This window comes from Gracilinanus agilis, chromosome 4 (assembly GCF_016433145.1).
Source record: "Gracilinanus agilis isolate LMUSP501 chromosome 4, AgileGrace, whole genome shotgun sequence".
NCBI lineage: Eukaryota > Metazoa > Chordata > Mammalia > Didelphimorphia > Didelphidae > Gracilinanus > Gracilinanus agilis.
The window spans coordinates 286,599,939-286,672,027 of NC_058133.1; positions in this window are offsets into that span (position 1 = coordinate 286,599,939).

The window sequence follows — 72,089 nt, forward strand, 5'->3', positions numbered from 1 at the left end:
GAAAGAAGGAAATGAAAGAAGAAAAGAGCAGGGCTGTATTTAATCTGCTAAATGAAAATAAAACACACAATTAGGTTTGTATTGCAAAAATTAGCTTCTGCTGCATTTCCAACCTCTATTTAAAAAACTGTCTTGTTCCTCAATAACAAGGCATCTGATCTGTAGCAGTGCACTTCTAGTACAGATTTGCGAATGTTCGATTACACACACACATGCATTTTAAATCAGTGCAGCATCCATGCTGGAGGACTCCAGAGCTAACTTGGTCTATTGGTTATTGAGAATCTCGAGTCTCTGAAAACCAGTTCCTAAATCTGAAATGAAATCTTGGGCTTCCAAAAATTTTAACCCTTTCCCTTTATTTTATTGGGAACCCAGCGAATTTATTAACATATAACTATTTGTAACAACAGACAATTTGACATACTCCACCTTGCTTTACATTAAGCACATGAAAGTTGTTGTTTTTGTGGAATGAATAACTAAAATGTAACCATCTGTATATGATATTTGGAGGGATACATAATTGTACCCAGCACCCTGACAAGGCCATATGCTTGAGTGGTAATATAGTATTTCTTTTAAAAAATGTGAAGAGTGATATGACATTTGGAAAACATTGTACTTCTTAAAATAATATGATGGAAATGTTAAGCAAATGCGGTGTTAGTCTGAGATTCACGTGTAGCAAACGTGCCATATGAAGGAAACAGTGTGCCTCTGTTTTGCTCCATTCTGTTAACTTAATGATACACGTCAACATTATTACATATCATTTAATGCATATCTTAAGCAGCCGCTCTAAGCTCCCCTTCTGCTTTCTTTCTTTCTTATTGTCAAGTCTATTGTTATGTGCGTGATGAACTGAAACAGGACAGAAAGGGGAAACAGATCCAATGAAGTGTTGGGCCACCCATTATTCCTCTTTTAATGCAGTCTTAAAATTAGATAATTACTTTAAAGATATTACTTTTTTTCCCTTATCCAAAAATTATTTTTCATTTGAAATAGCCAATTACCAGATGGATGGTGAAAGGTCCCTTCTCCTACTGGTGCCTGGTGATTTACATAGACACCTCCTATTAACACTAATGGAAGATGTGTGCATAAATCTCTCTACATCGAAAGGATAATGGTCTCCTATTAGTCTCCTATAAAAGCAGACTAAGCAAAGCCTGTCTTTATAAGTGACCTAAGTAGTGAATTACTTAAGGGAGATTTACATCATATCCAATTAAATATTTTCAAGGGTTTAGGAACATTAGGAATCTTGTTGTAAATAAAAAAAACAAAAACAAAAGATACCAAATATTTTTGACTGCCCACTTAACTTAATACATGGTTTCAAAGGAACTATGGTATTTTCTTAGTGGGTACTCAAAAGATCAGATTTCTAGAGCTGGAAGGGACCCAAGAAGCAATCGAGTCCAAACTTTATTTTATTTTTTCAACTAACACATTCATTTTCTCTCCCTGTCCTCTCTCCATTAAAAACAAAAACTTGTAACAAATATATAGTGCCAAGGAAAAACAGTTCTCCTACTGGTATGTCCAAAAATGTATGTTTCATTCTGTATCTTGGATCCATCACCTTTCTGTTAGGAGGTTTCATCATTGGTCACCTGGAATCATGGTCGATCATTGCATTTAAAAGAGTTCTTAAGTCTTTCAAAGCTGTTTGTATTTGTAATATTGTTATTGTACAATCTTTTCTCCTGGTTCTGCTCATTTCACTCTCCATCAATTCATGCAAGTGTTTCCAGGTTTCTTTGAAGTTATGCTTTTCATTATTTCTTATGGAAAGAAACAAGGGAACAAAGTATTTGTTAAATACCTACTATATAGCAGGCACTAGGCTAAGTGCTTTTTAACTATCTCATTTAATTCCCAAAATAACCCTAGGAGATGGTTGCCATAATTATCCCCCATTTTACAATGACAGAGAGAAGTTAAGTGACTTTCCTATAGTCATACAAGTTAAGAAGTACCTTAGGCTGGATTTGAACTCAGTTTGCCTATCTCCAGGACCAAACGTCTATCTACTGTGTCACCTCACTGCTGTTTATGGAACAATAGTATACCATTACATTTCTTTATCATGATTTGTTTTGCTATTTGCCAATTGATAAATACTGCCTTTAGTTTCTACTTCATCACCACCACAAAAATGGCTGCAATAAACATTATTGTACATGAGCAACTGTCTCATTTTACCTATGAAGAAGGTGAGTCTCAGGGAAATCAGGATTCAGACTTTGGTCCTATGATCTCAAGTTCTGTTCTCTTTTTATGCTATCTTTGTTTCCTACGAATTCAGATAATAACTCCTCTGTGTCTTAGGAGATAGATTTTAGGAGTTCTGGGATACAAAATTTCAGCACCCAACATTAATCTTATGGTGATCAGCTACTATGCACTTGGATCAACTGATAATCAGAAGCGAGACATAATCTATCACAAGAAGGACATATCTATCCTTATCATAAGCTTTGATAGGACTATCCAGAGTCACTCTTATTATAGCCTTTGGGACCCCCAGGAAAACTACTTCATGTCATGATGAGGATTCACAATTGAATTCAATGACTTTGGTGTCTACACAACCCAAATTACCTCTATATTTGGGCGAAATCTTCTTTTGACATTTCTCTGAACTTCCAGTTAAAATGGAGTAGTACAAAATAGGTGATGTTTCTGGGAAATGTGTTTACAAATTTCCTTTTTTGCAAAATACTAACTTTTGCCAAGTCTTGACCTTTAGAAAAAAAAGATTATTTCAGACCTAAGTGGAGCCATTTGTTTCAGAGACAAATAGAAAATGAATAAAACTAGTTTGGATTTTGAAATAAATTAGATAGAATATATTTGTATGATATCTTGCATACAGTTAAAAACAAAACCAATTCTTAGTCTGATCCAATGTATTAAATTCTCATCGGCAAGTTACAGAATCTTAAAGTTGAAAGGTACTTAACATCATCTATTCAATCCTCCAATCAATGACTGAATCTTTTCTCAAGTATTCCTGATAGGTAGATATCCAGGCTATTGGTTGAACTTAATACCGTATCTCAAGGCTGACCATTCCATTTCAGGTCTCGCGTGATGGTTAAAAATCTATTAATTCCAAATTTGCTTTCCTATATTTTTTCTCCTCTTGGCTCTATTGCTTTTTTTTTCTGGGCTATGTAGGAAAAATTGAATATGTATTCAACATGTCAGTCCTTCACATATTTGTAGACATAGAAGTTACTTAGTACAATAGAAAGAGTGCTTCCTTTTGAGTTGGAAGACCTGGGCATGAATACTAACTTTGTTTTCATTAATTAATGTGAGCAAGTCACTTCTATGCTATGATCTTTAGTTTATTTGTCTATTAAAATTATAAGCAAGTTGGCTTAGATTTATCCTTAATATCTCTTTCAATTCAATCTCTATCATTTGGGAGTGTATAGGGGTGTTCAGGAAGACTAGCATCTTGTGTAAGGGCTTACTAAGTCCTTTTCAGAGCTGTTCACTCACCTTTGGTGTTTACCTAGGACTTAACTCTAATCTATGGCAATAAGAAGCTATAGTATACAGTGGCTCAGCATATGGACTAAACCATGTTAAGGGTAACTGACAGGTCTCAAACCTATCTGTGAATTAGAAGGATGTCTAACTCAAGCATGTGAAGATTTCCCCCTGGAAGAATGGGCAGATGAGAACAATTTGTTTCAGTGGTCATGAAGGTGGCTAAAGCAGGCACTATGGAGCACTTAGAACTTGGTCAGACATCAAAGAGGCCAAGGATCTTCATTGCATTCTGGGCTATCACCAGTCATCCTGACTTGTCTTGCCACTGGACTTTGATGACTGGAAGAAGGAGTGAGGCTTATAATGATGCAACTCTGTCTCACTTCAATTAACATGCGAGTCAAGGCATTATCTTGTGATGTCATTGGTCCTCTTCAAAACAAGGGACAAATAACAATCTATAATCCTATGCTTAGTCTAGTCTAAGATAGCCAGTTCTTCTATATAATTTTTTAAAAAAACATTTATTAATATTTATTTTTTAGAAAAGTTAACATGGTTACATAATTCATGCTCTTACTTTCCCCTTCACCCCTCGGATTCCCCCCCTCTCCCCCTGGGCTGATGCGTATTTCCACTGGTGTTAACATGCATCATTGATCAAGACCTATTTCCAAATTGTTGATCGTTGTATTGGTGTGGTAGTTTCAAGTCTATATCCCCAATCATGTCTGCCTCAACCCATGTGTTCAAGCAGTTGTTTTTCTTTTTGAGTTCCTTCATCTCAATGGTGACATTCTTCTGGATGAACCTTAGGTACAAAGATCTCCTTGTTTTTCTTTAAGTTTGATACCCAGAACTGAACACTCAAGATGCAGTCTGACCCATACAGAATTCAGTATGACTATTATTTCCCTTGATTCTATTAATGCAACTTAAATGGACATTTTAGACACTGCTTATAGGATGGTGGGTAATAAGAAAACAAAGAATAATAGGTGAGAGATTATCTGTGGTACCATTTCATCTTTTTTATTTTTAAAAAATTAATTATTATTGTTGTTATTTTTACGGTTACATTTTCAGTTCTGACCCTTTCAATTTAAAGTCCCTAATGTGGTGTCCATTCCTTATATTATTTCCAGAAGGCACCCAGACATTTATCCAGTGATATGACTAACCCTGAGCAAAATTCTAAAAAAGAATGAAGTCATAATCATCATCCCCCTGACCTCTTTTCTTTCCTTTTCCTCTTTTCGTTTGGTGCTCAGCCAGTGTTCAGTGTCTGGACCCTAAACAAACCTGCTCTTTGGTTTTCATGGGAATCAATGTAGTATCAATACTACGGTGCATTTGAGATTCCATTTTGTCCAATGGAATGCAATATGGAAATTCCTTTCATTGTTGCAGATCACAGCCTCTCCATGCTTTCTCAGGGATATTTGCTACATTTTTTGAAGACACAATCAACTACTTCCTTTCTAATGATAGATGCACTGATTTTTTTTTTTTCAGGCAAAAGCATTTCAATTTTATATAATTGAAGTTAATTGTTCCCTTTTGTGATCACTTCTGTCTCTTGTTTGGTTAAAATCTCTTCTGCTAGCCATAACTGAAAAATTCTTCATCTTCAACCTTTCTACTTTTCTTTTAATTATGAGGTCTTCTACATTCAGATTACATAACCATTTGGACCTTGTTATTGGATATGATGTGAGGTGGTGAGTTAACCTATTTTTCTGTCAAACTCTTTTCCTATTTTTCCTGGCAGTTCTTATAAAATAAGGAGTTCTTCCCTCTCCCCCCACCCTGAGTAATTTACATTCTTGGGTCTATTGAACACTGAGTTATTGAGTTTAACTGTTTCTGATTCTTCTCTATCTAGTCTGTTCCATTGAACTACTGTTCTATTTTGTTGAATACCAAGTAATTTTTATAATTACTGCTTTATAATATAATTTGACATCTGTTAGTGCTATTCTCCTTTCATTCATACTTAAAAATATTTACCATAAGATCCCAGATGCCTTATTCTTCCAGATGAATTTTGTTATTATTTTTGTCTATCTCTATAAGATATCCTCTTGGTAGTTTAATTGTATTGTACTTGATCTGCAAATTGATTTTTGTAGCATTTTCATTTTAATTATGTTGGCACAGCCCAAGACTGATCATTGAATATCTGTCCAATTGTTTGTCAATCTGTTTCTGTAAGGTATTTAGTAATTGTGTTTATATATTTTGAACATCTTTTGGTACATTGATACCTTACAAATTTTGTTACAACTATTGTGAATAGTACTTCTTCCTCTATTATTCCTTTCTATTACCCCTATTATTATATATCCTTCTGGATTTTCTCATTATTACATAGAAATGCTGTTGATTTTCAAGGATTATTTTGTTTTCTGGGAGTTTGTGAAAGCCATTAATTGTATCAATTAGTTTCTTTGCTGATTTTCTGGGGTTTTCTAAGTATGTCACGTCATCAGCAAATAAGGATAATTTTGTCTCTTCTTTGCTTGGGCCCCTGTCTACAATTTATTTCTTTTGTCATTACTATTCTAAGCATTTACTTTTTTTTTTTTAAACCCTTAACTTCTGTGTATTGGTTCCTTGGTGGAAGAGTGGTAAGAGTGGGCAATGGGAGTCAAGTGACTTGCCCAGGGTCACACAGCTGGGAAGTGTCTGAGGCCGGATTTGTACCTAGGACCTCCCGTCTCTAGGCTTGGCTCTCAATCCACTGAGCTACCCAGCTGCCCCCTAGTCTAAGCATTTAGAAGGTATTCGGAGATTTATGCGTTTTGCAAAGGCAAATAGCCATTAAATTTGATTTTAGATATATGCTTTTTAATACTATTTTAATTTTTAAAATATTTTAAAATTAAATATAGGGGGGCAGCTGGGTAGCTCAGTGGATTGAGAGCCAGGCCTAGAGACAGGAGATCCTAGGTTCAAATCCGGCCTCAGACACTTCCCAGCTGTGTGACCCTGGGCAAGTCACTTGACCCCCATTGCCTACCCTTACCAATCTTCCACCTATAAGTCAATACACAGAAGTTAAGGGTTTAAAAAATTAAAAAAAAATAAATATACATGCAGATTTGCCTACATACATATACCCACCCACCCACCAGCTAAACTAGTATTGTCTTTTTTTTTTTTTTAAGAATTTAAAGTCAGCTAAGTGGTAAAGTAGTTAGAATGTTGGACTTTCAACCAGGAAGTGTTATATTAAAATCCTGCTTTCCAAAATTACTATGTAAACCTATGTAAATCACTTAACCTCTCCAAATTTATTTGTGAACTGAAGATAATAGCACCTACTTCTCAGGTGTGTTGTAAATATTAAATAATATTAAATATATAAAGTTCTTTGCACATCTTAAACAATATATGTGGTAGATATTCTTACTTAATATCTTTTGCAAAATATTTATTAACAAAATTGATGAATAGTTCTTTTTTGCATTCTTTTTATGGTGGTTTAAGTATAGGGACAATATTTATTATGTAAAAGGAGTTTCTCAGAGTATTTTCTTCCTCAATCTTTGAGAATAAATCAAATACCATGACTGTTCATTGATTTTAAAAATGTTTATAGCATTCACCTGTTATTCCATATGGACCAGATTTTTAAAATTTTAAGTTACTAGTTACTTTAAGGTTAATTCAGTTTTATTGTCTGAGATCGGATTATTAAAACCTTTATTTTATGCTTTGTTTTAGTTTGATATTTTATATTTCTGTTGTAAATATCTGCCTCGTTTGCATTTTCAAATTTGATTAATTTAATTAACTATATGGCAAGTTCTGATAATTCTTTTTATTTTTGTCTGGTCATAATTTATCTCTATGCATTTTTCATTTTGGAAATTACATTTTCCTTTGTCTTTTTGACCAGAAGAGTCCATTTCTTTTCCTATACCAACTTCCAAGTTTTCCTTTGCTTTATCTTCTTTAATCCTCTTCTCTCTACTTGATTTTGAATTTTGTTTTCTCTTTATTCATTTCCCTTTATTTGCTCTTTGTTTTCTCTTTTTGTATGTTTTTTTATGTTTGTCATTACCTTCCTAGAGCTTCTTCCATTTCATTTTGTTGTTGTGTCTAGATATTATAAACATTCGTTTGTGATTCAATCAGTTTTAGTTTTGCAAAGTGATAATTATTCTGTCCTCCAAATTTTAAGGCTCTAGTCCTACAACCTGCCTGTACTATCATCAATCTCTGTTTCTAAGGCTATATTCTCTTATGTCTTGTTGATAGTGAGGACCCATAACATCCTTGAGCCTGATAGGAGGTGTTATCTATTCAGAAGCACTGCTCTTTTTCAGAAAAAATAATGTGCAAATTTTCCCAATGTAGAAATATACCTCCTTTACCATAGGAATACTTTTTAATGGCACCCTTTTTTCTTTTCTTTCCCATTTCTGAGACTAAACTCCTTCATCCATTCTACTGATTGCATCCCAGTCTTTCTCCTCCATTACTATAATCCTATTTTCCATACCCTTCCTCTAGTCCTTTCCCTTTCCTTGGGGTGACTGGGCAAATTCAACATCTGCCATCTCTTGTGGAGTCTGAAGGGATTTGAGCAGAATCACTGCTATTAGGGATCCCTACAGCCAGGCCTTAAATCACAGAACTTGAATCAGAGGTCTGTGATCTTTCTTATGCTCCCTGGGGGAGGTGCATGGAGTTGATTGGAGGTATGAATACCAAATACAAATTCTAAGTTTTAAAGTTCTATGAGGCTAATTCATAATTTTTTTACATTGTGCAACATGTTCTTTTTTATCTTGTGGACTCAGCTGTTATTGCTTTATATCTGATATATAATTCCTTTAGTTTGAGGTTTTGGGGTAGGAGAAAATTCAAGGAAATAATCATCCCACCATCATGCTGATTACATGATGTAGTCCCTTAAGACAATTGAAAATGTAATTATTGTCAAGTTTCTTTAGTATTTGCCATGTTCAGTGCCTCCCAATTCTATTCTTGAAGTTAAGATTCATGATATATAGATTTGAAACTTCTGTGTAATTTATATTTTTTACTTGATGCTGAATCATTTTTCCAACTTTTTTTATACCCCTTTACTGTGTCATCTTTGCATGGAAGTCATAAAGAATTAAAGTTTTGTCATTTTAATTTAGAAGGTCTTATTTAGATATGCTTTGAATTTTTTTTTTTCATCCTTTTACTCTGCAACAGATGCTGTTACATTAGAAGTAATTATCTTCTTGGTGATCTTTGATCATATGTTTATACAACCCAAGTGTGACATCAAACTCACCCATATGAGCCTGCAGACATAGCACCTGAATGCTCTCCCCTCCTCCAACTTTTTCTCTCCCACTTCCTTCTCCTGGATTGCTGACTATAATATATCCTAAAAACTATAAATCTTTCAAGGGTGGAAGGTGTTGTGTCTACTTGTTACCCAACTTTCATCTGTGGCTCTAAGAAACTGTGGCACATGCAGTGGCCACATCCTGGTAAAACTGTCCTGGTAGATGGGTTAAACCTGTCTGTGAGTTGGGAGGGATGTCTGCTTCAAGGATGTGAAGACTTCCCAGGCAGAATAGATAGATGATGACAATTTGTTGCAATGACTACGAAGGAGGCTGAAGCAAGGAATGTTTAGAGCTTACTCAGAAATCAAGGACACTAAGGTCCTCCATTGTATCCTAGGTTATTGCCAGTCATTCTGACTTATCTTGCCATTGGACTTTGATGACTCTGGAAGAGAGAGTGAGGCTGATGACTCTGTGCCACTCTCCCTTATTTAAATTCAAGTCACTTGAAAGTGAAGATTGTCATTGGTCCTCTTCAAAAAGTGAGTCAGAATTGAAATGATTCAGTTTTTTTTCCCAGTAGTATGTTGCTTCGTTGATTGCTAGACAAAAGTCTAAAATTTAGTGGTTCAGAAGTTGTTTTTGGATGCTTTGAAACCATGTGATTATTAATACTTTCTACTTCTATTCTGACTACCATACTTTGTTGATTATAGGACTGTAGTAGCTGAGGACTATTTTGTATTTTCTCTTTATTTCTTAGGTTTCCACAACCAAAATTTATTACCAACTGGACAACCTACTGGTGATTGGCCTTTCATTATTTAGTAATGTTGGGCCTTAGAAAACAAACACAGTCTATCATAAAGAAAATAATAGATGATTTTTCAGAAAGGTAAACTGCCAGCCAATCAACAAATACCCCAAGTATATGCCAGGTACATTGCTAGACATTGGGAATACAAGTACAAAGAATGAGAAAATTCTTATTTGCAAAGAGATTCTGTGCAAATAGGGAAGAAGAAAAGGGCATATAAAAATACAAAACATAAATATTAAGAAAATAAGTGCAAATATAGCCTAAGGAGTCATTCCTCTGGAATAGCCTTCAAGAAGTCAGAAACACCTTACGCCAAAATGCGGCACAGAAATGGAAGCTTGTTTTATATAAGAAGGTAGATATTAGCCAGTAAAAGTCTCAGTATGTATTGAATACAGTGTTTTACACCTCCTAAAGGTATTTGCATTTTAAATAATCTTTTTTTTGTTAATTGAAGACTTTGTCCCTTGTCAAATGCATTCCAGGCATTTGCACATCTCTCACCTGGGTATTGCTACCTAGCAACTTCTCCAACTGACCTCTCTTTCTTTTAAAAATTATATTTTCCCCATTACATGTAGATACAATTTTTATACTTATTTTATGATGCTGAAATCTATGTTCTCCTTTCCTTCCCCTTCCCCAGGATAGCAGGTAATATGATATGGATTATACAGATGCAAGCATGCAATGCATATTGCCATATTTGTCATGGTGTGAAAGAAGACACATATCACCTATACATGAAAAATAACTCATGAAGGAAATAAAGAATGACATGTTTCAATTTGTATTCAGATTCGATCACTTCCTTTTATGGTGGTAGACAGCCTTTTACATCATGTGTCCCTTAGAGTTGTCCTGGATCCTTGGTCGCTGACAATAGTTGACTTATTCACAGATTATCATCATCCACAATCAGATACCACAATTTGTTCAGCCATTCCCTGATTGGTGGACATCCCTTCTGTTTCTGGTTCTTTGCTACAACAAAGAGCTACTATATATATATTTTTATGTAGGATTGTTCTTTCCCGCTATTTTTGATCTCTTTGGGATATAGACCTAGTACTGGTATTACTAGGTCAAACCGTATGCACAATTTTAGACCTTTTGGGCATGGTTTCAAATTGCTCTCCACAATGGTTGTATCAGTTCACAGTTCCATCAACAGTGTATCAATAGTCCCAATTTTCCCACAAACTCTCCAACATTTATCATTTTATCTTTTTTGTCATATTAGCTATCTTGATTGGTATGAGGTTGCATCTCAGAGTTGTTTTCATGTGCATTTCTCTAATTAATAATGGTTGGGAGCCTTTATTCACATGACTAAAGTTGGTTTTAATTTCTTCTTCTGAGAAATACCTGTTCATATCCTTTGACCAACTGAGTCTAACTTCTCCACATGCCCAAGGAAGCTCACTGTTGAGATGACAGACCTTACCATCTTGGAAAATCTTATCAATTTTGCTACTGAACCTCCTCATTGCCCTCTGCTTCTCTGAGACTCCACATCAGATATCTCCTCAACTTTCACCTGGCTGTATCTCTTTGGGACATCTCTGAATGACTTCTCCACAATGACCTTGTATTACACATCTTCCCTGGTCCTTCCCCATGCCCCCTAATTTTATCTTCTTTTTGTATTTTATCTTTCCCCATTAGTTTGAAAGCTCTTTGAAGACAAAGGCTGTCATTTTTTGCATTAGGTGTTTTTTTCATGGTTGTTGCTTAATAAATGTTTACTGACTATTACTTGAGCAGTGGTAGAGGTATTCTTTGGTGTGCTGTAGAAGTCCTTTCCCAGTGTCCCTGAAATCCCACCAGCTCCCTGTTATCTTGGGTACAGAACTTTATTGGAATATTATATTTTTTGCTATTCAGTTTTTTCAGTTGTTTCCAACCCTCCGTGATCCCATTTAGGTTTTATTGGCAAAGATACTAGATGGTTTGCCATTTCCTTCTCCAAAACATTTTAAAATTGAGGAAACTGAGGCAAATAGAATTAAATGACTTGCCCCAGGTCACACAGCTAGTAAGTGTCTTCTTCTTGATTCCAAGCTCTGTGCTTTATACACTGAGCTACCTAGCAGTCCTAAATATTACTATAAAGGTAGAGAATAAGCAATAACAATTGATTATCTCACTGTAAATTCTTAGCCTAGAAAACTAATGGCATGGATTTTTCTTGCCTATTTTGTGGAGGTCAAGGTTGACCAGCTTTAGTGTCAAATAGAAGCATTGGTTTCTATAGAAATCAGGGCTGGGTCTATTAGATACTGATGACCTGGTGATATAGTAGATTGGATTCTTGCTCTGGTAACGCTTTGGCCTAGATGACGTCTGAAATCCTTCAGCTTGGATTTTATGGTTTAAAACTATACTAAAAAATAGTGACTATAGTCAGAATTGATTAAGAGCCTTGCATTTGGAAAAAATAGCATTATTAGCTGTGCACTCCTCATATTCCCAGTGAAATTTCTAATGAAATATCATACTATAAAGTTCTTATTTTACCCAGTGTCTCTCCTTTAGTTACTGTTCCACCAAGTTCTCATGTCAACAAGCATTTATTTAATGTTTAACAGAAATTGTGTAAAGAACTGAGAATAACAAATAAAACTAGATAGATAATTCCTGCTCTCTAGGGATTGACATTCTAAAAAAATAAAGAACACACAAAAGGAAGATAAAAAAGAGAAAGGAGGAAGATAGACCAAAGGTACTTGGCACCAGGTATGATGGAGAGAAACTAGAGAGCTGCCTGGAAAGGAAGAAAGATATAACTGGCCTGTCCTCTTTATATATATATATATATATATACATATATATATAGATATAGATATAGATAGATAGATATAGATATAGATAGATAGATATAGATATAGATATACAAATATAGATTTATTTTTAAAAATAATTTTCCATATTTACATCTTTCAGCCTGCCTTCTTTAAATGAAGGTTCTGGATGGAGGCACACAGTCAGAGGGAAGGCCACAGGGGCAGAGGGTATTTCTAGTGTATGAATTCCAGAGCTAGAATGAGTTTGCAAGAGGAAATTTCTGGACCATAGTAGGAATATAGACTTCAATCTGGATAATAATACTAATACTAATAATACCAGTGTCAACAACAATAACACTATTTATAAAGTGCTTACTATGTACAAGGCTGTATGTATTCTAAGTGCTTTATAATAATTTCATTTGACCCTCACAACAACTCTGGGAAGCAGATATCATTACTATTCCCATTTTTCAGATGAGAAAACTGAGGCAAACAGAGGCTAAATGACTTGCCCAGTGTCACACAGCTGGCTTGTAAGTTGTTGGAGAAAAACAAATAGCCTCCTTTGTGGATGTTTTGGTTTGAGACAAAGCTGTTTATTACTGTCATATAGCCTTAGAAGCTTATATGGAAGTAAATGGAAAGAGTCAACTGTATTTTCACAAAGTCTACTACAACCCCCCATTGAAACTAGATAATGATTGGTTTCATCTGAAATAAGTAACAGTGATTATACTATTTTCAAAGGGTTAGGTATCTGCCTCCTCCATGAAGTTTTTGATACCTCTATCTAAAAGACTCAGATCTTCTTGTCCCTCTCCTGGAATTCTATCCATTATGCCAGCCAGATGCCTTGACAGTGTGACTGATGAATGATTCCTTGAGTATAACTAATCTAAAGGGATGCCAATATCTAATCCTTTGTGTTACTATGGGATTGTTTTAATATCTCCTTGGTTACTGCCCTGCTGCTTTTATGATATCAACATGTAGGCACATAGTTTATCTCTTAAACTTGAACTTTGGCCCAAGAATTCATCTTAACTTTCATATGTGATAAAGTAGACCAAGAATTAATATTAATTACCTATAAATGAAAGCTTCTGTCATTCTTTCATTTCTCCTTTTCTTTTTCCTCTCCTCTCCTCTCCTCTCCTCTCCTCTTCTCTCCTTTCTTTTCCTTTCCTTTTCCTTGTCCTTTCCTTCCTTTCTTCTACAAGTTTAATTCAATATATTCATTGTTTTTTTCAGCACAGTAATATTCCATTACATTTGTGTTTACAATGTTTGTTTTCCCTGACTGATTGATATCTACTTTTTTTTTCAGATTTTGCTACTACAGAAAGTCATGCATTTATTAAGTATCTGTTTTGTGCCACCTATTGTGCACTGGACATACAGAGACAAAATTGAAACAGTCCTTGCTTCTCAAGGAGCTTATATTCTACTATAAGTTGCAAAATTTCATTTTTATTGATGGTTAGGAATTATGATGCTTACTTTATCATCATAGAAAGATGCTGGCATCCTACCTCAGATCTTTACTGGTTGTGTGACTGTGGGCAAGCCCCTTGACTTTTCAGACTCAGTTTTCTCATCTGTAATATGAGAAAACAGCTGTAGTATTTACCTAACAGAGTTATTGTGAAAATCAAATGATATAATGCATATAAATGACATTGCAGATCTAAAATGCTAAATAAATTGGAGTTACTGTTGTTAACTTTTGTAATTTTCTGAAGTTATAGCTCTTTTCTTATAGAATATAGCATTCAATCCCAGATAGTGATCATTTCAAACTTATTGAAGGTGTCAAATATTTTCCAAACATTTTGTCTTCTGCAGAATCTAAAATATGTCTTCCCCTCAAGCATTTCTAAACCCATGTACTTTTCACAGGAAATTGAATTGACAGCATTCTGACTTATTTGTACTTGGTTCATCCAAACATTTGGCAAAAGCCATCTGATAGGCTACAAGCCTCAAGAATTTCCTTTTTTCTTAGAAACAGGAAGCTGAATTTTGCCAAGAGTGAATGGATTCAACCTCCTGTCTTTGTTTGCTTTAACACTTGGCACTTTGAAGTAGGAAAAAGGGTCTGACCTTGGGAAGACTCTGATTCCCATCCTTAATTTTGAAGGGAAGGTTTTCTTCCTCTTCAATTATCCACATTTCCCCATCTCAGACCAAGAAATAGCCATGGAAAGCAGTCAGAAATACTGTTATTACTTCATAACTCTATTTTCCTTTTCTTATTCTTTGGCATATTTGCTTGTTGTATATTTTGGCATGATCTGTATTTTAGTTCTTTTTCTCCTGGCATTTTGGGTTGAAACTGAGACTTGAGGGATTAGTTATCTTGGAAGAAAAGAAATGGAAAACAAAGCCAGAAACCTTTTGCAGGTGATTTGTTTTGAGACAGAACTATTTCTTACTACTGTCACACATTATTAGAGGTTAATATGGCAGTAAGTGGATGAGTCAACTGCATTTTTGCAAAATTTACTCCAAACCCCAGTGAAACTAGATAATGATTGGTTTCATCTGAAATAGGTAACAATGATCATGCTATTTTCAAAGAGTTGGTTAGCTACCTCCTCCATGAAGCCTTCTCTGATACTTCTAGGTAATATCATTCCCCCCTTTCCTTTCACAATTTATTTGAGAGTGTGAGACTTTTCTTCTACTGGTTTCCTAATATCTGCTATTGTCCAAATCTTTGGTATGCGATATGCCTCTTTGTAGTATCTGTTTTAAAGGTCAGTGCCATTAGAGCACTTAGTATTGTGTCTGGCACATAGTAGGTAATGAATAAATGTCGATTGTTTTTTTATCTTTATATTCATAATGCCTAACACAGTGCTTGGCAGATAGTTTGAACTTAAATGCTGGCCTATTTTTTATTCTGTGAAAAGATCTGTTTTTAGTGTATTTGGTTCAATCCATGCTATTAAACAGCTACAACAATTATTCCTTTGCAAACCTATCACTTTATTTTTGTTTACATCATGGTCAAGTAAGGGAGGCAAAGAGTCTGTGCTGATTAGGCAACTAGTTATTATTCATATAACTAGGGACTTGACCTATGTAACTAGGCACACAGGAAAAATATCATTAAACATACACATGACAAACAGTTGTTCTTCCTCCAGGAGGAGATATTGAAGAGAGGACTTTGTCATGTTTCATAAAGATACAGGTGCTATGATACCACCCTATAAGAAGGAAGTAGAGAATTCTGGGACACCAGCCCCAAGAAGAGACGCTGTGAATCTGTTCACCCTACTGATAGGGTAACCATTTAGTAGCTTCACATTTTAACTCTTTTTTTCTTGTTCAGTAGAGGCTAAGCTTTGTTGTTTCTAAATGTAGAAGGATAAAAGTCCTGCCTGTGAGTACCCTCAAAATCTCAGTGAATTGAGGCAAAGTTATTTCTCTGTCTTGCTGAGAAAGTTTTAGAAAGTTATAAAATATTGGGATAATTCTTCTTCTGGGGAAGAAGGACTATCCCAATATTTTACATATATATTTTCCCATTGTGTTTATTTTTGGTCCTGCTGGGAATAAAATGTATACCTAAGGTCCTGGGAGAGATGGAAATTTTGCCTTTGAAGTTTTGGTTAAATCTGGGGAAAGCAAAAGGGGGAAAGAGCTTGTGTTGATTAGGCAATATATTTCTATTGTAACATTTATTTATTTATTTGATTTACAAAGTAACACATTTATTTGAGTTCTGTTATTGTATATTCCTGCTAAGTTTTTTCTTCCTTTAGGTTTTAGTTTTCTCTTTCCTAAAATGATGATGGCATGAATCTGTCTCTCAGATTGCTCAGAAGAATAGCCAACTCATAAATGTATTAAGTACTTGGGGGAGGGGTGCTAGGTTTTCCATGGGAGCTATTTGATCGCTGATGAGTCATGGATCTTAACTTTTTTTTGTTCTTACAAGGTAAACCAGTAATTCCCAAAATGGGTTCTACTGCCCCCTGGTGGGTGTTGCAGCGATCCAGGAGGTGATGATGGCCACAGGTGCATTTATCTTTCCTATTAATTGCTATTAAATTTTTTTAAAAAAATTAATCAATTTCCAGGGGGCACTAAGTATATTTTTTCTGGAAAGGGGGTGATAGGCCAAAAAAGTTTGGGAACCACTGAAGTAAACCAATTGAATTTCCTCAAAAATACAGAATCTCTTGAGGGCACAAGCTTCAAAAAGAACAAATGATGTCCTACCACTTCCCAGATAACCAGTTCCCCAAAGCCAGTCAGTGTGCTTTGGGATCTAGCTAAACAAGCCATGGTGGCGGTTGGGGAGAAAGAAAAAAAAATGACAATCTGCCAAGCCCAAATAAGTTTTCCCCAATCACCTGAAAATCGGGTCATATTCACCTTCCATAGTCAGTGTCCCCTGGCACTGGAGGGGTTGGGAGATGCCAGGCAGGAAGCTGCTACTAAACAAAACATGTTTTTATATTTTCTTTTCTATGCTGTTACACAATTAAGTGAACCAGTTTACTGAACCAAGCCGAACAACAAAACAATACAATTAGGGAAAGTAAGCCTAGGGCAACAAGCAGCTACTCATGCTTTATGTAGATAGATACCTCAGTGTTAACGTCTGTAGTGGAATCCTGACTAAGCAGTACACCCACGATGTTCAATCAGTTAGGAATATTAATGCAGAGAGTAGCAATCAGTAGGGGCAGATGAACCAGATAAAAATGAGCTGCTAACCTTCACCTTCTGTAAATGTAGGAAGAACTGGAGTGGATGTTCCCTTTGGTTTTCCTTGGCTCTGTTTCTCTTTCTTTTCTTAAGTGCTTTTTTTATATATGGCAAGTGTGGATGCTTTTATAAATGTAAAAACAGGAACATTCCCGTTTCTCAACCTTTCTAATTGTTTTCATTTGGGGTTGGGGGTGGGACTGGGCATTGGACTTGTGATTTCATTAGTGTGGCAGAACTTCCATTGTGAAAATTCTCTTGTCTGATGTAGTTAGCCTGAGACCTTGTCTATAGCCTAGAACCTTTGAGAATTGTCTCTAATTGTTGAAAGCACTGAGAAGTTATGTGGCTTACCCAGAGTTCCAGAGCCAGTGTATTTCAGAGCAAAGACTGGAACTCCCAGTCTTTCTGATTCCAAATCTAGAAACCATGTTGCCTCTCAAGTTTGGCAAAGAAAAAATAAAGAAAAGTAAAATTTTGGAATATGCTAATTAGGAATTTGTTTTTACTGGGGAGAAAGACTATAAAGGTAAAATATTATGGGAGTGCTTTTCTGAATTATTCTCCCCATTCAATTATGAATAACCTAAATAAAGCCCCATTATGAAGACAACTTTGGCCTTTTACAAGAGGAGGGAACAAATTATTTACAAAACAGTTTACTTCATAATCAGTCAGTACTTTGGTCCTCATGGGAAGGAGATTTTTGTCTTAAAATTTTTTTTTCTTTAAACTCTTACCTTCTGTCTTGGAATGAATTCATTCCAAGGCAGAAGAGCTATAAGGGCTACTAGGCAAAGGGAATTAAGTGACTTGCCCAGGGTCGCACAGCTAGGAAGTGTCTGAGGCCAGTTTTGAACTTAGGTCCAACCATCTTCAGGCTTGGTCTCAATCCACTGAGCTACCCACCTGCCCCACTTAAAAATGTTTTCTCTATGCTTAAAAAATTTCCTAATTTATACCCCCTTCCACAGTCTCTTGGAATAAAGAAGTAAAGCTAATCAAAACAAAGTAAACATTTTCCTTACCTACATATGATAGATGACTGTTGCTTAGCCATTTAGTCTTGTCCAACTCTTTGTGACGCTGGGGGCCATTTCACACCAATACTGTCTTTAGGATTTCCTTGGCAAAGTTACTGGAGTTTGCCATTTCCTTCTCCAGCGGATTAAGTCAAACAGAATTTAACTAAATTGTCCAGGTAAATTGTCAAAAAGCGAGTAAGTGTCTGAGGTCGGACTTGAACTCAGTTCTTCCTGACTCCAGGCCAGCCCAGAGCTCTATCCACTGAGCAGTCTAGCTGTCTCAATACAGCAGTACATTTTGCTCCTCTCTACTCTATAGCCTCTTCGTTGGGAGAAAGCAGTTTGGTATTGGAAGATAATTCCTCACTAGTCCTCCAATGGTCAAGACTTTCCCCTTACTTTGATTTAAATTTTGATTTTTTAAGTGTTATTTTCCTTTACTTTATTGTAGCCTTTGAATAAATTGTACTTATGGTTATATTATTTTGTTTTGTGCCATTCATATAAATCTTCCTGAAACATTCATATTCATTAGTTTTTATGCCACAATAAAATTCTATACAATTATACACTGCAGTTTGTTCATCCTCCATTCTTCTGATCAATATGTGCCCATTACATTTCCAGGTTGTTGTTTTTTTCTACCACACACACACAAAATTATTACAAATATTTTGGTATCTGTGGAAATTTTTCCTCTGACTTTTATCTTCTTGTGTCTCTTTCTTCTTAAAGCTTGTCATTAGATATTTCCCTAACCATTGGCCTTTTCATTTGAAAAGAATCATATACACTTCTCTCTTGAGAACAGAATGACTGGGGAGTAAAAGGCGCTAAGTCAGCTTATGCTATTTTGCTAGATTATAGATTTAGAATTTGAGGGGGTCTAAGAGGCCATCTAATACAACCATCATTTTAAAAAATGAGAATTGAGGCACTAAGAGGTTATATAATGTGTCCAGAATCATGGAGCTGGTAAGAATCCTGAGGCAGGATTTGAATCCAGGTATTCCATAGTGGTCATACTCTAGTCTTCTATCCACTACCTCATGTTGTCACTCAATGCCTTTTCCATTTTCCTCTTTTAGAATCATGAGTCATCTTGGTATTGGAAGATAATGATTGAAATTATTCCCTGCAGCCCCTTCATTTTACAGATGAAGAAACATGCTCTGAGAATTAAATAATGGGCTCAAGGTTAATAAATACCAGAGCCAGGATATATCTTCATGCCATCATGTCCATCTTTCAGAAAGAATTCCATTTTTTTCTTATTCCTCACTTTGTTCCATGGCCTTGAGAATTTTGCTAAACAAATCTATGTCTCCATTCCCATCTGCAAAATAAAAAATAATGCCTGAACATTACCTCCCCCCTGAATAATTAAAAAATTTGAAAAATCATAACTGCAGAAATTTATTCTCTAATCATTTATGGTATGTGTGCATCTTTATCCTCCATAGTGAAACCATGGAGTAGAGTGTCTACGAGTTCTTGAAGTTTTTGTTAGCACAATGAAAATCCTAGTAGATTCTACCAAGCTGGAAAGACTTTGGCAACAGATTTGTCTGTCTACCATTCACAAAGCAGCCCCTAGCTATGTTTAGAAGGTTGGCCGGAAGGCAACTATTTATTTATTTGGTCGAAGTGATTCATGAAGATCCATCAGGCATAGGGGAGTTGATCACCTTTTGTGGAGAGAGTGATTACAATAAGATAATCATTCTTCAAAGCACTGAAATCTTAAATCTTCCAATAAACTTTCAAATGATGTTGTTTGTTGTTATTTTAGTCATTTTCAGTCATGTCTGACTCTTTTGTGATCCCCTTTGTGGATTCTTTGGCAATGCTACTAGAGTGCCATTTCCTTCTCTAGTTCATTTTACAGATGAGGAAACTGAGACAAACAAACTGAAGTGACTTGTTTGATGAAGAATCTGTAGAGTGAGCTGAAGAAAGAAATGGCAAATAATTCCAGAATCTTTGCCAAAAAGAATCCAAATGTGGTAAAAAAAAGAGCTGGATGTGACTGAAATGATTGAGCAACAGCTTGTTTGGGCTGCATTTCAACCAAAATTTCAGGTCCCCTGATATTTAGCCCAGAGATCTTTACAGCATCACACTTAAAAATAATCCCAAATTATGACTTCTTTGGCAGATGGAATTCTTAGTTAGCAAACCTACTATAGCAATGCAGACTAACACACCTGTTCTGTGATTTATTATTTTCAAGAGTTTCCTGGGATGAGGAGATGTGATTTGTCCAGTCACTTTCATCCTCTTAATGTCAGTGGCAGGACTTGAACTCAGGTATGTTTGAAGGAAGGTTAGCTCTCTATCCACTAGTCAAAATTATCTTTCTTTGACCATATAATTAAGAAATTTATTTTATTTGGATGTGTTGTTTGCTATTTCATATGTGTTAGTCTTGTTTTTCCAATCACGATATTGAGCAAGTATATTTATGTCCTTCTTAGGTGATGTCATGGATAGACTAATAGAGATGAGTTCAAGTCTCACCTGGCTTTTACTAGCTATATGACTGTAGGTAAATCACTTGATCTCTATTTACCTCAGTTTCCTCATCTTTAAAATGAAGAAAATAATAATCCCTACTTTCCAGGGTGGTTGTGAGGACCAAATGAGATAATAATTGCAAAGGATATAGCACAGTGCCTGGCAAATAAGTTTGATATAAGGGTTAGCTAATATTATTGCCTTTAGAACAGTGGTTAGCATATTCTAGTAACACCAATAAAAGTGCATTTCATAGATTACCTTTCCAACTGAACTGCTCATTTTTAAAGCCCCAAATCCTGAATCAACTATGCTACTAAGGGCTTGTCTCCACTCTCACTTTTCTGAATATAACCCCAAATGATATCAAAATATAAAAAACTTATTGGGAGAATTGAGCCAAGGATTCAGGTAATTCAAGAAAATTCTCTCAACATTTTTTTTGGCCTAAATTATCTGACTACTTCAGGCAAATTATTTTTAGAGGCCTTGGATCACTGGGATAACTTGCAGATTTCCCTACTTAGAGAAAATGCCTCCTAACTTTAAAAGATCATTGGGAGTCTAGTGTATATTGCATAAAGTCAAGGGGAGAGACGGTGGACAACCATTTGGTGGACTGGGGCTGCATAGAAAGTCAGTTTAAATCAATCATCCCTCATGCCCAAGTGGGTTTTTGACCCAAGAGAGATTTAGAGCCAATCTAGTTCTCAGATGATACCCAACTTCTATTTTTCATACAATCAACCCTATGCTTCAATAGTTCCAAACAAAAAGACACTAGTCCTCATATAAAGCATGAAAACATGATGGAGTCAAAGTCCAGCAAAGATTTGCTAAAAATGTCAGGTGAATTTGGGACCACTTATGGGACCATCTGGATCACTCAGGGAGATCTACACTAATTTTCTGGATAATTGCACAAACCACCCCTTCTCTGTGGCTCTATAGCCCTGAACAAAGGAAAAGGATTTTCATTTCTAGGGAAATAATCCTTATAAATGCAGTCAGTATAGCACATAAAGTCAGGAAAGTAATTTATGATGCAAGGCACCACATAAAAGACAGAACATTATTATTATCCTCTCGTGTAACTCAAGAGAGATATAAAGTTGATCTGCTTTTAGCCCTTAAAAATGAATGCAATTGAGTAGAACAGGTTTATGTGACCAACCAGTGTTACTCATTGGAATTATAACCTGTTTTATTAATCACAATTATACTTGATGGCTCTCTATATATTGTTTCATATTCATATATTGTTTCAAGGACTTTAATTAATTCACTGATAGATTAGAAGAGAAATCTTCTGTAATTCAAAATGAAAAGCATATAAATAGGGGAATAAAATTAGTGAATTAGATTGACTAGAAATAGAAAATGATAATTCAATTACCCAATCTATATTTGGGCATTTAGTTTGGAGGTTTGATTTTTTTTTTTAGGCAGGAAGATCAAAAGTACAATGGAGTTCTAGTCAAAGGACCTGAGTTCAAATTATGACTCAAATAATTCAAGCAAATTACTTGTCAAGTGACTTCAAGCACGTCATTTACTTTCATGGAGTCTTGGTTTCTTTATTTGTAAAATTAAGGGGTTGGATTCATATGATTCCTAAAGTTCCTCCCTGATCTAAAAACTTGATTCCATTTTTATATACTATAGAGATGTTGAAGCTACCATTTGCAGGGGAAAATAAGTCCTCTCTGTTAATAATAAACACTCTTTTCCTCTCCTATTATTTAAATTCAGAATTATTATGAAGCTATATTTATATTTTTTATATTTAGAGACTGTGTTGAGTAAATCATTCACCTTCCTTAGGCTTTATTTTTTTCATCTTCAGGATTAGGAGGTTGACCTCTGAGATCTCTTCTAGTTCTACACCTATGATCCTAGGATTTATGAAGAATTTTTTTTTCCTTCTCTGTATAGAAGAAATTGAAGTTTTTCTTTGGGTCAGCTCCCTAATTAGTGTTTTAACAATTCAAGTGCTCCATCAAAAGAAGGCTTGAACTTTCATTCAATATCTATTTATCTTCCTTGTAACTAAACTTTATGAGCTTTTGGTTACTTAATGGATTTTTTTTTTCAAAACACTCTAACTCCATCTTTCCTTAAAGTCATTATCCTCTGTCTTTCTTTTTTGGTGCCCAAATTCTTAAAAGAAGTTACTTATCTTACTCTGTTTACTTCAGCACCACCCATTCACTCTTCCATTCCTTGCAATTTGATTGCTGGTCCTATATTACTGAAACTATTTTCTCAAAGGTCATTAATGTCCTCTTAATTGCTAAGTTCAATCTTCTTGTTCTCAGACTTCATGTGCCTTGATCTTTTTGAACCATTTATGATGTATCCAATTCTTGGATATTCTCCCCTTGCTTGGCTCCTGGGACTGTTCCTTTGCTGAAGCATTGTTCTCTCATTCACTAAGGATCTTAAATGAAAGGAAGGTTAACAATCCCAAAAATGAAAAATAGTCATGCAGTCTCTTCTTAAAGGCCTCAAATGAGGGAGAAATATATCACCTCACAAGGCAGGCCATTTCACTTTTGTACAGCTCTATTTGTTAAGAATATTTTTCCTGACATTTAACCTGTTAATCTCTTTGCAGCTTATACCCATTGTTCCTTAATCTTCCTTTGGGGGCTATACAGAACAAGTTTCATCCCTTCTTCATATGACAGACCTTTAAATACTTGAACACCGTTGGCTATCATTATCTGTCTCGGTCTTCTCTAGATTAAACATGCCAAGTTCTTTCAGTTTTCTCATATATTATGGACTTAAGACATTCACCTTCTTGATTGTCCCCTAGTTTCTCAATTTCTTCCTTAAATCACGGCCCTTTGAGCAAAACCCAGTATTCTAGACAAGATCTGACAATGGTATAATACAGTGGGCCTCACATTTCTACCGTCCTAATTCAGCATCTCATCACCTCTTCCTGAACTCCTGTATATAGTCTTCTAACTTGTCTCTTTCTCTTCTCTATCTAATCCCTCACAATGCAACTAAAATGATATTTTATAGCCATTGTTCTCATATTCTTTGTATAAGTACTTCAAAGGATCCTTATTTCCTATGGCAACCAAGTTGAAGGTGATGGCAACCCTCTGAGAGCTATGAGCAATTATGATGGAGCTACTGAAGAATCCACATTCCTAACAGGATCTGTTATTTGTCATGTACCATTTTACTCAACAGATATTACAACCACTATTATGAAACTGTTTTACTGTAATGAGAGTGTTCTTACTAAAAAAGATTCTGAACAACTAGCCTTGAAAATAAAATACAAACTCTTTAGTTTAGCAATTATGCCTGTCCACAATTTGATTCCAACCTCCCTTTCTAGCCCTGTTTTGTATTACTCCCCTCACGTAATTTAAATTCTAGAAAACTCAGGCACAATTAGTGCCAATGATGAACTCCTGAAGTGGTCACATGTATTCAAATTGAATTTGTACCATTCCAAGTTATAATCATGTAAAATATGGTAATTGATTCTCCCCCAATGGAAATACGCAGTGGAAATTCAAATAATGCGACCACTCAGGACATTCCTTATTCCCAGTCACTTCAGGGGATTCATTATTTACAATAATCAGGATACCGCAGTACTAGTCATTCCTTAGAATAGACATGCCATCTTATTTCTCTATTCATTTATTCAAGGTACCCTTCTGAATGAAATACACCCCCTATGCATATCTACCTTTTTGAAAATTCTTTTCTAATATAGTGAAAGGGAAACCTTCTTTCTGAAGGCTTCACTGATTCACCTTGCTCAAGATTCTCCAGATCTCTGATAGCTGATCTCTTAAACCCATTATTCCTTATTTATATCCAACCAGCTGCCAAATCTCATCATTTTTATTTTCATGATAAAATTTTAATATGGTATATAATCCTTTCTCTCTACTCACGTGACAATCTCCCCTGATCCCTGACAATTCAGACATTTAGTACCTCTCACTTAGATTCCTAATTGTTCTTCTTACCTTAAGTCTTTTCTGTATTCCAATTCATCCTTCACTCAGCTATCAATATTATTTTTCCCAAAGTATTTGTCTAACTATGTCTCTCGCCATCTCCTCACTCAGTAAACCCAGTGAGTTCTTATTGCTTCTAGGCTGAAATACAAACTCATTTATTTATCTGGCATTTGATAGAACTTCCCCACCTAGGCCCTTCCTATGTCAATAGTCTTATTCATTACTCCCTTCCTCATCCTCTAAAATCCAGCCATATTACCGACTTGTTGTTTCTCCCTGTCTGTTTCCACACACTTATGTTGGCTGTTCTTCATGCCTCAAATGCTCTCCCTTTGTTTTTTGTCCTTTGAGATCCTGTGTTTCCTTCAAGAATTAGCTGTATCTATATTGGCTGTATCAAAAGTTAACTTGTTTTTGTTTTGCGTGTCATACATATCTATTGTGTATCTGTTGCCCCGACTGTTAAAAATGTAAAATCATTGGAGACAGACACTTTTGTTTTTGTATCCCTAGTCCTTAGCACAGTGTATGTCACCTAAATACTTATAATATAATAAATAACAAATAAATAAAATAAATACTTAATAAATGCTTATTGAATGATGTCTCAGATTATCTATATATTTATGTATATGTCACATTTTTCTTAATTATAAAATATCAGCTCCCTGAGGAGACCTTCTTTTCTATCTTAAGTACCTAGTTAGTGCCATGAACATATTAGACTCCTAACAATCTGAGAATGAAAGCTGATGTGAATTTATTGAATTGTATTTTATATATTCATTTTCCTATCCACTTGTCCTTTATAGCTTTGTCTGCTTCTCTCAGTAGCGTGCCTCCATCAGCCTAGTATGTTAGGATTCCATTCTGGCATTTTGTATTTTCAGGTCTCTCCTTACTTTAACTCCTATTGACAACCACAGCATATAATAACTCCCTTGCAATAAGTGCTGCTGGCTATTAACCCACGGAGTCCCATTGATCTGGAGCAGAGCTCCTAGACTGATGGAAATGAAAAACAGTGACTGCTGATGTCCATTATTACAATTACTATATAGGTTAAGATGAATCCACTGAACAGATAAGAGCAAACTTTGCTTGTGTCTGCATGATACCAAACATTCAAATAATTAACTGAAATGCAATAGAGGTCCTCAGTAATTCCTAATTGATTTACATTAAGAACAATAAGAAATAAGAATTTAAAATAGGCTGTGATTTAATTTTTGTGTAGGTCAAAAGGCCAACTGGACCTAGAAGGATAGCATACAAGTATACATCTGGGTTTGGGAGCAGACCAAAAGAAAGAATTCAGGCAAAATAATAGAAAATCCTAATCAGTCCATCCAATCTACTTAATCATAATCAGAGATGTTAATTGACTTAGCATGACTCAGGAGAACATAGAGAGATTGAAAGTTGATTTAAGGGTCCTGGGCCTTGCTCCATGAGGTAATAATCCCATGCCTTTCACTCTGTGTGTTTGTGCATGCAGTCTGAACATTTGCTTTGATTGGGGAATGAATGATTGGAGAAGGCAACAGCACAAAGGCATTTTGTGGGAACCTCAGATTGACCTAAGCCAGTGATGGGCAAACTACTGCCCATGCGGCCCCCCTGAAATGTTCTATCTAGCCTGGCCTGTGAAACATCATTCCTAATCTAACGAATACAATGAGTAGGATGCAATACGATGAAACTTCGAAAGAGTTGCCTTAGAAACAGACTGACAGATGAGCATTTCCTTTCCTTTGGTCCCTCTTTAAAAAGTTTGCCCATCACTGAGCTAAACTATGTCTACACTAAAACACTTTAAAAGGATCATGTTGGAGATCGTGTTCCTCATCATGGCTACAATGTGTATGAGAGTGAGTATCGATGGTGTGGGAGGTGTTTATCAGGTGTGGGAGGTGTTTATCAGGACCCCCACCCAATAGCTATCAATGGAGCCAGAGCAGCTAATCACTTATCCCCTCCCCAGGGAAGACCTATGTGGGAATAAACTCAAAGAGGTCCCTAAATTGGCAAAGCTATAGTGGGGATGTTGAAGGAAGGTGTTGAGGTTCAGTTGTGACCCTAGTGGGTTAGATTCCACCCTCAGAGCCAGCACTATGGGGACAAGCCTCCCCATGCCTAAGTTCAAGTAGCTTTGCCCTTCAAGATGGTGTTTGGAATTAGTCTTCTCCTCAGCCACAAGATCAGTCTTCCTCCCCTCAAAGTAACAGCCCCAAGCTACCACTAATGAACTAATAAAGATTTATGATAAGATAAGGAAATTCAGGATAACAGGGTAATGGTTATTTGTGGATTTTGAGGAAGGAGGGTACAGGGATAACTTCTCTGTCAACTATGAACCCAATATCCTATCCTTAACACTAGCTAACAAACAGGGAAATAACTGAAAGGAAAGGGTACAAGATGGATCAAGGAAGGGTCCCCCAAATGCCCAATCCCTCCTGAGTCTGGGCAGTATGGCTTCAACTCCAATGGCCTGCCCTCCTTTGCAAAATTCAGTCCACACTGTTACATATGATTATGGGATGGTGCTCAATAATTTTCATGGATCACCAAGAATGATTCGAGGATGAGCTTGTTGGTGCTGTAAGGGAGAAAAAGGGGTTTTATAGGTTCAATATATTAAAAGGTGGTCGCCAGGGGAAATGTCCCCAATTAAGGAATAATCTCAAGTCAAAATTGACTTTTATGGTGATTTATTTATAATTAGGAAGGTTGAAGGTAGGAAAATTGAGAGAGAGAAACTCTGGCCCAGACCAGAGGTCTGGACCAGGTAAGAATTTAGAGGTCCAGCAGAGGGGCACAGAGGTTAATTAAACAAGGCTTCTAGCCACAAGGCCTTTTACAATTAGAGAGGCAAGAGAGGCCTCCCTGAGGATAGAGCCTCCAGAAATGCCAAGGGAAGAGAGGGAAAGTCAGCCTAACTTACCCATGTGACAATTTAAAGGGAAGCAGTCAGAGGTCCCACCAGAGTCTCAGCATTCCAACACTCCTCCATGAACCAGAAGAGGTCCTCTTTCTTCCACCGAAAACATCAGCTGACTGAGGACCTTCTCCTTTTAAAGGGGTCACTTACAGGTCACTTCCTGTTCCTCCCTTCTAATTTGCATGTCCAATCACAATAGACAATTCTCGTAGACTGCCAAGGGGGTGGGTCAGTTGATTACCTCCCAGAATTAGAGGTGTTCTCACCTTTGGTGATTAAATCTAAAGATGGGCAGGGTAGACTTTATCTAATTATTACAGTGCCTTGGTTTGGTATGGACCAACTATAATTTGGAGAGACAGGCTTAGCATTTTGTGTTTCTAATAACCAGATATCAGGGATATGGAATGCTTTCCTCGGTCATGGGTTACGATTAGTCACTTAAAAAGTATGGTATAGATCAGTGATTCCCAAAGTGGGCACCCCTCCACCCTGTGGGTGCTGCAGCAATCTTTATTTTGAATATTTCCCCCTAGTTACATATTTCAGGTTCTTTCCCTCTCTCCCAACCCTCCCAGCCCCCCTTAGCCTACACACAATTCCACTGGGTTTTATATTTATCAACATGTATAATTGATCAAGACCTAATTCCATATTACTGATAGTTAGAATAGAGTTATCGTTTAGTGTCTACATCCCCAATAATATCCCCATCAGCCCATGTGTTCAAGGAGTTGTTTTTCTTCTGTGTTTCTCCTCCCACAGTTCTTGCTCTGAATGTGGCCAGTTTTCTTTCTCATAAGTCCCTCAGCCTTGCTCTGGATCCTTGCATTGCTGCTTGTAGAGAAGTCTGTTATGTTGGATTGTACCACAGTTTCTGTACAACAAGTATGTAATGGTGACAAACAGATCCTCCCATTCTTCCCAGAGGACACTGGACCATTTCTGGTCAACTACTTGCATTCTGGCTCAACATTTAAGGGCTTGGTGTTTTTTGATGACCCAGCAAAATGTAGGTGGTCTCTTAGTTTTAGTTCCTGTCTTCCCTTCTCTCCATTGGATAGAGGGAATGTGTTAGAGAGGGTCATCCACTGGGCCAAGAAATGTTGTCCATATGGTAGACCCTAAAAGGGGTGACTTTCTGCTGGGGCTCTTTTCCTTTACCCTCTCCAGAATGCATGGCATATATAACTCTCTCTTTCTAGGACTTCTCCTGAGGCATGGAAAAGTGTTTTTCCTGCCTCTAGCAGTAATGACCGCTGCCTAGGCAAGCCTAAGTCAGGATTTCTGGCCGTCTTTTGTGACCTTCAGCTGTCTTCTCCTTTTTTTAGTAATGGAAGTTTTTAGACTATCAGTCAGTATGGCTGTGACTCCCAGGTCAGGACCAAACTCCCTAAGAATCAAGAAGATATCTGAAGGATTTCCGTCCTGACCATCAGGCATAAATATCTAGCATTCATATCTCCATGGCAACTCCAAGGGCACAGGAGGATCTATTGTTTATCTCACTTGTAAAATGAGTGAGTTTGATTCAATCTGTTTACTAAACATTTACTTTTCACACTGCCCTGTGCTATATTCTGGGGACACAGAGATGGCATGACACAATTTGTGGGTAGAACTGGATGTGTTTAAGTATCACCTTCTGCTCTAGCATCCTATGAAAAGATATATTAAATGTAGAGCTGTAATATATATATAATAAGGAATAATCATTCCTTACCCACATGTTGTGGGGTTATCTAGTTAATAATGCAAATGTGTCTGAGAAACACTAGAGCTAAGCATACTTGTGTCTTAACATAAGGCCATTTCTGCTCTTATTGTCAGAATGGCACTGGGCCAACTCATTTAGAATTCTTTAGCATAGCAATCCATTCTACTGGTGGATTCTTTCCCTGCCCCTAGTAGAGATTTTCTTATTGGTGGGCCTCCATTGCCTGCTGTTGAGCCAGGTACGAAATCTTGTGAGATGTCTTTTAAGTGGGAAAAAAAATGTTAGGCTCTCCAAGAAATTACTAGAGTTGGCATCAGCTGCAGCCAGTTGATGTAGTGGATAGAGCTTTTGGAAATAGTCAGGAAAGATAGGAGTTCAAAGCCTGTTTCAAATATTTACTGGAGTTTATGTTACTTTGAGAAAATCACTTAATCTTGTCCAGTCTTGGGTTTTTTATCTGTAAAATGGGGATAATGATAGTATCTACCTCATATTACTGTGAGGATCAAATGAAAAAGTACTATTATTCTACTCCTAGCTGTGCCACTTTTACAAGCTGTTTGGTTTTTGAATGAGTCTCTTCATCTATCTGAGATTCATTTTCCTGATCTGTAAAGTGAAAGGGATGGACTAGATAATCTTTGATAACTTCCATTTCTAAATCTGATAATTTATCCATAATCCCTGGATTATCTGCTATGTACCAGTCACTAAGAAAAGAAAAAAAATAGTCTTTGTATCAATTATTATCATTTGAGCATAATCTAAATACCTAATTAATTTAATAAATCCATGAACTCATTCGTGTGGGTATTCCCTTCCACAGTGCAGATCAACTCTTTCTAATCTTTTTTGTTTTCATGTGGGTATTCCCTTCCACAGTGCACATCAACTCTTTCTAATCTTTTTTGTCTGGGTCCAATGTTGTGCTGCATCCAGCTCCTATTAGCCTGAGAAAGCTCTTTGTTAAATTTTCATTGTGAGCTTTTATACTTTTGAAGTGGCAAACTCTACAAACAAGGGCTTTAATTTATCATTTTGTTGATAATCTAGACATGAACAAGTAATAGAGAAAATATCAATAACACAGATCAAACCTGAATGTGTCACACACACTTTATTTTTTGAGATCCAGTTGTTAAATATTTATTAGTCCACCACTGTTTACATAGGTTTTTTGAAAGATATCTCCTAGAGGATTTATCCAATACTCTGAAGACCTTCTTGGTCTTTTAATATATATATATATATACATATATATATACATATAATATATAACAGTACAATATCTAAGCTATTTCTTTTTTCTTGCTCTTGCTACATTACCTCCTATTCTGTTCATGCATTTGGATAACCTGCTAATATCTCTTGGTATACAAGTCACTGTTCATTAATATGTTGCAGGTTTCTTACACCAACAATTCATTTCTTTATTGAACTTCAGAGCATCTGAAATTCTGATTCTTCATAAATTATGGTATTTTTTGATCTGTAGTCATAAAACATCACTGGGAGATTAGAACTACAAAATGAAATTTCTATTGGTGGCAATTTGGGTTATTGAAAGCTCTGGGCAGTCTCTAAAAGTCAATTTCATTTGCAATACCTACCCTAGAATTACTTTAAGAGCCTCACCTACCCCTTTGCCATAGTTTAAGAAATAGGCATTTTAAAATTGATTTTCCCTCCTCCCATCTTTTATTTTTTTAAAAACACTAACCTTGTATCAACATTAAGTATCTGTTCCAAGGTAGAAGAGTGATAAGGGCTAGCAACTAGAGTTAAGTGATTTGCCCAGGGTCATGCAGGTAAGTATAGCATTTGAATCCAGGACCTCCCATCTCTAGGCCTGGATCTCTATCTACTGAGCCACCTAGTTGCCTTTTTTTGGGGGAGGAGAGGTATGGAACATCTTTAGCAAGTTTATTTGAATATTTTCATGTAAAATGTACAAAAAGATGAAAAGTTATTTTCATTTGCTATGTATATCAGTTTTAAAATGATTAAAATGCATGTATATTTTTTCTCTCCCTTCTTTCTTTTCATCATTTCTATCTTCCTTCTTTCCTTCCTTCTGTTTTCCCCTTTGTCTCTGTATCTTTATTAAATCCATTTGTACAAAATTTTGACATTAGCTCATTTAAATACTGATATTTCTTTTCTTTTTTACTTTCATCTAATCAAGGTTTTGGTTGTGACTGTATCTGTAGTATAATACATATATGTGTATTTTAAAGAAACTAATATTTTTCTTTAGAAGTTTCTGCTATCATTCTTTATTCTATGGATAAAGAATTTTAATTCCCTTGGGGGAGAAAATCATTATTCATCCTAGTTTACTGATAAAATGATTGAGTAAAATAATGTATTCGAGATCAGTAGATCTAAGTATAACTAATCAGTTTCCTAAACCCCAAGTAATTTAATTTTGAATATTGTATCTTCAATTATGATTGTGACTACTAATAATATTAATAATAGTATGGTGCCTGATTGATAGTAGTATTGGTAAGCTTGATTATATAATTATAGTTAAAAATGTTAATGGAAAAATGAAAATATATTTCCTTCATCGCCTTTCCCCTCCTTTCCCCTTCCCTCCCCTCCCCTCCCCTTCCATTCCCATCCCTCCCCTCCTCTTCACTTCTCTTCCTTTCCCTTCCATTCCCTCCCCTCCCCTTTCCTCCCCTTCCCTTCCCCTTTCCTGTCTTCTCTCCTGTCCTCTCCTCTCTTCCATTTCTCTCTCTTGTCCTTTCTTCCCCTGACCTTTGATACTCTGAAGGATTCTTGATCTTATCAGGTGTAGGTACTCTTTTCACCTTTGCAGATGAAAATTTCACTATACTTTTTCTTCTCACTAAATCCATGTCCATATCTTTCTATGCATCCACCCTAGAAGATCCATCTACTATATTTGAGGCCTTCTCTTGTTTCTTTCTTTCATTATTTTGTGACTATCCATGAAGCATTTAGACTGTCCATTTTACTTTTTTTTTTTTTAATTGCTCAGTCTTGGCTCAATGGGTTTTATGCTACTTTTTAAACTACAGGTCATCCATAGTACTAATCTACAGTCTATTGGCACACCTATCCTATGTCTTTCCAGTATCCTTTAGTTCACTTGTATTTGAGTTAATCAAAAACTGAGTTTTGTATTCTCTTTGGAAAAGCAGCAAATATAAATACAATAAAACCATATTAAATAATACAACAACCTCATAAAATCATATTTAAAGGAAAATTTTCCTTTCTGATGAATTCCTCCCCAATAAATCATAAAATGTCAGTATAGAATAACTATACAGTAGTACTTTGACACACAAGTTGAATTCGTTCCAAGGACAAGCTCGTAACTCAATTTGCTCATGTGTCATCTAATTTCCCCATTTAAATGAATGGGAATGCAATTAATCCATCCTGTCCCCAAAAAACCACATGATTTTTTTGTTTTATATGCTTTTAAATATAAAAATTTACTTTATAAATAACAAATAAATATATTTATGGATAATAAGAAAGAATGTAAAGAAATACACTTGCTTATGAAATGTTATTTACCTTCAAGGTCAGGTGAAGATGTTGGCAGAGAAGGTTTTCATTTTGTGTGCTATCACTTAAAATAACTTAATCTCTACACATATACACTACATTTAAATGCAAAATCGACCTTACACATTACTTATGATATGCAACTTTATTGCTAAACAATTGTTATTTTTTTACTTTATTTAATCATCCTCATTTTCTTCTGGCTGTTTTGCCACATTTTCCTCAATTTCACTTAGAGGCTGTTTCAATAAAAACCTTTCCATGGAAGTTTGTTTCTTCCTTCCTTTCAGAATGTTTCAATAATCTGTGAAACAAGTGTTGTCCAATGCAGGAACTGTTGCAACTTTACCTGGGTGTGTCTTTTCAATAAACTGTTTAATTTTCCCCCCCAATTCTCCACATTTCCTTAATCTTGCTTGTACTGATTACTTCATTCACTTCAGACTCCTCCCATGGGCAGAAGCTTGTGATTCAAATATCATCTCCTGACTTAAAGCCAACAATCTGGATTGTGACTGTTCATATCTCAAATTGCTCATGTATCAAGGTACCACTGTATTTTAAAAATAGTTCCTTTTAGCAGAACCGGGAGAACATTGTACACAGAGACCGATACACTGTGGCACAATAAAATGTAACAGACTTCTCTAATATCAGCAATGCAATGACCCAGGACAATCCAGAGGAACTTATGAGAAAGAACGCTATCTACATCCAGAGAAAGAACTGTGGGAGGAGAAACACAGAAGGAAAACATATGATCAATCACATGGTTCGATGGATAATAACAAGTCTGAGTCAAATGTCACAGGTATTTATTAGCCCCATTTTACAGATGGAGTAACTAAATCTCATATATATGCCTTCAAGTCTGGTCAGACAGCTGGCAAGTGCTAGAGGCAATATTTGAATCTCTATTTGCTTGGCTCTAAGTGTAGCATTCTAGTCTTTACATAATGCTAAAAAGAAGGAGAACAGACCAAAACAGAAAAAATGTAGGTGAGCAAAAAATTCTTGAGTTAAAAAAAATGTAGATATCGAACCTTATGATGCACTGGTATAAGAAATGCCCAGGTGAGGGTACTCCCTTACCAATGTAAATCAGTACCTTCAGTGCAATTTATAGTAAAAACCAAATACCTAGGACACTGAGAGGGTAAGTGATTTACCCAAAGTCACAAAGATTTTGCCTAACTATTCTGTCTTAAGAAATTGATCAGGGTGCTTCTTTTTCTCTCCCCCCCACCTTAGCCAATGAGTTCTTGACAAGCTTCGATTAGTTTCTAGATTAATCTAAATGACTCAGGCCATGGGAAAGAGACAAAGAGAAGTGTCAAGAAATGATGAGGGAGAGGAGAGGAGAATCCTGTTTTAGGACCCTGGCAGGAATTAGCCTTTCATTGAAAGGGGAGCTTATTTACTGAAACATAACAGTGGAATAGACAAATCCTGCAGGTCACCAGGTAGTCTATTAAATTGGTTTCCTGCTTTTATGAATACAGTTATGTTCCAATCTCATTATTTCAATATTGATGTAGAAGCTTTTTTTAAATTTAAATTTTTTAGAATATTTTTCCATGTTTCCATGATTCATGTTCTTTCCTTCTCCCCAAACTCCTCCCCCCCATCCTCCCCATAGCCGACATACGATTCCACTGGGTTTTACATGTTTGATGTAGAAGTTTAACAAATGTTCTCACTGAAAGTAAGGAGCTGGTAGGGATCTTTGAAATCTTCAACTGTCTCATTTTATAGATAAGCAAACTGAGTACAAGGAAGGGAAGGGAATTGCTCAAGGTTGTACAAGCATCCAGGAACAGAAACAGGATTTGAACTCATGCCTTTTGATCCCAAGTCCAGACAAATTCTTTCTCTGGATCATTCTGCTAAGAAAAATTATCTATATTTCAGTGATGAATGAGTGACTTGGACCCCTGATAAATGGCCTAAAGCAGAGATGGGCAAACTACGGCCTGGATCTGGCCCACTGGGAGTAGTTTGCCCATCACTGGCCTAAAGGACATGAAAAAAATATGATTTACTTCTCCCTTTCCCATCTCTTTCATGCAAAAGTCATGAAAAACAGAAAGGGAAGCTCTCAAACTTAAAGATTTCTTAAATTGCATGTAACCCTTTTGGTGTCTGCAATATTCAGTAAGTCTCTAAGTTTATGTTTATGATGATTTCAAGGTCTGTGATTTTGTTGCTGCTCTCTCTAATGACTCAGATCCCAACCCTTTCATAACTTAGGTCAATGATTTTTACAAGCTACTGTGGCCAAACAACTTGTCACTTAGTGGCCAGCCTTCTGGTGATGGGCCTTGACAGACTTAGACAAATCCTTGGATGGAAAATAGTCTGATTAGGTTTGTACTCAGAGCCTTTCTAGCTTGGTAGTATTTGCCAGATCATGCATTCTCTTCATGTGGCCTTTGAGAACCCAGAGTTATTTTCATGTTATGATGAGGCATCAGAATAGGACTTCAATGTGCCATTTTTTATGATGGATTATCATAAAAATGAACATAAGCATTAATATCACAGGTGTTTTTGCTGATTTGTTTTTGCCAATTCCATGTTTTGAAACACCGAGACAATGTGTGTATCTATCTCTATCTCTATCTCTATCTCTATCTCTATCTCTATCTCTATCTCTATATCTTCTTTCCTGTTATTGTAGGGTATCTTTCTTGCTTGTCTGTTTGCTCTCTCTGGTTCTTTCTTTTTTCCTTCCTCCTCCATCCCTTCTCTTTTCTTTCTTTCCTTGTGTTCCTATATGATACTCTAATTCCCAGATAAAAAGTCTAGACACTAATTTGCTAGTGTTGCCTACATAAAAGCACGGTACCCAGATATTTGGAAACATCTGGATCTTTTATGGTTACATAGACAGCTTCTCTTGATCACCCTTCCCACAGCTACATTCTTTTGGCTATATGCTCATCGTCTTCTTTGACTTTAAAAAGTTAATGTAATATATATTTTATTTTACTGAAGAGAAAGTGCTTGAGTTATCAAAGGAGATTTTGAGACTGCTTAAGGGAAATAAGTGACTAGGTTAGAGGTTATCCCCCCATTTCTACATAAAAATTTTCCACTATAGCAATAGATTGATTCTTCATGTTCAAGATATTTGTAGGAGAGTAGGTGCTCGAACAGTTGATGTAAGTCTCATAAGGAGAGACACAAATGACGTGAGGAGTTTTTGATCATTTCTGATCAGAAAAGAGGCACATTTCCAAGATGCTAGGCAGTGGATTTCTTTTCTATCCCATCAAGTAGGGCATATTTCTTCAAAATGAATTTTTATTACTATTATAATAACAAATAACCCTCTTCAATACTGCTACAGGCAAAGCTTCCAAATGAGTGACTAGTCCAGTGACTTCTCATTTGGGAGTTTTACTGTCACATAGAAAGGAACGATAGTGAGGGAAAGAGAGCAATTTCAAGAGACCAAATAGGATCAAGTTTCTATGATTTGGATGCAAGGCTAGACTGGAAGAAGATTAGAAGTAGAGTTTCATAGCCAGCCTGACACATCTATTAACACATATCTACTAACCATTGCCTTCCTCACCTGAAAAACACAGGTTGTTTTGAGGGTCATGACATAAATGTTAAACCCATATAGGGAAACTAACCTTAAGCAGGCATCTTAAACTGGTGATATTAAACTGCAAATGCACTGGAACATTTGTACTCTTTGGATTGTATGAGGAATGTAGAATAGAAATACTCATTATTACAATGTTTGACATATAGCAAGTACCTAACAAATGTTTTCCAATATATTGATTGTTACATAGATAGTAGGAAGAAGGTACATTTTGTTTCTGAGAATTTTGCTTTTCTAACTTCATTGTCCAGGCACAAAGACCAGTTCATGACCATTGAGAAAAGAAATGAAATAAATGGATCCTGAAGAAGAGAAGATCTAGATGGGATGTAAGGAGAAAAAGAAATAGGTAGAGGAGAAAAGCTATTTCTTATCGAGAATAGAATAAGAGTAAGTAAGCCCATAACAACTGTCATTGAGACTGCACAGAAATTATGGATACTTGTCTGACTCAGAAAAGTTGTAAGAGTTTGGGAGGGGCTACCAAACATATTTGGTAGTTTGAAACATTTATATTATACCTGCCCCAAGGAAAGTGTGACAGGAAGAAGACACTTGGTCATTGAGTGATCCTGAGTGAAAGCCAATGAAATCCAGTTGCGAAGATTATGGAAAAGAGTGGGCAAATTATGACTATAAGGAGAAACTGGAAAGGAGAGAATTCCTTTTTGTACAGAAAAAAGGGAAGAGAAAGAATAAAAAATATTTTTGAGATTATAGTACTTCTAGTACAATAGAAATACTGAAGCATGTAAGTGTGTGTGAACATCAAGAGAGAAACCAGCTGAAGTAAGGGAAAAGAGAAGAGAGAAACAAGAGAAGAGGAATATTTTTAGTTCATTATGTCTGTAAGAAGCTGAAATATAATTATTTATGGAGATTCTTTTGATTTGGTTAATGGTGAAAAGTAATTATCTACATATGCATACAAATCTATAGATAGATACATATATACTTTATTCAATTTTTGTGGCAAAGGAACTTTGGAGACTAATTCCTCAATCTTTTAAAAATTATTATTCATTTATTTTTAAGTATCTTTAAAATTTTTCTCCCTCCTTCCTATTCCTCCCTCATTTGCTGAGAAGGCAAGCAATCGGATGTCAATTGTATCTGGGAAATCATGCAAAACATATTTACATATTAGCAAAAAAAGTTATATTTCAATTTGAAGTGTTCATCAGTTCTTTTTTTTAGAGGTGGATAGCATTTTTTCATCACGAGTCCTTTGGAATTGTCTAGGATTATTGTATTGATGAGAGTAACCAAGGCTTTCACAGTTGATCGTCATTATGACGTTGCTATCGTGGTGCACAATGATCTCCTGATTCTTCTCACTTAATTTTGCATCAGCTTATGTAGGTCTTGCCTTGTTTTTCTAAATCCATCTACCTCATCATTTCTTTTAACACAATAATATTCCATCAAAAACATGTCTCAACTTATTCAGATATTTCCTGCTAGATGAGTATCTCCTCAATTTCCAATTCTTTGCCATCACAAAAAGAGCTGAAATAAATTTTTTTTTGCACTCATAGGACCTTTCCCTTTCCCTTTGATTTCTTTGGGATACATATACAGAAGAGATATTGTTAGACCAAAGGGTATTGATTTTTTAAAAAAATACCTCTTTGGGCATTGTTCCAAATTGTTCTCCAGAATGGTTGGACCAGTTAACAACTACATTAACAATTCCTTAGTGTACCCATAGGAGTGAGCTGATAGCAGTGAAGTCATATGACACAGTTATTTTAATTTTCATTTCTCTAATCAATAGTGACTTAGAGTATTTATATATGATTCTAGATAATTTTGATTTCTTAACCTAAAATCTTCCTATTCATATCTTTTGACCATTTATGAATTGGAGAATGGCTCTTATTTTTATAAATTTGACTCAAATCTTTGATTAGTTGAAAAATGAGGCCTTTATCAGAGAAACATGTTATGAAAAAATTAATTCATCATCTATGGTACCTTTTAGCAAAATGTAGTTTTTCTAGATTATCTCCCTTTTTAAAATTTAACTTTATTTTTTGTTGCATTAAAATACCTAGTTAACTTCCTCCTCTACCTCATTAGAGAAGGCATCATTTGACAAAAAGACATGCACACACATATACACACATAAAGCTTTGTCTTAGTTTTTTCTTAGAAGGTAGATACAAATAGTTATTTCCTCTGGAGGTGCTCATTCTTCAAGCAATATTTCTGTTGCTCTATGAAATGTTCTCTTGGTTCTACTCATTTCAACATTCATAAATTCATGTAGGTCTTTTCAAATTTTTCCAAAATCAACTTGCTTATCATTTCTTATGGTGCAGTAGTATTCCTTTATAATCATATGCCATAACTTGTTTAGCCATTCCTCTATGGGTGGCATTACTTCAATTTATAATTCTTTGACATAACAAACAGAGCTGCTATAAATATCTTGGAATTTATAGGTTGTATTCTTTTTTTCCCTGATCACCTTGGAAAATACACCTAATATTGATATCACTAGATCAAAAGGCATGCACAGTTTTATAAGTCTCTGGGCATAATTCCAGATTGCTTTCCAAAATGGTTATATCAGTTCACAGTTCTAACAAGAGTGCATTAGTATTCTCATTTTTCTAATCCTCTCCAACATTTGTCATTTTGCTCTTTTATCATTTTAGCCAATCTGAAAACTGTAAGATGATATTTCAGAGTAGTGTTGATTTGTATTTATTTAATCAATAATGATTTAGAGAATTTTTCATATAGTTATGTATAGCTCTGATTTTATCCAAAAACTATCAGTTCATATCTTTTGATCTTTTATCAATTGAGGAATGGCTCATATTCTTATATATTTGACAAAGTTCTGTATATATTTTATTTTTTATTATTATTAAAAACCCTTACCTTCTGTCTTAGAATTAATACTGGGTGTTGGTTCTAAAGCAGAAGAGTAGTAAGGGCTAGACAATAGGGGTTAAATGACTTGCCCAGGATCACACAGGTAGGAAGTGTCTGAGGTCAAATTTGAACCCAGAACCTCCTGTCTCTGGGTCTGACTCTCAATCCACTGAGCTACCCAGCTGTCTCCTGAATATATTTTAAATATGAAACCTCTATACAAGAAACTGCCTATAAAAATTTCCCCCAACTGTTGCTTTCCCTCTAATCTTGGCTACCCTAGTTTTATTTGTATGAAAACTTTTTTATTTAATGTATTCAAAATTATCCATTTTACATCTCACAATACTTTGTATTTCCTGTTTATGCATAAATTCTTCTCCTGTCCAAAAGTCTGATAGGTAATATGTTCCCTGTTCTTCTAACTCGCTTTGGATAGCTCCCTTTATGTCTAGGTTATGTATCTATATCTAGTTTCTGCCAAAATGATTTCCAGATTTCCCAACATTTTTACCAAATAGTGTTTTATTATTGCCAAATCTTGGATCTTTACTTTTGTCAATCACAAGTTACTTTATAATCTTTTACAAATGTTTTCTGTGTTTCTGTTCTGTTCTACTCATCTGCTTTTCTGTTTCTTATATAGTGTAGGTAGGTAACGAATGCTTTATAATATGGTTAAAGTGTAATACTGCTATATCTCTTTACATAGTGACCTTTTATTTTTCCAAATAAATTTTGTTATTTTTTTTTCTACTTCTGGCCTATTTTTGCTTTTGCTTTGTCTGAAATCATGATTGCTACTATTGTCTTTTTTTGTTTTTACCTCAGCCAAAGCATATTGGATTCTTCTTCAGCCCTTTATTTTAACAGTTTGTGTCTGTTTCATGCTCTGTTTCCATTCTATGGGTAAGCTTATTCAATTCACATTCACAGTTATGATTACTAAATGAATTTCCCTCCATCTCATTTGTTGTTGTTGTTGTTCTCCTCCTTCTCCTTTTTCTCCTCCTCTTCCACCTCTTTTTTCCTCCTTCTCTCTTTTTATTCTGTCCCTCCTCAAAAGTCTATTTTGCTCCTACCCACTATCTCCCTAATCTAGCTTCCCTTTTATCACCTATTCCCTTTCTTGTATCCCTTTCCTCTCCTACTTCCCTATTGGATAAGATAGGTTTCTTCCCTCTATGAACCAATTCTAATGAGAGTGACATTAAAGCCCTTCACCTATTTTCTCCTTCACTGTAAAATTTCTTCCTTACACACCTTTTATGTGAAAAAAATTCCCTCTTCTATCTCTCCCTCTTTTTCTTAGTCATCTCTCTTTCTCATTTCTTCCATTTTTTGTGGTCACTCTAACATAATTGACTCACACTCATACCCTCTATACAAATTCTTTTTAATTGCCCTAATAATGAAAAAGTTTTTAGAAGTTACATGAATCATCTTACCTATAGGAATGTAAACAGTTTAAACTTATTGACTCTCTTATTGTTTCTCTTCATGATTACCTTTTTATGCTTCTCTTGAGTTTTATATTTTAATGTCAAATTTTCCATTTAATGCTTGTCTTTTAACCAGAAATGCTGGAAAGTCCTCTATTTCTTTAAGCATTTATATTTCCCCCATGAAGTATTACTCAGTGTTTCTGGGTGGGTAGGCAAGTCTTGGTTGTAATCCTGACTCTTTTGCCCTCTGGAATATCATATTCCCAGCCCTCCATTCTTTTAACATGGAAGCAGCTAAATCTTGTATAATACTGACTCTGCAATATTTGAATTATTTATTTCTGGCTGCTTGCAATATTTTCTCCTTGACCTGGGAGCCCTGGAATTTGGCTATGATATTTTTGGGAATTTTCATTTTGGCATATCTCTCAGGAGGTGATTGGTGGATTCTTTTAATTTCTATCATACCTTTTGGATCTATGATACCAGTGTAGTTTTTCTCAATAGTTGCTTAAAAGATGATGTCTATGCTCTTTTTTATTTCTCCTTGATTTATTTTCAAATCAGATTTTTTGATGAGATTTTTCATTTTTTCTTTTTCATTCTTTTGACTTTGTTTTATTGTTTCTTTATGTCTCATGTAGTCATTAGCTTCCATTTGCCTAATTCTAATTTTTAAGAAATTTTTTTCTTTAGTGAGATTTTGTACCTCTTTTCTTCTTTTTTGCTTTTTAGATAGTTATTTTCTTCAGTGAAGTTTTGAAATTCTTCTTCCATTTGGCCAATTCTGTTTATTATTTTTAAAGTGTTAATTTCTTCAATATTTTTATGACTCCTTTACCAAGCAATTCTCATTTCATAATTTTCTCAAATCACTCTCTTTCAAAACTTTTTCTTCGATCACTCATATCTTTCTTCAACTTCCAGGAATTCTTGTTGGGCTCCTGTCCATTTAGCAATTTTCTTTGAAGCTTTGGTTGTAGCTATTTAAAAAAAGTTTTTGTCTTGGTCTTTTCTGCCACTGTAGCAACTCTTTATGGTCAAGTTCTGTTTTTTTGTTTTGCTCATTTTCTTAATCTATTTCTTGACTTTGAATTATATACCAAAGTTGAACTGTGTTCACCTGAGGTTGGGAAGACACTGTCCCAAACTGCAAGCCCTTTTGGGTTTCTGTTTTCAGAAGTATTTCTGTGGTCTGCAGGTTTTCAGTACTTTCTAGGTGGTGTGATCAGGGACAAGGTTTGGTCACTGCTCTCTTGTTCTGATTCCATGACACCACAAACACTTCCACTATTCTTGGCCTTGGAACTGTGACTGGGTCCTCTCTCTCATTACCACTCTAAGACCTAGTGTTCTGCTTGACACTTGAACTGATATTAGAAACCCTGCTTCCTTGTGATCAACTTCCAGTGCTCTAGAACTATATATGGGAAATAGACTTGCTGATCAGTACCAGCTATACCCAGTGTCAGCAACAGGTCTCCTATATCTCTTCCTGACCAGTTGTCTAAGACTCTTACCATCTCTGGACTGAGAGCCCCAAAATTGCTGCTGCTTCTGCTATGGTTACTGCTGTTGTTGCCACATGTGTGCACTCCAGGAAGGTCTATACCCTGGTGTCATGGACCTTTCCTGCAGACCTTCTAAGTTTTCTTAGACTGGACAAGCTTTTTACTCTGACCATTTGTTGGTTCTGCAACTCCAAAATTTGATTTGAGGCATTATTTGAAAGTTGTATGGAAGGGATTATTGAGAGAGTTGGGTTGTTGCCTAAAATACGTTTTCTTGGCTCTGTTCCCCCTGCCCACATTTGATCTTTAAAAAAAAGATAAGCAATTACTTTTCCAAATGCTTAAAATACAATCTTCTTTTAACATAAGAAGTTGGGGTAGTTGATCCCTCCATCTCTTCTGATTCTATGACCCAGTGCTTCTTTTTTGAAAGGCTTTGTAAAATGCAATAATGCTTATTTTTGGAGGGAGGGGGCAATTTATACTATATATAGCATGCTAGTATTCAAAAGGATTAAAATAAGTATTTTAACAAGTTATTTTTGGGCATACTTAGGTGGCTCAGTGTATTGAGAGCCTGGTATAGAGATGAGCTGTCCTGGGTTTAAATCTGGCCTCAGATACTTTCTAGTTGTGTGACTCTGGGCAAGTCACTTGACCCCCCCATTGCCTAGTCCTTACTGTAATTTTGCCTTGGAAGAAGTAACCAGTATTGATTCTAAGATGGAAGATAAGGTTTTTTTTTTAAAAGAAAACAAGTTATTTTCAATAATGCCTATTCATATACTTGGAGGATAACTTGGATAGCCAATGGTTATACTGATATCAAGATTTGTCTTCTAATGATATTTAATGGTTCAAACAAAATCTGGATCTTATGACGTTTGACCCAGTCTCTTTTCTTGTTCATAGGTTCTCTTCTGCCCTTTATCTTTTTGTCCTCAGAAGGTGCTCTCATAGTCATTTTAGTTCTTATATTCTGCCTGTAGTGATGTAGGATATAAAATATGTATATAACTAAATTAATTTAGTGGAAACACTAAAACATTTGTGCTCTTAAAATTTTAACAGAAGCCTGTGTTTTTGCCAATAAAAAAAATTAATCGGACAGGATGTCTTTAATCAATAGACAAGTCAACTGGGTCACACAAAAGGCCAAATAATGGTGTTGTAACTTTAAAAAATTCTCTGACTTTTGCCTGCCTTTTATAAGCGCGAAAAAAAATCAAAAGCAGTAAAAACTTATATTATTTCTGTCAGTAGCCCTTTTCATAAAATGTTGTGAAAACAATCTCTCTAAGAAGGAAGCGACATACTGAGCAACAAGCCTCAATTTCAGGAAGTTCATTTTTTCCCTTGGCTTCCAGCCCAGTGCCATCAGAACTAATTAAAAACAGAGCCACGCTGGTATGAGGCTCAGTGTTTGGGCTTTTCAATAACAGAGTAGCAAACCAGGGGGATGTCTAATGAGAATAGTTTCTGAGTTTGTTTTGTAGCATTGGGCAACTATGTCAATTACTGGAACTGCAGCTCAGGGCCAGCACCCATGCTGAGATGTGAAAGAATGTTATTGCAGTGCAGATTGAGCGACTGCTTTGATACATGCGATATGCATGTCACTTGGATGCCTTGGCTCTTGACTGAATCAGAAGAGGCTGGTGCCACCTTGCTCTTCTTCTTGGAGGCTGGATCAAATGTCTCTGGACCTGGATTTCATCTGGATCCTTAGTTAGGCTTCAGTCAAAAAAATAAATAAAACCTGAATTCTGGTTTTATAGCATTTTTAAGGTTAAATCAGTCAACCAGTAGGCATTTATTAAGTGTTTTAAGGCGTTGTGGTAGGTGCTGACTATCCAAAAGGGTGACAATTCCACCCCTTAAGGACTTTACATTCTACAAGGCAGGGGGATCCTGACTTTCTTTTTATGTTATAGCCTCTTTGAAATTCTGGTGAATCCTCATCATAATGTTTTCAAACAAATAAAATAAAATACATAGGAGCCCAAATATATGAAAATACAGTCATTGAAATGTATTTTTAAAAAGTTTAAAGACCCAAAGTTTGCAACGTTCATACCAGGCATGTATAACATGATCACAAATAAGCAAATATTCAATTCATATAAAATATATACTTAATGAATAGTGAGGGATATGAGCAATCGAAGGAATCCAGATAGGGATTTTGAAGGAGGTGCCTCTTGACTGAGACTGTTATGTGTCATCAGAGTGTATAAGGTGCTCTATGAAGAATAGTACCTTTGGTGTAAGAGCTTTTCGAACCATTTACAGGGCTGCTTACCCAACCATGGTTATCTACCTGTCACCCACCTCTCACCTGTGGCCATACCCTGGTAAAACTGTCTCTGCAGGTTGATAGGTCTCCAACCCATCTGTGACTTGGGCTATGTCTACTCTGAGCATGTGAAGATTTCCCACAGTAGAAGATGGGGGTTCAAAGTGATAAATGTATGGAGTGAGAACCTTCTGGGCATACGGTAGAGCCTCTGAAGTCACAGAGTTGTAAGAAGGCATGTTGTGTATAGAGTCAGCAGAGCAGATTGGCTGGAATGTAAAGAATGTAAAAGTGAGCAATGTGGAATCAGACTGGAAAGGTAGAGTGGAGGTCACATGGTGAAGAACCTTAATTGTCAAACTGGGATTTATATTTTAACTTATAGGCAATAGGAAGACAATGAAGCTTTTTGAACAGAGGATTGACATGGTCAGACATTAATTTTAGAAATATCAGTTTGGTATCTATGTAGAAGACAGTTTGGAAAGGGAAAAAGAGTAGATTCAGGGAGACCAAATATGATTCTTTTGGTATCATTCGGGCAAGTGGTGATAAAGATCTGAACCAGGATAGCTGTGGTATAAATAGACGAGGACAAATGTGAGAGAAATGGAAGAAATAGAATTGAGAAGCTGGGTGGCGCAGTGTATGGAATGCTTGGCCTGGAATCAGGAAGACCCGAGTTCAAATTCATCTTCAGATACTATGTGATCTTGGGCAAGCATTTAACTCTGTTTGCCTCAGTTTACTCATCTGCAAAATGAACTGGAGAAGGAAGTGGCAAACCACTCTGCTATCTTTGCCATGCATGAAAACCCCAAATGAGGTCAAGAAGTCAGAAACAGTTAAAAATGACATTAAAGAATTGGTAAATTTGGATAACTTGAAATTTGGAGTGTAGAGATATAAGAATTAAGAGTCAGTTTTATTCAAGTTTGACATTAATCTCGGGATTATGGTGTCTTCTAAAGAAATAAGGAAATTGGGAGAAGGGGTAGGTTTAGGAGTAATGATACGGAATTCTGTTTTCAATGTGTTGAGTATCAGACACCTATAGGCCATAGAGTTGGAGATGTCTAACAGGCAGTAAGAGATATTCTAAATGAAACCAAAGAGAGAGATGAGGGCTGGCATGTAGATTTAGGGAACCTTTGCAGAGAAGTGATAAATTGAATCTAAGAGAATAGGATCCCAGAGAGAGAGAGAGAGAGACAGAGAGAGAGAGAGAGNGATTTGTAAATTGCTTTTCAATTCATAGTTCCAAAAGTTTATGGAAACAAAAGTTTCTTAAAGTCCTCAAATTCTTTTATTAAAGAGCTTGCCTTCTTTAGTCTTTCCATTATTTGTTATTCTTGTCTTCTGTCAATTTTTATAATTTGCTGGGTTTGAGATGAAATTTCATAGTTCTTTTAATTGCTCATTGTTATTGTTTAGATCAATCTTTCATATGATTATAAATAATTGGCAATTCTTTCAAGAACTCTTTGTGTATTCCTTTGACTAAACTATTTCCTTTGGGGAAAATATTGAAACTTAAAAATATTATAGAAATTTCCTCATATCCCTGATGAACTTTCCTTTATTTAAATTTTTTTTAATATTACCTTACCTTCCATCGTGGAGTCAATATTGTGCATTGGCTCCAAGGCAGAAGAGTGGTAAGGGCTAGGCAATGGGGGTCAAGTGACTTGCCCTGGGTCACACAGCTGGGAAGTGTCTGAGACCAGATTGAAACTTAGGACCGCTGGTCTCTAGGCCTGGCTCTCAATCCACTGAGCTACACAGCTGCCCCCATGAACTTTCCTTTAAAACAAACAAAAAATGCAATTAAGCAAAAGTAACTAATAACATGTAACATGTCTGGCAGTGTTTATTTCTTGTTCATATAGTTTACTACCATTCTACCAAAAAGAAAGGACATTTCCTGTTTGTTGGGAAGATAGTGGTCAGCTTCTTTTTAGGATTATTTTAGTTTCCATCATGTAGTCATAATCTGTATTACTTTCCTAATTCTTCTTTCTTTTCTTGGTTCATGCAAGTCTTTCCATGTTTCTGTGAATTCTTGAGGTAGGATTTATGCCCTCTACCTTCTAGCCAAACCGGCTTAACCACTTTTTTTTGGACATGATATTCCACCTCTCATTTCTCAGTTGTTTTGTACAGACTATCATCTGATGCTAGAATGATCTCTTTCACCTGTCTCCTAGAATCATTAAATTCCTTCAAATTCATTTGTGTAACCCCTTGCAAAAAACCTAGCCTGATTCTTCTTAGCTGCAATTGCTCTTCCAGGAAGTTATCAGGATATCTATTTTGTATTTAATTTCCATGTAGGTATTATTTTCCTCGATTAAAGTATAAGTTTCTTGAAATCAAAAGACTGTTTTATTTCCCCCACTAATACCTAAACAGTGTCTGAGCATATAGTAGGTGCTTAAGAAGTTGTTACTGAATGAACTTTTAGCTTTTGACAAATCTAATCGCTTAGTTGGGTTATCTAGGATGTATGTTAATATCTCCAGCCTAGGGAAATGATAACTAGAGTTATTGCACTGGTAGCACCTAAATTTTCTCCTCTTACATTCCCTTTTCTTCCCACCTCGCCACCATTTTTATTGCACATGTTATGCCTCACACCTTATCCTAACATATTTTAGAATTGTTGTGCATTCCTTAAATATTTCTCTCTAGAAGTAATATTTTAGAAATGGAGGTTGGATTTAAACATAAATAGACTAATTGGTTGTTATAACTCCTGCTAGTGCAGAATTGCTAGTTTAACATAAGAATAGAAGGAATTTTTATTTTACCATTTTTATATTTTTCTTAACATTCACTCATTCATTCATTTAAAAAACATATAATTTCTTTTTTATTGTAAAGAGCAGTTTATTCTTGTAGAAAATAAGCATCACTTTGGGCCACCAATGAAATTACAAATCCAAGATAGAAAAGTGGGATCCAGGAAAAATATACCATTTTAATAGAAAGACTATAGTGGAAAGGAGGAAGAACTAGAGGAAAAAACTAATAAAGAGTAAAGTCAAAATGAAAATGAAAAAGAAATATGAAAAAATATATACTTATTGAGTGCTTAGCACACTAGAAGTAGGTAGATACAGAGATTATTAAAATGTGGTTCTTACCCTCTAACAATTTATAATCTAGTAGTAAAAGTAAAATACATTCACAGATAACTAATGCTGGATACAATAAGTACCATAAGGAATTAAACAAGTGGAATAGAAGTTCCATAAGACTGAAAACATTCAACTAGATGGATAAGGAAAGATTCATGAAAAACAAGAACCCTATCTGTGTGTGAACATTTATGTATAACCATCTGTCAATATATGTATATATATATACGTATATATACCTGTAAAGTATATATTAGTCTACGACTTTAGTCCTAAAATAAGATAAAATAAAAACACTTTAATTTCCAAACCAAATCTGAATTTTTTAGGAAAGAGAATAAATTTTAACAATAATTTCCACTTTCCCTAGACCAGTTTGAGATTTGATATCCAGGTTTCATGTTGTAGCAAAATTGCCATAGATTCAAATATAATGAGGAAAGAACCTGCATTTAAAAAAAATGTCACTCTGGTATGTCTCAGAAAGTCATGGAGGTACCCTCTGTTCTTGAAGTTTCTGCCAATGGAACATAAGCTCTAGAAGGTCCTACTGAGTTAGAAGGGCTTTGGGCATTGGCCTGGTGCCAAAATGAATGTTTATTTTCCTAGAACCTGCCTAGCTAAGTTTGAAGAGGCATCACGAGAGAGAAGGTTGGTGAAGGCCATGTTTTTGGCCACAGCAGCTCATTAAACTGTCTAAGGTATGGAGGGCTTGTGATCTCTGTGGGTAGACGGAGAAACCACACAGATGAAATCATGGATCTTTGAAGTCTGAAAGTAAGTGCATAGCTCACTCCGATTACCACAGTAACATTCCTTTTAAATTAGAACTGGAAACTACTAATATTATGAGGTTTAACTGTCCTGGTTTGTGTCTTATCTTTTTTGCCTTGTTAGTCCATAGCTTTCTCAGACCCATTTCAATACAAGAGGAAATCTAGGAGTCTAATGTTTGTTTAGAACAATAATAGATTACAATCTTGAAAATAACAGCTACCTTCTCTTTGTGTACTTTAAGTGTCTGTTGACACATCCTAGGAATAAGACAGCTTGACCTACATAGAGCCAGTGTTTAATTGTATCTTAGTAACACAAATACATACAAACATGTTCCCCTCTAATAGAAAGTTATGACCAGAATGAGAAAAAGAACAATCGCTTGAAGAATCAGAGAGTCAAAAGGCAACAAAAATTTTGATGGTAGTAGTACCATAAAGTTTTGTCTTGTTTCTCTGAGTCTGTGGGCCATGTAAACTAGTACCAACAATTAATTAGGAGTGATAAAGAGAAGGATACTATAATTCCAAGTATTTAGTTTCTTTAGAATTAAGCAGAATATAATTCCATAATTAGCTTTCTCCAGGAATTATTCTTTTTGAGGAAGGTGATTTTTGTCCATTATAGATTCAGTATATAAAATAGAACTATACTATCAGTATGAAAAAATCCAATTTCTGTTACACCAACTAACTATAAGTCTGTTTTGATAGACTATTAATTTATTTTTTCTTTTTTAATTTTTTAGTTAACATTTTTTTAAAATACCCTTACCTTCCATCTTGGAGTCAATACTGTGTATTGGCTCCAAGGCAGAAGAGTGGTAAGGGTAGGCAATGGGGGGTCAAGTGACTTGCCCAGTGTCTGAGGCCTGATTTGAACCTAGGACCTCCCATCTCTAGGCCTGGCTCTCAATCCACTGAGCTACCCAGCTGTCCCCTATTAATTTTTTTTAAGTGGACAAATGAGACCTGAAGAGAGTATCTTGTATCACATAGGATGTGATGATGGTATCTTTTCTCTATAATGTAAAAAATATTCTGCTTTAACACAGTCTTCTTGGTTAACACAGAGTCAATCACAAGAGAGTCATATTCATTTTAGTAGGACTTTGTACTAGCAAAGAAAATTGTCAGTATGTGCAGTATGGATATTTATGGTTTATGAAATTAAAGTTCAAACTTCTGGATTCAGCATGCAACAGTGTACGAACATATTATCTTTATGGTCAAAGGTTTCTCTCAAGTCAAGAAATAAAAATTTGAAAACAGTTGCAAAGTACCCTTTTAAATTCAGAGACAAGGGAAAAAGGAAGATCTCAAAGAAGTACAGATAAGCAGGATAGCTTTGAAAGCTTTGACTGAACTTACTATATACTTAAAAATAAAAGCAAGCTACACAGAATAGAAATCCACAGTTTCATGCTCAATCCACTTATTCTGTTCTATTCATATGGAAATGCTCATTTTATTTGGTTAGGTTAGATTCAGAATAAAAACCAAATAATGATTTAAAATATAAGTAAGCTCTGCCTGAGTTATGGTCTGAGAGGCTCTCTTTTGCCCTTACTAGGTTGCCCTATTTATTATGCTGAAGGGTATTTTGCAACTGCTTCCACACACTTACTCAGTCCTAAATGGGTTTGGCAGGAGCTAGTGGCTATGGAAGCTTAAAGCTAGCTTCAACAGAGATTTAAGAAGGAGTGTTGTGGGAGAGTTTTCTAGACCTCCAAATGCTCAGCATTAAAAAAAGATATATCTTTTGATCTTCTAGTTAAAGGAAGATATCTTTCAGAATACAAATGGGAGAAATGAAGGGAAATAAAATCCTTGAATTCCTGTGATTTAAAAAGCAAAAGCTGGCTTTGAACCCATGACTATGAATTCTTACTCCTGCACACTGCGCTGATATCATGGTACAGGGAGAAAAATGCTTGTTTTGAAATCAAAGGACTCACTCAGTTTGAATTCCAACTTTATTACTATCACTTACAATGTATATGATGTTGGGTAAATTACCTAAACTTTCTGTGTCTGTTTCCATATTTTAAAATATTGGGTTAGATTGGTTGACCTTTAAGTTCTAACTGAATCTAAATCTTTGATCCCATTATTTTCCTCTTCTTCTTTGTCTTCTCTCTTTCAAAATATTACCCAGTGTTACTTGATTTCATGCACCTATTCTCATTGGTTCATGTCAGATAATTATATATGGTCCTTGGGGCTTTAAAATAATGCATACCCTTTGATCCAGCAATACTACCCCTGTGTTTGTATCTTAAAGTGATAAAAAAATGAGAAAGGTTCTGTTTGTACAAAAATATTCATAGCTGCACTTTTTGTGGTGTCAAAAAATTGGAAAATGAGGGGATGGCTTTTGATTGTGGAAAGCTGAACAAATTGTGGTATATTATGATGATGGAATACTATTATGCTATAAGGAATGAAGAACTTCATGATTGCTATGAGAACTGGAAAGACCTCCATGGACTGATGTGGAGTGAAATAAGCAGAACCAGGGGAACATTATACACAGAAACTGAATTATTGTGGGATGATCAAATGTAATTGACTTTTAAAAGCAATGCAACGATTTAGGACAACTCTGAGGGACTTATGAGAAAGAATGCTATCCATATCTAGACAAAGAAATCCAGAAGAAAACATATGATTTATCACTTGTTTGTGTGGGTATATGATTTGGGTTCTGGTTTTAAAAAGATTACTCAATTATAAAAATGAATAATATGGAAATGGAATTTGAGTGATTATATTATTATAAACAATCACTCAAATTCCATATATAAATATATATTTATACATATAACCCAGTGAAATTGCTTGTCAACTCTGGGAGGGAGGTGGTAAGATGGGAGGGAGACAATGAGAATAATGCAATCATAGAAAAACCAAAACCAAAACCTATGTTTGTCAGGTAGATTCTTGTCCTTTTCTTAAAAGAATAATATTGCTTAAACTTGGATCTTTAGACAAAAATGTCAGTGAATTCATTCAGAATACAATCAAGACACAACTCCAAATTTGGTATTTCTGATAAATCGAGAGTTCCAAGGTTAGGGATAGAGTGAACTACACCTGTCTGAATTGGCATGCAATTCCCAAATGTAATCCAGTTATTGATAATAAATCACCATAATGATGCTTACACAGCCCTATGAATCTTTCAGTCTTAGAAAGGTTTAGGGAAAAAAAAAAAAGATCAGCAACTCTAGAATCAGAGTTCCAGGGTTCAATTTTACTTTTAATGCGTACCAGCTGAGATACTTCTTAAATTTCCTGGATCTCGGTTTCCTTATCTATAAAATGAGGGTCTTGTATTTGATGGCTTCTGAGGTCACTTCTAGCTCTAGAGATATGAGAACTAGATCTAGAGCAGTGGTTCCCAAACTTTTTTGGCCTACTGCCTCCTTTCCAGAAAAAATATTACTTAGCCCCCTGGAAATTAATTTTTAAAAAATTGTAATAGCAATTAATAGGAAAGATAAATGCACTTGTGGCCATCACCAGCTCCCTGGATCACTGCAGCACCCACCACGGGGCAGTGGCGCCCACTTTGGGAATATCTGATCTAGAGATATGACAGTCCCAGAGGTCAGAAAGTCTTCCTGATACTTTTGTCATGAATTCCTTTATAGTCTTCCATGACAAGTGGTCACCATCCGTTTTGGACTTTTGTAGTACCATGTCGCCACTTCTGCTTTTAAGAAACTCCAGTTTTCACTCTCCTTTTCCTGAACTCCCTCCCACCCTATTATTCTTGTATTCTTTACTTACCTAATTTTTGTGATTTCTAGGAAAGCATTCTAATCAATGAAGTTGATTACTTCTAGAATATTTGAGGGGAAGACATAGCACCCTATCCTTGCCTCTCCTCTCCATATGCATTTTGCATGGAAAACTCAGTCACCTGCATAGATGCCGATGTAGATTGCTTTAGTAGAACAATGGGAATCTGGGGAAAACTGCTTTTAAGGAAATGAGTGTCATTTCACTAAAGAAGAAAAAAAATCCTCAAATCTGGTTCATCTCACAGTCTCAGTGAAAGTCCTTAATTAAAAGCCAACAGAGATTTCTAAAGTGGGGAAAAACTGGAGCAACAACTTTAAAAATTATCCTGTGGCTTTTTCCCCTGTTAGTTTCTTAAGGAAAGAAAATGGCTAATTCTGACCTATTCTAGAACATAATTTGATACACACTCTGAACAAGGAAGTTAGAATGGAGTTGATTTACAATTGGAATTGAGAGTCATTTCATATTTGCACTGTACACTCATGCTAAGCAGCCAAAGAAGACTAATGTTATTAATCTTGAGGAGTTATAGCTATTCAACTTTGATGGATTTTTATTTCAAATTCTAGTTTCTACAAATGTTAAGTCATATCTTAATGTTCCTTGTCTAGCCTAACAAAATCCCAGGCACATAGTAGAATTTCAGCAAATATTTTTGGGTGGATTGACTCCTTGATTTCATAGTTTCACATGCCAGCTATTTATTACATTTTAGATATGGATTTAATTTGAACAGATCTATGGTGAGTAATGACAATTATTGAATATTGATTATAGAAGGGACAATGAAAGCATCTTTTCCATTTCAGGGCCTTCAGGAAAATCTACTTTAAGATTTCCATTCCTTGCTACCTTAAAAAGAAGTTATATATTTATATGTTTGTACATACTTAGAATTTGTTCTGTTTGGGGTTAATCCTTCCCTTAATTTTCTTTCCAATTCCCTTCCTTCTTCTCCCTTTTCCTTCCTTATTTCCTCATTGAGTGAAATGTGTTTTTTTTTGTACTCTACTCTGTGTATATGAGTGTACTTTTCTTTCTTTTGACCAGTTCAGACGAGAATAAGGTTCAAGAGTCAGCTGTGCCCTTCTTTTCTCCTTCTCCTTGTTTATATAGATGTCTACATGTATACCTTAATTACACGAAAACTTCCTCTGCCTCCTCCTCCATCCGGTATATTCCTTTCTCTCTCTATTCTCTTAAAAGCATCAAGACACAATATAACCATTCCTAAGTCTCATCTGGTGTCACTTCCTCTGTGCACCCTAAAGATAGGGTTCAGAGGGGATACATACCATCCCTTCATATTTGAAAGTAAGCAATTTATTTTTAGTTTTTTATTATTGCTTATTCATATTTACCTTTTTATATTTCTCTTTACTCCCATGTTTGATTAGGAATGTTTGGAAATCTTCTATTTCATTAAAGATCCATTTATCCCCCTGAAGCTATACAGTCACTTTTGTTGGATAAATTATTCTTAGCTATAAACACATATCCTTTGCCTCCTTTGCCTCCTGGACTATCCTACTCCAAGTTCTCCACTGTTTTATAGTTGAAAGGGCTAAATTGTGTGTGATTCTGACTGTGGCTCCTTAGTCCTTGAATTCTTTCTTTCTGTGTACTTGCAACAATTTTTCTATAGCCTGTAAACTCTGGATTTTGGCTATGGTATTCCTCAGAATCTCACTTTGAGATTTCTTTCAGGAGATACAAGTAGTTTATTTTCTATTTTCACTTTGTCCTTTTATCCTAAGACAGTTATGGTCAAACTTTTTAAAGAGGGGGCCAAAGGAAAGGAAATGCTCATCTGTCAGTTTGTTTCTAAGGCAACTCTTTTGAAGTTTCATTGTATTGTATCCTACTCATTGTATTTGTCAGATTAGGAATAATGTCACCCAGCCAGATAGAACATTTCAGGGGGCCACATCTGGCCTGTGGACCGTAGTTTGCCCATCATTGTCCTAAGAGAACTGGCACTTAACTCTTAAGATTTCTTAAAAATGCTCTATGTGCTCTCTCTTTTTATTTACTTACTCATTTTTTTGCTCATGGGATTCAGGCAGTTCAATGATAATTAAAATTTTTTCTTTTCAATCTGGTTCTCAGACCAGTTTTTCTGCTATGAGAAATCTTATAGTCTGTTTTTTTGACATTCTTAATTTGTTTATCATTTTTTAATTGCCTCATAGAGTCATTGGATTTTATCTGACCAATTCTAATTTTCAGGGATTTTGTTGCCTGAGCAATTTTTTTGTACCTCTTGTGTTTATTCTGTTTTCCACTACTTCCTCCCTCCAACTTTCTTTTCTTTTCCTATTTTCCCTTAAGCCTTCTCATTTATTTAAATACTTCTAACTTTTTAAAAATTCTTGTGTCATCTCTTCCAGGAATTCTAGTTGATTTTGTGACCAAGCTGTGTTTTTCTTTGAGATTTTGCTTGTAGATGTTGTGGAGTCATCCTCTTCTTCTGTAGTTGTGTCTTGGACATCTCTTCCACCATAATAGCTGATTATTGTGGGTTTCTCTCTATTTTTTGTTCTTTTTTCCCAGTCTACTTCCTGAATTTGGACTTGATATTAGGGATATGCTTTGCCACACTTCTAGAATGAAGGTCTGGACTGTTCCTGCTGCTATTTTCATTGGTTATTTTATTATATTATACCAGGATCTTAGGGAAAGCTTAAGCTGGAGACCTGAAAGTGTTTGATGTTCAAAATGATTTGATTTGATCCAAAGCAAAGTCTGATTGCTTCCCCCATATGAACTCTTCAAATTCCTAGCCTGGGTTTGGGTTTCTGAAAGGCAGAGTGTAGTTAGATTCAGTCCTTATTAGCCAACTAAAATTTTTTTTCATTCTGATTAGTTGAACTTTAGGCTTCCCATTTGTCTGGGATTCTTGATTTGATTATACTCCTCTATAGGCTGGACTAGATGCTTTTGGCAAAATCTTGCTCTGGGCCTGGGATCTGAGCTATATTATTACTGCTAGCTTTTGTATATCCTCCTTGCTTGATTCACTACACATGACTCCCTCTACCTAAGAACCATTCTCCCCTATACAAGTAACTTTTTTATTCCACCCAGTATCTGCCTTCCACAACTAAGTAATGGGCTATGAATCTCCCAATTAGCACCTCTCCCTTTTGTAGTGTCCCAATGGCAGAATTGATTTCATAGTGGTTCAGATTTCTTGAATTGAGGAAGAAGAGACACTACCTGTGTTGGGGGCAAAGAGGAGGTTGTGTCAGGAGTAAAGTGAATGATGGTTGAATTTTTTTCCTGAAATAGTGGTCTGGGTGAGTCAGTCACAAATGAGGATATCTACCTATATTCCACATAGAATATCATATTGAGTCCTGATCTCCATGTTTTAGAAAGAGCATTGAAAAACATGAGAATGTTAAGAAGAGAGCGGCAGGGATGACAGAAAATACTGAAATCAGCTGCATGTGGACTGGTTTAAGAAACTGGATGTTTAGCTTGGTGATAAAAAGACTTAAAGGAGACATGAGTCTGATCTTCAAGGATTTGAAGGTGTATAATGTGACAGAAGGATTAGACTTGTTTTGCTTAGCCTCAGAGGACAGGAATAACTGACAGAAATTTCAAATATGTAAATGTTGGCTTGCTGTAAGGAAAATTTTCAGTCTTTCAAAAGTAGCATAAGCTAAATTTAGGAGTAGTGGGTTCCCCCTTTCCCTAGAGGTATTTAAAGCAAAGGCTGGGTGACCTTTTGTCTGGTATATTGTTAAGGAAATTTTGGTTCAGTTATAGGTCAGACTTGATGCCCTCTGAAATCCCTTCCAACTCAGAGATTCTGTGATTCACTAACAATGTGCTTGATAGCAAGTAGGACATGGAGAAACATTTTTTAAACATCTGACTTAAGTTCCTTAGACTAAAGTTTAAATCAGAGGTGTCATGCAAGTAACCAAATCAGATTAAATGTAATTGTGAAATATTTATCAAAATAAATCTATAATTAAACATAGAAAGTACTACATTTTAAAACTGAATTAACATGCAATCCACAGGGACACTTATGTATGGATTAATGTCCTGAATTTTTATTTGTTCGATGCGAGGGTTTAAACCACTTTCCTCTCTTTTTGGTTCTCAATTCATTAGTGCTACCAGCCCTTGCACAAGAACTCTTTGTGAACACGAAAATGTTTTTCGTATATGGTTTCAACTTCTGTGTACTATATGATCTTTGTTCCCTTAATTTTTCCTTTATGCTCTTATTTCACAAATTCTTAATTCAATTAACACATATTAATGTTACTACTATGTACAAGACATTGTACTAGGCTGGAAATAGAAAGAACAGTCCCTTTCTTCAGGTTACATTCCAACTGGGTATAAAACTTGTGCAAGTAAATCAATATAGAACAACTTCACGGAGAGATTGCTAATACCTCGTGTGATCAGGAATGACCTTATGAAGGAGGTGGTTTCTTGCCTACACTTTGAAGGACGGTGAGGAAGTAGTATATTTCAGATATGGAGGACCACTTGTACAAAGGTCAGGCGATTAGAAATGAAACATTTTTATGGAGAAGCGTTAGAATACAGCTCAACTAAAGTTAAAAGTATGAATGAGACAGGATTGGAAAGATAAATGGTAGTCAGATCATAGAGATTTTGTAGTTTATCCTCAAAGCAATAAGGAGCTATTGAATGTTTTGGATCAGGGAGTCCACTTGTTCAGATCTATTCTTTAGGAATATAAATTTGGCAGCTCTATGGATAATGAATTGAAGTGATAATGGATTACAGGGAGAAAGTGAAGTCGCTTAGAAGGCTGTTGCATAGTCTTTGGCAATTAGATAATAAAGATCTGAATTAGGGTATAAGTTGTATGAGTGGAAAGAAGAAAGGGAGGCAGATGCAAAAGATATCATAGTGGTAGGACTGATTAAAACTAAGCAATTGATTATATGTGGGATATGAAATGGAGTGGAAAAAGTAAAAGACAACTGCAAGGCAGGAAGCCTCAAGATTCCATGGGCAAAAATGGCGAAGTTTGGAGGAAACTATATTCCTTTTTGGACATGTTGACTTTGAGATGTAGCTATGTCTAGTGGGGAATCATTGATGTGGGTCTGGAATTCATAGCTCTGGGTCTTAGTTTTGAATCTTTTCCTTGTTTTCCTAATTCTTTCTAGCAATGATTCCAGCATTAAGGTCAAATCAGTGTTGGATATATTATATTTTAATATGTAATAGGTCTATGATCATCTTGTTGTGGGTGCAGCTTACAATCCATACATGCCTTTTCATTCTGTATGCTGCTTTGTCCATTTTCTCTTATAAATTCTCTAATGTGAGCCTCTAAACTTTCTAGGGATCTTGCTCTATATTTCCTGAAATTACATAGGTATTATTGTAGCATTTAGGGTATATCTATTCATTTCCCCTTATTCTAGCTACACTACTAGTTGATTTATTTTTCTGGCTATACACTTCTTTTAGGACACTTTTTTGCACTGTTGAGGCAGTTAGGTGATGTAGTAAAGAGAGTGCTGAGTTTGTAGCAAAGTAGACCTAAGTTCAAATCCCATTTCAGATGTATACCAGCTTGTGATCTTGGGCAAGTGATTTAACTTCTGTTTGCCTCAGGGTTGTTATGAGAATCAAATGAGATAATAATTGTAAAGCACTTAGCATAGTGTCTGGCACATTCTAAATGCTATATAAATGTTCTATTATTTTTGCTATTACCTTCTGTCTACTTCAACTTCCCCAATTGCAAAACAAGGCTAGTAATAGTACCTACCTATCATGGTTGTGGTGAGAATCAAACAAGATAATATTTTTAAAGCATTTAGCTTAGGTCTTGGCATATAGTAGTTCCTATCTACCTATTTTTTATTACTAGTGCTAGTGCTAGTAACATACTGCAGTCCATTTATACATACCATATTTTTCTTCCTTGGTCTATGTATGTCTCCAATTTCGATTCCTTGAGGATTTGTGGTATTCCATGATTCATAGACATTTAATATCAAAGGAAGAATATTAATTAAATTCCTTTAAGAAAGATGATAGATTGAGATGTTGAGTATTAGTCTAGCTGCTTCTTATTTTAGAATATCTAAGAATGTACTAAATAAGCAAGGAAAAATAACCATAATAGGTTAAAGGAAAAAATCTTCACAGAAAATAACAGCATAGATAATAAGAAAATGAACAAAGAAAACCTTCTAAAACTGAGAAGAAATTTTTTGGAAGTAGAGGAATCTAAAAGAAATTTCCAGTAGAGAATACATGGTAATTATAATTAGAATCTCAGAAAAGTGAATAGGGTGTCCACAATTACTCAAGAATGAATGGAATGTCTAATAATAAATTAAAATAAGTGAAAAGAGCCTGTGTAGTCATATAACATGTGGTACCATAACTTTGGAGGAAAATAGTGTTTAAGCTCTTTATGAGAAAGAAAAAAAACATACTGAGAAAGGATAGTTTAGAATAGTATCCAGGAAATTTTAGCAAAATAGTTGATATTGTTATTACTCAGTTGTTTCAGTTATTTCTGACACTTTGTGACCCCGTTTGGGGTTTTCTTGGCAAAGATTTTGGCAAGGCTTGCCATTTTCCTCTCCAGGTCATTTGACAAATGAGGAAACTAAGGCAAACAGAGTTAAGTTATTTACCCAGGGTCACATAGCTAATGAGGACCTGAGGCAAAGTTTGAATTGGGGAAGATAGGTCTTCCTGATTCCAGGCCTGGCACTCTATCCATTGTACCACTTGCTGCCCCAAATAGCAGAAACCTTGGGGTGGGGGGAGGTGCAGAGAAGAATGGAAGTAAAGGATTAAACAATGTAGTGATGCAATAAGAATTATTAGTTAACATCAAGAGGCAAAAGCAATATCGTTGGAACACATGAGTCTTATGATTAGAAGACTAATTGTATGGAGAAATCAAGATCTGATAGAAAATCTAAGAGGCTCCAGTCTAGCTGAAAATATGATGAAACAAAAAGGCACAGATGTTATATTTTTATGAAAATGTAAAGAACATTATTCTGAACTATTGGAACAAGAGTTCAAAATGTTGATTAAAAAAAATCCAGAGGAGTGATATCAGGTTTTAGCACCCAAGAAATGAGGTTGCCGAACTCCAGAGTTCTTAGGTCAAAGAGAAAATATTGTTAATGGCCAAGTAGAAATAAATCAAGATCAAGTACTGGGAGAAATCCAATCTAATTAAATTCAGTCCTAGTCAACAAGCATTTATTAGTTGCTTACTTTGTTTAAGCCTTGGTGCTTGGCACTGGGGACAAAAATCACTTTGAACCTCAAGGAGCTTACATCATACTGGAGAGATACAGCATTTACATAGACAAGTAAGCTTAAGGTAAGAGAAAGAGCACTTTTAAAGGAAAGTCTGGAATACCAAGTACTAAAAGTCAAGAAAATGGTTGACTTTCATAGATTAACTATCCTGCAAAGATGAGTACAATTCCACCGAAAGAGTTATATGAGTTTAGATTTTTTTTTACAGAATTAATTATTTCCAAACATCCCTTTGTATAAGCCACAATTGGGCAAAATCTTTGATATTCATGAAATGACAAAGGCTAGTAAAATGACTATTTATGAAGGGCTACCTGATGATTTGCCCTTCACATGTTTAAAGGTGGAGAAAACACGATTACTGTCCCTTGACAATCCCACTTTGTCTAAGGGATGTTTAGGGAAAGAAAAAAAAAAGATAGAGGCTCTGGACTTTGGTATTTGAAAAAAGTACCTAGAAAAAGAGAAAAGAGGGGAAGAATAGAACTTAGTACTTTTTAAAAAAGATTTTTATTGCTATCTTTTGATTTTACATCACTTATATTTCCCCTTATATTTCTCAGCTTCTGTCCCTAAACTGTGCCTTATAACAATGATTTAAAGACTTTTTTATTTTAAAAAAGGAAGATGAAGGCATCAAGAACAAATCAGTAAAACTTACCAATATCTTGAAAAATGACTGGACTGAAAGTAAAGTTACTTTAAGCATAGAATTTAGCAGGAAAGGATATTTCATGAAGCATACTCATCTGAGAGATCACAGAAGATTATGTATATGTATGTACATATACATATTAAAATATATATACACATTTGAAGAGTATTTATATGTATAAATATATATCCATATATAAAAATATATCCATATATATGGATACATTAGAAGTAGATAAACATGAGTCTATTTACTTTCGACTTAGAGAGGAAGTTATGAACTAGAATGGGGAAGTCATGGAAAGGAAACCCCATTCCACTTTCCCACACCAAACTATGTAGAGAGGGATGCTATTTTGGAATGGTATGAGGGTACCTCACAACACATTGCTATGGGCAAGGAGTTGGGCAAGTACTTTGTCATTTTCTGCTAAGGTACATATGGATAAGCTCCAAAGGATGATGATGTATTCCTTGTAATATGTAAATGACAAAATATACACATTATCTTTAGTTTCATTTTTGTTTAGTTATGAGCACAGGAATAGATGTTCTACCTCTGGCTGATTCTAAGACAGATAATATGTACCTTCCTTCATTTCCCAACTATGTGCCAGTTTAGCTCCCCACTGGGGATATCTGACATGTGTCCCCATGTCTTTGGATGAAAGCAGTACAATTCAGTTATTCAATTCTGTCTTTCAGTGCTTCCTTCTGAAGGCTTCTATCTCTGCTCTACTTCTTGATCTGTTTTGGATGTTTTGCCTTCTGAAATGACAGGGACACATTTAGTCTCAATTGTCCACTACCAATCAATTGTTAGTCACAGGGCCAATAAGTAAGCCAACCTAGCTGAAACATCAAGGCATCCTTGGAGGTCAAAACAAAGGTCAAACGACCACCACCACTTTGACCACAATCTCATCTCAGACCTTGATGGAGATGTTGCAAAACCCTGGAACCCAAGAGCATTTTAGAATAGCAATGCTTCTAGCCAATTGTGAAATGCTTTAACCTCCGTAACATACAATTTTTTCCAATGGAAATGACTTTAAAAATGAAGCATCATACCACCTTTGCTCTTATACCATAACAACCATCAGACCTTTCTATGTGATTTGCAACTGAAGTTTCCCATATGTATCTACCCATTAGAATGTGATTTCCTTGAGAGTAAGGACTATATTATTTTTTAATTTTTATCCCCTTGTACTTAGCACAGTGCTTTGCATATAGTAAGTGCTTAATAAATGCTTTATTCATTCATTCATTCATTCATTCATTCATTTTAGCGTTAAATTTAGAACTTTCAGCCTTTAAAGGTCATTTATAACCTTATTTCTTAGATGGTCCTTTGACATATAGCTTAGAACTAAATGTCCCTCAGGAAAAAAAAATCTTTTTTCCAAGGCCTTTTTATGAATGTTTCAAGATTGTAGCTAAATGAGTAAAAGCTTTTCAAATTTATCCACATTCCTTTTTCTAGGGAGTTGAAAAGAAAAATATCTAAAATCAGAGTTAATTTTTTTTCAAAAACATTTATACAGAGAAATATCTCTCAAAGGGAGATTTCTTTATCGGTCATACTTAATTATAGATAAACCACTCCATCCTTTCATGAATTTGGAACCAAGCTAACACTTGCCTTTATGAACCTTAATCAGCCATCTTAGTATTTGGATTTATGGGGCAAACACGGTGATTTACATCTGCTTTAGGGATGGAAGGGTAAAGGCTGAGATGAGGGGTAAAGTGTCCTGAGCACAAACTTTTGACACCTACTTTTATATCTATGAATAGGTTTAATTCATTCATAAAACATAAGGGAGTGGCAGAACAGATTAGAGAGTAAAACCCAGCAATTTACTATATACAAGAAACAGACTTAAAATAGACTCATTCAGAATTAAAATGAGGGATTGGAATAGAATTTGTTATGCCTCATCAGAATCCCAAAAAGCAGGGTTAGCAATTATGATCACAGGCAAGGAAAGTAAAAACATATTCAGTCAACAGATTATTAGTGGCAAACTCTGTTTTAGTTTAAGGTAACAGGAATATCAAAACAATATTTATATTCTATACAATGTCCCAAAAGTTTTAGTGCAGTTTTAAAGCTCTGGTAGTCTTTGGAATGCTCTACACTTCCCCAGCCCCAAATAACAACATATAAGTACTAAGAGGAAAAGCTAAGTTGAATTATTAGCAGATCTCAAAAGAAATATGACAGTCATCAGATACTTCAGTATTTCTCTTTCACACAGAAATCAAGACAAAACCTAAATAGGACAGGCATTATGATTTGAATTCAATGTCAGGAAAAACAGCTGGAGATGATAGAACTTTCATTATAATTGAATAGTAATCTTGAATATGTCTATTTTTTCTGTATCAACTGTGTTACAAAAATTGATCATGTGCTAGGACCTAATTTATAAATGAGGCAGAAAAATATTTTTAAAATCCTTGTGTATGAGGGTGAGTAATGGGGATGTTGGGGGGTGTATCTGGACTCCCCACTTGATAGCTTTCAATGGGCCAGTATAGCTAACACCTCACCCCCACATGGAGAAGACCTATGAGGGTATAGTTCTCAAGGGGATTTTCCCAAATGGATAAACTGTGGTGGGGATGTTGACAGATGATATTGGGTTTCAGTTAATACCCTGAGAGACTAGGTCCAATCTTCTGTGCCACTGATCTTGGGACAAGCTTCCCCCTACCCTGATTCAAAAAGCTTTTACTCTTCAAAATGGAGTTGGTATTTTTATGTCTTCCCCTTAGCTACCCGACGGTCTTCTCCCCTCAAGGTAACAGGCCCAAACTACAACTGATAAACTAACAAGGATATAGTTGAATGATATGAGCTTTCAGGGACTAGGGAAAGGGTTATTTTAGGGATTTATTTGAGGTAAGAGGGAATAAGGGAAGCAACCCTAACACCTAAGAATCCTCCTTCAAGAGATCAGCTCTGTTTTCTTCTGTAACTTGGTCCCAGAAACTGACTCTCTCTCTCTTTCACTATTTCCTAACTTTATTACTAGCTAACAAACAAGGAAATAACAGAAAGGAAAGGGTACAAGCTGGACTCAGAAAAGGTCCCCAAGTGCCCGCTCCCTCTGGAGTCCAGGCACTATGGTCAAACTGAAGGACAACTATCAAAGATTCCTCTTTATTGAAGATGAAGATCTGTAGAATGAGTTTAGCTGTTGTAGTCTCCAAAGATGCCAGTGAATTTTTGGTTTAGAAGAGCTGTTTCCTCCCAGATCCTCCCTGCCACCCTTTACCACCCCAAGCCCCAAGAAAAAAACTTGAATGTCTTCCTCCGTAATTGGCAGTTGGCCATTGGCAGTTCAAAATCTTCAGAATCTTCACCAAACTCCCTCCTTCACAGGCCCTTCCCAAATGGAACCTCTTCAAAATTCCATGAGGCAGCTTCAGCTCCAAATCCCAGATGTGTGCTTGATTGAATCCTTAATTTGCTCCCTTCCAACTCTTACACTTGGCAAATCACAACATAATATATAATCCATAAGAGAAATATCAATAAATGGCATAGACTTTAATAAAAAAATAAGTGCTATACTAATTAATGAATAGAGCCAGTAACAAAATAGAGAAACAATAAATGATTATGTTAAAGTATATTTTGATGATTGTACAACACACCGAAATCAGTGGGATATCACTAAAACAATCTTTATGGGGAAATTTATATCTATAAGCATTTGTATGAACAAAAGAGAAAAACAGACCAATGTAACAACAAAACTATTACTACTGCTGCTGCTACCACCAATACTACTATTACTACTACAACTACAAGAAAAACACAGAAAATCAATCACAAATACAAAAAAGGTGAACATTTGAAAATTAAAGGTGAAATAGACAAAATTAAAAAAACAAAACATATTGTTTAAGTGAAAAACATAACAGAGCTAATGTTTAAAATGACTAAAATAAAAACATAGACTGTTGAGATTGTTAAAAATAATTAGATTAAAATAGGGAGAGAAAAAAATTCAAATTACCAAAATAAAAGATGAAAAGGATAAATTAATAATAAATGGAAAATAAATTAAAAAATCTGAAACTTTAAACATTTGAAAATTACTAAAAAATACAAAATATCCAGTATAACAAAATGGGAATTTAAAAAAAAAGACAAAATATGAGAGAAATTGAAGAACTCTGAAAGAAAAAAAGCTTAATTTAGATAGAATTACAAGTAAAGATCAAACTAATAAAAGAAATTGAGGAAATAAATATAAGTAAAGAATAGGCAAAATATCTGTATTTTTAGACATGCTGATTTATTTAGAGAATTCTAGATAAGTAAAAAAAGAGACAATAGCTTTAAAAAATAATATAAAATGATAAAGGTGCATCAACTATTTGGAATATTCTAATGAAATTTGAGAAGAATAAAATTTTTATTTAATATAATTAGAAGCATTAAAAAGCTGGAAATTAATTTACAAAGAGATATAAAGGGTTTATATAAATGCAATTACAAAATATTTTTAAAATAACAAATTAAACAATTCTCAAAAATCCTAGAGTGGTTTATTGTTTGTCATTACAATGTAGTTGCTATTGACTATATTATTCTTCCGCTTCTTCTCACTTTGGTCTTTTATAAATTCATATATGTCTTTCAAGATTTTTTTATAAAAAGTTACTTACATCATCCCCAATAACAAAATAGTTTCCCTTTAAAGAAATTAAAGGCTTTTGCTTAAAGAAAAATCAATGAAACTTACATAAGAAGAAAAACTGTAGATTCAAGAAAAATGATTGTAATAAATATTCCGGATAAAAAATCAGATATCCAGAATATATTGGGAATTGTTGTAAATCCATAAGTTTAAGAAATTTTACCATGATAAATATGTATAGTTAAGCAAAACAAATCCCCATATTCACTATATACCCCGAGTCAATCAATTCTCTGTCTGGAGATGTGTAGTATGTTTCATCATGAGTCCTTTGGCATTATAGATGGTCATTGTGTTGACTGGAGTTTTTAAGCCTTTCAAAGTTGCTTGTTTTTACAATATTGTTATTGTAAAAATTATTCTCCTGGTTCTGTTTGTTTCATTCTTTTTTAAAAACATCTTACCTTCCATCTTAGAATCAATACTGTGTATTGGTTCTAGGGCAGAATAGTGGTAAGGGCTAGGCAAATTAAGTGACTTGCCCAGAGTCGCACAGCCAGGAAGCAGCTGAGGACAGATTTGAACCCAGGACCTCCTATCTCTGGGCCTGGATCTCAGTCCACTGAGCCACCCAGCTACCCCTTGCCTGTTTCATTCTCCATCAGATTCATCAGAATATTTTCCTTATACTATCCATTGGTTGTAAGTTCACGTCTTTCATACTTGATATTAAAATTTAGTTTTCTTTTTATATTGTTAGCTAGTTTTTATAGATTTGATTTAAAAATATTACTATTATTAATTAATTGGGGTTTTGTTTGTTTCAATTTTGTTGATCTCTTCTTTGAGTTTCAGGATTTCACTTTGGGTGTTCATGAAATTTTAATTTGCTGGTTCTCATATTTTTATTGTTGTAAACCCCTTTTCACAAAATAAAAATTTCCTATTCATCTTTCTAAAATTGAATCAATTTTTGCTGTTGGATTCTGCTTTCTAATTCATTCTGCTATCCTTTTTTGTTTCATGGACTACTTGTCCCATTGGCATTCATTGTTAATTGAGTATTTCCCTTCATTCTCTTCTTTTATGCTTTTCCTTTTTTTTTCCCCTCCACCTATTTATAGAGAACACTACCAGATCTCAAACTATGCTATAAAGCAGCAATCATACAAAGAAATAAAACAATCTGGTACTGGATAAGAAATAATGTAGTTGATCAATGGAATTAAATTAGGCAGAAAATATGCAAAAGTAAATGACCATAGCAACCCAGTGTTTGATAAATCCAAAGACCTTAATTTTTGGTGCAAAAATTCATAATTCAACAAAAACTGCTAGGAAAACTGGAAAGTAATCTGTCAGAAACAAGCATAGACCAACATTTTACACTATAGACCAAGATATGGTCAAAATGTGTACATGATTTAGACATATCGCCCAAGAAAATTAGGGAAAGATGTAAAAAATTACTTGTCAGATCGATGAATAAGGAAGAATTTTTTACCAAACAGGATATACAGAAAATTATGGGAGGTAAAATAGATAATTTTGAATACATTAAATTTAAAAGTTTGCCCAAACATAATAAATATAGCCAAAATTTGGAGAGCAATAAATTAGGAAAAATTTCTTAATTGTGTTTCCCTGACAAAAGTCTCATTTCTAAAATACATAGAGATTTGGGCCAAATTTCTAAAAATAAAAGCTATTCCTCAATTGATAAATGCTCAAAGTATATAAACAGGAAGTTTTCAGAGGAAGAAATAAAAGCTCTAAAAATAACAATTCTATGAAAAATACTCCAAATCACTAGTAAGTAGAGAAATGCAAATTAAAACAGCTCTGAGGTACTACCTTAGAACTATCAGGTTGACTAATATGACAGAAAAAGAAAATGACAAACATTGGAGGGGATGTGGAAGAGCAGATACATTAAGCACTGTTGGTGGAGCTGTAAATTGGTCCAACTATTTTGTAGAACAATTATGGGACTATCATGCCCAAAGGACTGCAAAAGTTTTTTAACCTTTTTAACCTTTAACCCAGAAATGCCAGTACTAGATACGTACCCCAAAGAAATAAAATAAAAAGGAGATGGACTCATATATACAAAAATATTTTAGCAGTTCTTTTTGTGGTGGAAATGAATTGCTCACTTAGGAGATTTACATTAATTGGGGAGTGCCTGAGCAAGTTGTGGCACATAATTGTGGTGGACTACTTTTGCATGATAAAAAAATTACAGTGTCCGGTTTCAGAAAAAGACAGAGAAGACTTATAAAAGCTAATGCAAGTTAACTCAGCAGGACCAGGAGAACATTGTACTGAGCAAGTTGTGGCACATAATTGTGGTGGACTACTTTTGCATGATAAAAAAATTACAAAGTGTCCGGTTTCAGAAAAAGACAGAGAAGACTTATAAAAGCTGATGCAAGTTAACTCAGCAGGACCAGGAGAACATTGTACATAAGTCACAACAATATTGTAGTATGATCAACTGTATATGATTTACTATTCTCAGAAACACAGTGATCCAAGACAAGAGAGTTCACAAGAGAAAATGTTTATTGTTGTTTCCTTAAGTTAAGCATATTGGCTTGTTATACATTGTATTTTCAAATAAAGCATAAAAGACTGAAAATAATAAAGAAGTAAGGAATGTGCTTAGCAACAATGTACTTCATATTAAAAAAAACTATAAACATAAGTCTTCTTACCCTTTTCATTTTACTCTTATCTTTCTTTTTAACTCTTTATAGATCTACTCTCTTAGAATGTTTTGCCTAGGACTAATGCTTTCTTTAATATACCCTGCTTTTTTATCCCCTTCCTTAATTTTCCTCCTTTCTCTCTTATTTTCCTACTGAGTGAAAACTTTCTGTAGCCAACTATGTGTATGTGTCCTTTCTTAGATCAATTCAGATAATATTGAAGTTCCTTATCCTTCACTACTTCCGCATGTATATAGTTTTCTATTTCTCTATCTCAATTTCGTGAGGCAATTTTCCCTATCATTCATCTCCCTTTTCCTCCTAGTGTATTTCTTTCTCCTTCTCCTTCTATTTTTCTTTTATGATCATCTAAACAGAACAGAATGACTCTCAGACTTCTGTCTAATTAGGTTCCCTCTAAGAATTCTAATGATAACTTGTTTCTTAGAGGACACATATTTCCCCTTCTAAGAATATAAACAGTTTATCCTTGTTCAGTCACTTATGATGGTTTATTCATATTTACCTTTTTTGGCTTTTTCTTAGCTCCTGTGTTTGTGCTTCAAAGTTGCTTCATAAGTCTGGTATTTTCATAAGAAATATTTGGAAACCCTCCAGTTATTTACCCCTTCCTCCATACCTATTCCCCAGGATTATAGTCAAATTTTGCTCAATAAGAGGTTAGTGGTTCTTCTTTGTACTCAAAGAGAACAAAAACGATATCAGGTGATGTCTTCTGATTTAAAGCATAAGTTGGATTTAAGTGAGGCAGAGTTGCACAGTCATCAGCCTCAGTGTCTCTTCCAGAGTCATCAAAATCCAGTGGCAAGAGAAAAGAGAGCCAAGATAACTGGTAATGGATAGCCCAGGCTTTCATTACCTTTAAGGCCATTGCAACAATTTTTTCTCATCTGCCCCTTCTACCCCCAAAAGTCTTCAAATGCCTGAGTAAACACCTCCCTAAACCACTGATGGATTTGAGATCCATCAGCTTCCCTCAATCTGGTTTAACCTACCTGCTGATTCAGTTTACTGGTATGTAGCTATGCACATGCTATAGCTTCTTGGAGCACCAGGTGAGAGCTGGACGGCCGGTTGACACAGAAGAAAGAAACCAGCCAAGCAAAGGGCTTGGCAAACCCTAACAACAAAAGGGTCTAGTCTTTCCTGAACATCCCATATGCCCCACTGTTATCACCATAGCTGCCTAATTTAGAGAAAGTATAGTGAAGGCAGCTGCTGAACTCAACCGTCTTTGAAAGTTCTGCAGGTTCAGGAAGACAAAACTGCAGGCTCTTCTTTCAAGTGGGATTCCTTCCCTGATTGTTTCCCCCATAGGCTTGAGACTAGGTTGGGGAATGAAACTAAGACTTTGCTCTACTCTTGGTGTCAGAGACACACACCTGATATTTGTTTTTGTTTTGTATTTTTCCCTCAAGAAGTAGATCTATCATAGAGTTCTGCTTTTAAAAAAAATCATTTTTATTATCATGCAAAACACACTTCTATATTGGTCCCTGTTGTAAGAACACACTTATATAAAACCAAAATCCCCAAATAAAACTGTAAATACACTGATGTGAAAGATAGTATGCTTTGCCCTGTCTCCATTGGACTCCAACAGTTCTTTCTCTGGAAAGGCTTGTCTCAGATCATTGCTTTGCTCAGAGGAGCCAAGTTTTCATAGTTGTTCATTGTACAAATTGCTGTGACTGTGTACAGTTTTCTCCTGGTTCTTCTTATTTTGCTCTGCATCAGTTCATGCAAATCTTTCTAGATTTTTCTGAAACCATCTTGCTTATTTCTTTTTCTTTTTTTTTTTTTAAAGTACTGCATATTTGTTCCAAGGCAGAAGAGTGGTAAGATCTAGACAATGGAGGTTAAGTGTCTTGCCCAGGGTCACACAGCTAGGAAGTGTCTGAGGCCATGAGTTCACATGGAATTCCTCCAGTTCATTATTCCTTTCAGCACAATAGTGTTCCATCACCAACAGATACCTCAATTTGTTCAGCCATTTCCCAATCGAAGGACATTCTCTCATTTTCCAATTTTTTGCCACCACAAAGAGTGCGGCTATAAATATTTTTGTACAAGTCTTTTTCCTTATTATCTCTTTGGGGTATAAACCAAGCAGTGCTATGGCTAGATCAAAAGGCAGATAGTCTTTTAATGCCCTTTGGGCATAGTTCCAAATTGCCATGCAGAATGGTTGGATCAATTCACAACTCCACCAGTAATGCATTAATGTCCCAATTTTGTCACATCCCCTCCAACATTCACCACTTTCCTTTGCTGTCATGTTAGTTAATCTGCTAGATGTGAGGTGGTACCTCAGATTTGTTTTGATTTGCATTTCTCTAATTATAAGAGATTTAGAACACTTTTTCATGTGCTTGTTGATAGTTTTGAATTCTTTATCTGAAAATTGTCTATTCAGGTCCCTTGCCCATTTATCAGTTGGGGAATGGTTTGATTTTTTTGTACAATTGATTTAGCTCCTTATATATTTGAGTACAAAGCTAATATGTTGTCTGAATGAAATTTGAACTCAGATGTTCCTGATTCCAAGTTTATCGCATTATCCACTATTTAACAAAGTTCTCTTTCAGATATAATGAAAATAAAATTTTCTTGTATTTGTTTTCTTGCATGTTCCTTTTATTTCTATCCCCAATGTTTATTTAATACAGTGTCTGGCTCATGGTAAGCACTTAGCAAATGCTTGTCACCTTACCTTGACTCAGTGCTTTTAAAATTGTGTCACCTCAAACCTGGACTTCCTTAGTGCTTACTTGGTATTATTCAACTGCTTGCCCGTCTTTGCTTTTTTGAAAAAAGTAAATTGTTGCATTGTAACACATTGGGCATTAGGAATCTAAGTATGATGATTGTGCTGCCATTGATGGAGAAAATAAAGTATTGTAGAGTTTTTGATTTGGGGTTAGTACTGTTTTACCCTCAAAAGAAAATCTTAGAGCAGTGATAGAAGTTTAAAAGATACAAATTTAGGCTGGATAAAATGTAAAAATACTTAAAAATTACAGATTGCCAAAATGAAAGGGGCAGTAGACAGTTCTCTCTCATTGGAGATCTTCAAGTAAAAGCTGGATAATAGTTTTTTGGAAATCTTATAGGATGATTCTTTTTCTCTCATGATTTGGATGAAATGTTCTCTAAGTTAAACCCCTTCCAATTCTTAGATTCTCTAAATCTGATTTAGATGAAAAAGAGAAAATGTATGCCATGTTTTCTTCAGTGACAGGACTCTTAAATGGTATTGGTTGGGACACCTATGTAAGAAGTATGGAAAAGACTAAGACTAGCACAAAATAAGAAAACATGAAAAGGTTGTGATCTGCACCTGTTCTTCCATTTATTTAGGTGCTAGTGAAGAGTGGTGTCAGTTTAGAGATGAGGATGCCATTTTAAAGAATCAGCAATCCAAATCCTTAGAATGTTAGTCATTCATCAAAGGAAGCTGTGAAGTATATTCAAAACACTAGCAGTTTAACTGGGCTTCCATCTGAATTACTAGCAAAGGTTCTGATGGTTCTGAACAACTGTATCTTTCCTTAATTTACATATTGTTGCCATTTTAGCAATGCAGAAGGGAGATGAATAAAAACAATTATCCTCAAAGACATTCAGTCTGGTCTTGACTTGTTAACAACGATAAAAGTCAGCAGTTAGTAGCATTTAATACAGCTGAACAAACCATAGAGTATCAAATAGCTTCATCTGGTGCATTTCTTCTTAGCGGAAAAAAGGCAGGGCTTTAATTAGGGCATGATTCTGTTTAAGTTCTCTAATAAAAGCTCTTAAAAATGATTGCCCTTACAGATGACAGTGTAAAGAACAAAGGACCTTGGGCAGTTTATTTATTGTTTGCTTATTAGTGTATTACACTGTTTGTATTTTGATGTTTAACATACCAAGAGAAACCAGGAAAAAGATTATAGGATCTTATTTAAAGTTGGAAGACACCTTAGAGCTAATTTATTCCATTTTACAGATGCAGAAACTGAGTCCAGAAGAGATCAAGTGTTACATAATAAAGCCAGGATTCAAACCCAGGTCCTGATTCTAAATCCAGTGCTTTTTAAGTAGAAAGACACATACTTTTATAAGAATACTTTGTTCACTGCTCTAGGCACTGCATTGATTATCCATTTATTGTGCATAAAGTGCAAAGTTCTGTACATAATTTGGGGAAAAAAACCAATCCCTTCTCATTAAGATCTTACCATTCACGTCAGAAATACAGAGAAGAGAAATTGGAATGAAGAGACATGGAAAGATAAGAGTAAGAGGATTTTTACTGCTTGGTCAAAGAATAGGCTTGAGCAAACTCAATTAATCAACATGTGCT